Source organism: Cornus florida, unplaced genomic scaffold (genome assembly GCF_030987335.1).
Source record: "Cornus florida cultivar Cherokee Brave unplaced genomic scaffold, ASM3098733v1 CherokeeBrave_3.0.0_Hap2_Chr11, whole genome shotgun sequence".
In the NCBI taxonomy this organism is placed as follows: Eukaryota; Viridiplantae; Streptophyta; class Magnoliopsida; order Cornales; family Cornaceae; genus Cornus; species Cornus florida.
In genome coordinates, this window is record NW_026775581.1 from 10,074,205 (window position 1) to 10,146,293 (window position 72,089).

At 36.7% G+C, this 72,089-nt stretch overlaps 2 protein-coding genes and 1 non-coding gene across 3 annotated transcripts in view; 1 reads left to right on the forward strand and 2 right to left on the reverse strand.

The window, feature by feature from the left end:
* Positions 1 to 1,138, forward strand: part of LOC132284313 (chaperone protein dnaJ 8, chloroplastic) — a 2,129-nt gene extending 991 nt beyond the window's left edge. The window contains exons 2-3 of the mRNA XM_059786404.1: positions 2 to 70; positions 734 to 1,138. Coding sequence (XP_059642387.1) covers positions 2 to 70; positions 734 to 922 — 258 coding nt within the window. The 3' untranslated portion in view covers positions 923 to 1,138. The remainder of the gene's footprint in view (position 1; positions 71 to 733) is intronic.
* Positions 1,139 to 30,335: 29,197 nt separating this feature from the next.
* Positions 30,336 to 30,446, reverse strand: LOC132287505 (small nucleolar RNA R71). The gene has a single exon (XR_009473046.1). It is a non-coding gene; the product is annotated as a small nucleolar RNA R71 (small nucleolar RNA).
* Positions 30,447 to 47,061: 16,615 nt separating this feature from the next.
* On the reverse strand, positions 47,062 to 69,616 carry LOC132281291 (uncharacterized). Its single transcript, XM_059783008.1, has 2 exons — positions 69,405 to 69,616; positions 47,062 to 47,383 (listed from the first exon to the last, which is right to left on the reverse strand). The coding sequence occupies exons 1-2, from the start codon at positions 69,541 to 69,543 to the stop codon at positions 47,292 to 47,294; spliced, it is 231 nt and encodes a 76-aa protein (XP_059638991.1). The 5' UTR covers positions 69,544 to 69,616; the 3' UTR covers positions 47,062 to 47,291.
* Between the last annotated feature and the right edge of the window lie 2,473 nt (positions 69,617 to 72,089).

A 72,089-nucleotide genomic window follows, 5' to 3' on the forward strand; every position in this document is an offset into this window, starting at 1 on the left:
GTACCATCCGGATGTTTGCAGAGGAAGCAATTGTGGGGTCCATTTTCAAAGCATTAATGAAGCTTATGATGTGAGTCACCAACACACTTTCATAATCCTATCTCTTTATTTTTTCTGCACAATGTATTACTAATAATTTGTGTATTTAATGTCCAGATGATACATTAAATACAAATCTTATAGATTAGATGGTAATTTTAATTTTCAAAGTTCTTTTTCATACTTAATAGTCTACCGCCATGATTAAGTCTAGACAATATTGAATGGATGGGATAAGATTAAAATTTTGACAGCCAAGTGGTACTTTTATTTTTGAGTATCACAATTATCCTTTATTTTTTTCTCATTTCTTTTTTTAGTGGGAGTCCCAACATTAAACGAACCCTTAAATAGAAAAATGATTTCACATTTAAGTGGGCTGAGGTTATGATATCATTGTTGTGATATGGTTCTTATACACATAAAATTAGTTAAATTTATTACATAACAAAAAAACCTTATTTCTGATGTAGTTGGAAGTTTCAGTAACATTATAAATCTAACAAATATTTTTAAAAAAAGAGAATACTTTTTCAATATTCTTTGAATTTTAAAGGGGCATTATTAATCATATAAAAAGTCTAACAAAGCCAGACTCCTCTAGATGTATACTTTCCAAGTCTCCTTGCATATTTATGATCAAAATGACTTATTTTTAGTCTTACTAATTTCTTTAATGATGACGATGATGCAGATTGCGATGAGTAATTTGAGAGGTGAATCAACCACACCAGAGATAGAGGCTTACGAACCGTACGATGCAGGTATAGATGAACCCATGAGAGGGATGAACGATCCTGATTGGGACATGTGGGAAGAATGGATGGGATGGGAAGGAGCGGGAATTCGTGACTACTCGTCTCATATTAACCCTTATATATAATAAGTAAGTTATTATGTATATATAATCCATGTATAAGTATTACACCCATATATACATCAATCAAATTGGTTGGTTGATGGTTGTGGTGTTGTATATAGTGAAAGTGGGTGTAAAATGTTTTTGTTCTATGTACATAGTTGAATGTCATCTTATGGCTTCTTCAAAATTAGAAGCCTAATGGATTTTAATATAATAAGAAACTTTATGAGTTTAAAACATTTGCTCTAACCCTTTCTCTAAGCCTTATTATTCATGACCTTCCATTGTATTTTTTGTACCTGAAAAAAGGATAATTTTGAATTATGATCTATTCAAATCAACGAGTGCAATCCTCGTAGGATTGTTGTCACACGTCTACAATTTTTACACAAAAGTGGTGATTATTCAAAAGACCAATGATAGGCGGGACTCTACAACAACTTTATGTCAATGTTAGGTCGGGCCGGGACTAATAATATAAGTGAGAATGGCCCCATTACATGATGTCATGGGTGAAATAATGTTGTGGGGCTCATGTGGCTCAAATAAGTTCAATCTGATTATCGTTCATATTTAAATATTTGATTTATTTATTTATTTATTTTTTTTTTTAAGAAACGTACTCACAATACAATTTTGCAATCTAAATTTTTGTTTCAGCTAAACTTCTTACCATTCCCATTATTTTCATAGATCAGAAGTTGTAAATATATTATAAACAAACTACTATGCTCTTTAGCTACTAATTTTGCAGTTTAGCTTTTTTGTTTAAGCTTAATTTCTCACTATTCCCATTCTTTCATAGATCAAAAGTTGTAATTAAGTTTGTAGACATTAAAATTTTATAGATTTTTGTTTTGACAAATTGACCCATTAAATATGAGTCTCATTTTATTAAATTATTTAATTGGCCCAAACTGGATCCACTTAAATGATTTAATTAGCCCAGCCCAGATTATTAAATAAAAAGATAATTATTCCGAATAAAATATATTTGGAATAATTATTTGGATAATTATCATAATATAACCGGTTCGGCCAGTTATGATTATGTCCTTATTAGGAGAGGACACATGTCATCGTCCTATTAATCCAAGAAACTTATAAATAGAGGCATGGAGGATCCAAAAATCCTATAAATAGAGGCATGGAGGAAGGAGGAAGTGATACAAAAATTGAGAATTTTAGAAACTTCTTTTTGTTTTAGGGGAGTAGAAAGGGATTCAGCCTCAAAATCAGAAGCGTCAAGATCGATGGGCTCTTCAGGATCTTGGATGACCAGAGGAGGATTCCTGGAGATCGCCTCAAGAAGATAAGTGGAAAGAAGGACCTTTACCGAAGGGATATTATACTAAACGTTTGATTGCAGGTACTCAATCCTAATGTTTGCAAATTTAGAAGGAAACAGATTAGTTTCATGACCTAATAAATCATAAATATAACAAAAGTGCTTGACCACACAAACAAAGCAAGGAGACTCACCCGAGTCATCGAACACAGGGATACAGGGGGTATGGAAGCTCGCCTGAACATGGAAATTCTGAGCAGAGGAAAAGCTCCAGGGGCCTCCAACCTCAACAATATTTTCCTTCCACTCCTTGTCAAATGTATTAAGACCAGAAAAAAGGGCCTCACCTCGTTCTAAAGTGAAAATGATACCTACCCTCTTCACTTGTTATTCTATTTACTAAATAGCAGAAGAAAAGATAGGCAAGATTCAAAGACAGCCCTCGGGTTCGATTCAGAGCTAGAAGACAATACAAAATACAAAAGAAATTAGGGTTCACTTGAAGAAGGGCCAAATTCAGAATAGAAAAGACCCAAAGATAAAAAGGGTTTAGGGGTAACCTAAAAGTAGACAAATGACCAGTAAATAATAACATCTCATCATCCCCCAAACCCTCACCATCCCTAAACCATCACCAGTGCTAAGATTCAGATCATATGGATATTCTTCTAGGGTAACATATTCGGGTATCCTTTTTTTTTTTTTTCTCAATTGAAGAACAGAAATAGATTTCCTCTCCACAATGTCAACGGGAAGAACTATAGGACCCTCAACAGAAATTGGGGTACTCGTGTTAACCCCCGACGTTCTCGACTCATAATCAGACATCATAGCACTAGGGGTACGGTCATTACTTTCTTGACTCGTGATAGAAGAATGGAACGAGAATAGGAAAAGAGAAAAAAGCAAAAAGCGGTGCGAAAGAAGCTGAACTTAAATGTTGGGAGGTGGCCGGAACGACTGCTGGTGCAACTTTTGGGGAAAGAAATTTTGCAAGTATAAACCCTCAAGGTAACAAAATTGGCACATTTATATGCACCAGACGTGCAATGAAGCGGCAGCAGCACGATACCCCAAGATGCGAAACTCCATAATGGTAAAGATGAGCATTAACCTCTACACAAACTACTCCACTTCCAAAAACAGCTACAATTCCTTATATGAATATGATACATAAAAGGAATTGGGGGCAAAGTGTGGAGGGAAATTTTCCCACCAATCACAAGGCTCCACGTGCATTCATCCAAGTGAATAAGTTAGCCCAGAAAGTCAGGTCCAAAGGTGGAAGCCCAAACCAAATGATCAACCAAGGGGGTAGTGGGAAATTTCAAACACCAATTTGGCTCACAAAGTAGCGCTAAGCCCACAAGGCTCAATGCAAAGCCTTGACTACCACGATCATAAGTAATGCATACATAATGAATGTCATAGAATCTGGGATTGATTGAGCTCCAAAAATGGAAAATCCATGCTACACTCTAAGATAATCTCTTTTGTACACACACACACACACACACACACACACACACATATGAAGGCAAGACCCAAATAAAAGATCAAGCCATTCTCTGCCTATAAGCCATTGTTCTTCCTCTTAAGTTTCTTTTTCTTAATTTTTTTAAACATATTTCAGCAATAATTTTCTTTCTTCTTGAGTGTTTGAGCATCGAATCTCCCAGATTGAACCACAGTGTTTGGTCCGATATTTTATGCACCTACACACACCTTATCCAAATAGTCGAGCTCCCCCAATGGTAGCTCATAAATGTTAGTTGTAGTTATGTTTTCAGAACTCGACCCATAATGGGGCCACTTATAAGTCGAGAGAGAGAGAAAGCACTTCAGAGTTTATCCGTAAAGAGTAATATTATGAAGGAACATAGAAAGGAACCCATCTAATTGGAGTGGGGTTCCTCTATGAGGAAAAACAGAGGAACACAAAAAGAAACCCATCTAATATAAGTGGGGTTCCTCTGTGAGGATATAGAGAGGCTAGTGAGCTTTCTCACTAGGTGATGATAGAGACTAGCTTGAGAAACAATTTGGGAAGGAGGTAGTGGTGAAAGATTTGAGTTATTGTGATGGGGATAAAGCATCTGGTTCATATGGGTTTACTCTAGCCATTTTCCAGCAAAATTGGGAGGTGGTGAAAGACAGAGGCGACGAGAGCCATTGATGTTTTCTTTCTTGATGGTTATTTTAAGAAGAGTCTGAAAACTTTTATTACTCTAATTCCTAAGAAGGGTAGAGTGGTTGAGGCTGAGAATTTTAGACCCATTAGCTTAGTTGGCATTGTGCACAAGATTATTGTGAAAGTCTTAGCCACTCACTTAAGGAAGGTTTTGGATGGAGTGATCTCATAGTTGCAAAATGCTTTTGTTGGTGGGTGCCAAATTCTGGACTCATTGCTAATTTCTAGTGAGTGCATTGAGGCTAAAACAAGAAGTACAAATCCAACGGATTGTGTGCTAATTGGACATCGAAAAAGCCTACGACCATGTCTGCTAGATTTGTTGATTTATTTGATTGAGAGGATGGAGTTTGGGCACATATTCAAGACATAGATTTTTCATTTTATTTCAATTTCAAGCTTCTCTGTCATAATGAATGGTTCACCAACGGGCTTTATTTGCTAGTTCTAAAGGGTTACGTTGTGGGTACTCTCTCTCATATTTCTTATTTATAATTGTTATTGAGGCGTTTAGTATATTGATAGGAATGGCAGAAAGGCTGGGCTTCATTCAAGGCTTTACAGTGGGAAGAAACCCTAATCAGTTATCCATTTCTCACTTGTTTTTTGTGGATGACACCATTGTATTTTGTGCTGCCAGTGTTGACCAGCTAAGACATTTGAAGTACATTTTGGCTTGCTTTCAAGTTTTTTCCGAGCTAAAGATCAATATTGAGAAAAGCGAGATGGTTACAGTTGGGGAGGTTGAGCATATCCATGAGTTTGCTGATATCTTGGGGTGTGGGGTTGGATCTTTTCCAATTTCCTATTTGGGGCTACCCTTGGGAGCATTGAAAATAGGGGTTTTAGTTTGGCATCCAATTGTTGAGAGGTTTTAGAGGAGGCTTACAGGTTGGAAGAAATAATACTTGTCAAAAGGGGGAAAGGCTTACCTTTATGAGGAATGCTCTTTTGAGTTTTCTTACCTATGTCACTTTTCCCAATGCCTATAGAGGTGGTTCGAAGACTTGGAACATATTTAGAAGAATTTTTTGTGGGGAGGTATGGGAGACGACTTCAAGTACCACTTAGTTAATTGGGAAAGACTTTGCATCCCTATTAAAAAGGAAAGTTTAGGGATCCGTAAGCTGGAGCTATTCAATGAAGGTGTTGTTAGGAAAATGGATTTGGAAATTTGAGAGTGAAAGATCTAACCTTTGTACGCATGTCATTGCATGGGGAGGGGAATGGAGGGTGGCAGAATAAGGATGTGAGATCGCCAGTGGGTATGGGCTCTTGGAAATTTATTCGGAAATGATGGGATGAGTAAATTTCAAATGTATCCAATTCAAAGTTCAGAGTGGGAGGCATGTCAACTTTTGGGAGGACCATTAGTGTGGGGATTTTGCTTTGGCTCGTAGATTTCCTCGACTTTTTAGAATTTTTGTGAATAACTATGCTGTGGTTGCTGATTATTATCGGCTTGATAATAGGAGGGTGACTTGGGATTCGTAGCTTTATAAGAGTTCCAAGATTATGAGCTTATGGAGGTGTTTGAATTCCTTTAGTTGATCTACAGCCAGGTAGTGGAGGCGAGGGTATGGACGAGATGGTGTGGGTGGGCACCTCGAGAGGGGTGTTTGAGGTTAGGTTGTTTTCCCAAAGCTTTATAGAGTCTCTAGGTTCCACCTTCCTCTGGAAAGCTATTTGCAGGACTAAAGCCCCTCTAAAGGTGGCTCCCTTCACTTATTCGGTTGCCCTTGGTAGCATTCTCACTCTCAATAACCTTGGTAAGAGACATCATATCATGGTGAATTGGTGTTATGATAAGCGCTAAAAAGTGCGCATTTAAACCCCTTAAGTTTGAATGTTTTATGACCTTATTTTATCTTATTTTACCGTTTTAGTTTAATTTCATGTTATTTCCCTTTTCTGGCACTTATCCCCAAAATAAGTCAATTCAGCTGAATTAAAGCATTAAAAGAAGCAATTTCAAGCTTAGTGGAAGAAAGGAGTAAAGTGGAAGCAAAGTGGTGAAGAAACCTTCTCCGATCGATCGAACCAAGCTCCAATCGATCACACTACAATCGTTCCAATCATGCCATGATGAATCGAGCCTTTTGTCCTTATCTTCAGGAAAATTTCTTATTCGATCGATCTAACCTTTCCTTTGATCAATCGAACCCTTTTGATCTTATCCTCACCTACCAATTTTGTCCTTTTTCCAAAAATATCTCAGCCTTGTCATTATCCAAAAAGTGCGCCGCCATGGTTCGATCGATCCGAGCAACCTTGCGATTGATCGAACTGCCTCAAGTTGCGTAAAAAATAGAGTTCCAGCCAAAATAAAGGTGTGTACGTGGTGCAATCATTTGGAGGTCCTAGTGCACGAGGTCTAACCATTTTGTGTGACATTTGAGCTACCTATATAAGAATTTTGGCTATTTTTAGTAAAGAGGTTGGTTAGTTAGAGGGACTTGGCAAGAGATTAGAGGAAGAAAATATACAATTTGGTACAGTTCTTCCACTCATCTAGGGTTTCTACCAAGAACACAAGAAGAGGATGATGAATTCTACCATAGAGATAACCCTTAAAGGTTGGATGACAGCATCAATGAGTGGCTAAACCATTCTCTTAGGGCTAGAGGTAGCACTAAGCATGCCTCCTAGACTTTGATGTTTTGTAATTAACGGAGATTTGTGTTGTATTTCTTGTCTTGACATCTTATATATATAAATCTTGCTTCTACAATGATTTGTGTAGTTTAATACTTCCAATTGATCATTTAATTATATCCATATGTCTATGTATGCTAGAATGGATGTTCATGTGTTTATCTCTAGATTTTATGACATTGATGCATGTCTATGTGCGTTGATTTTATAAATCTAGTGATGGTCAAGGCATGGTGCTTAAATGGGTTATTCTTGTAGTTTATTTGATGGTTCATACTTATTTTTTGATGGATTGTGCCAACTTTTTAGTTTAATTAGTTTAATTTTTATGTCACTAGCTAAATTGTAGTGTAATTGTCTTACTTTCTTAGATATGTGGATAATCCATTCTTATTGTTTGATGTTCCATGCTTATGAATGCAAGTGGTATATTTCTCTAATTTGTTGAGTCTGCATTAATTGTGGGCTTATGGAAGGATTAATGGCTTAATTTGATATGTTGTGCTATTCACTAGATTGATTAGACAATGTATGCTTACTTAGCCATCCATGCTAATATTTCAATTAATGGCACACACTTTCATTTACAACACATAATCCCCCTAATCCATCAAATATTGAATGTCTAGGAAGGTAATGCTTAGTGGTGAACTCTATGACTCAAGACTCCTCTCTCATATTCTCTACACCTTATTTGTTTTAGTTGTTTACATTGCATTTATTTGGTTTAAATTATAGTATAATTCAACCAACAAATCATCTTTTGATCATTCGACCTACTAATCCAACAAATTGATTCTAAAACACGCTTCCAATCCCTTGGGACGATACCGACTTACTTTAGCTACATTTATAGTTAGTAGTGGTAGTGGTATTCTATAAATTCAAACTTGGCCACACTACATACTTAATTGGGTGCACACGACCTCTCATACCAAGTTTTGGCGCCGTTGCCGGGGATTAGGCAACACCGTATTTTGGAAGCAATTAGGAATTAGTATCATTTTGATCATGTCTTTATTTTATTCTATTTTGGTTATTTATTGTGTTTGTTCTTGATTAACTAGGTACATTGAGCAAGGGAAGTGAAGCAAAGGGAAATTCTAAAGCAAGGGAACAAGCCAAGTTAAGCTAAGCAAAAGTATAAAAAACTAAAGCTAAAAAAAATTACAAAGCAAAACAAGGCAAGGAAAAATTTTGAAAAATAATTTGAAGTTACTTAAGAACCCTTTGTGAGCTTTTCTAACTCTCTCTCTAGTTAAATCGTCGGCCCGCGTGGTTGCAAGTTTTAAATTCTTAGATAAATCGTGAGCCCGTGTGGAGGCAATTTATTTTTCTTGCATATTGTTGAAAGCATGGGAGTATAGGAACAATGTATGTGGAGGTTTGTTGTTGATTGTTTTGTGTTGCAAAGGGGGAATGTTTGTTTTTGTTGTTTGTGTTGGTTTATTGCTTGAATTTTGTGCGGTCCTAGCCCATCCTTCATCATAACCACATCAATGGAAAATCTAGAGGGTCATCTTGGTTATCTAGACCCGAATTTCATGGAACATCCTCCTTAAGCTCCAGTTCCTCCAATGATCCTTCGTGATCATTACAATTTCCATGAGTACCATGCACCAACTTGTATCATGCTCCCTAACTTTGGGGCCGATCAATATGAGATTAAGCCTGAGACTATTCAAATGTGTTCACTTTTCTATGGCTTAAATGATGAGGAACCATATAAACATCTTGATGAATTTCTTAAGATATGCTCCATCGTGAGATACATGAATGTCCCGGAGGAAGTCCTTAGGTTACTCCTTTTCCCCTTTACTCCTAAAAATAAGGCGAAACATTGGTTCAACAACTTGGGGGCAAATTCAATAACTTCTTGGATACAAATGCAAAATGAATTTTTAAAAAAAATTTACCTCGTAAGTTTGACCAATTCAATGAGAACCGCCATTAGAGAATTTTCTCACGGGAAGGGAGAACTTTTGCATAAGGCTTAGGAAATATTGAATGACTTGCTAAGGAAATGCCCACGTCATGGCATTCCAAAATGGCAAGTAGTTTAATATTTCTACGAAAGCTTATCCGACATTCACAAGGACATAATTGATACATCATGTGGAAGTTCATATTTTGGGAAACATAAAGATGATGTTTGGCACCTTTTTAAAAAAATGAGTGAAAATTCATTGCGTAAATATCACACTTCTCGGGTGAATCATGATTCTAATGAAAAAAAGAAAATTTTGAAAGTGTGTCAAATTGAAAGTCCAATGGAAATTACAGCCGAGGTCAAAACTCTCACTAAAAGACTTGATCAATTTTTATTAAGTCAAAAATCGTTTACCCAATCATCTCTTTTTCATCATCCACATTATTCTTGTGAGCCTTGTATGACATGTTCTAGTATTTTACATTCTACTTCTAATTGTCCCCATGGACATATATTTAATGAACACTTTGAACAAGTCAATGCTACATTTGCTCACCCTCATTCGAATGTTTATGTTCCGGTGTGGAATGAAAATTCAAGTCATTTTCAAGATAAAAATTTTCAAAGTCGATATGTTCCTCCTCATAAAAGAAATGAAGATTCTTAAGAATTTGTTTCATCTTCTTCTTATCATCAAAGAATGAATCACTTTTCTCATCCTCAAGTGTATAATTCTTAAATTTGCTATCATCATCCTCATGCACTTTCTAGTAATTCCACATTTGAGGATAAGGTTTTGGTTGCTTTAGGTAGTTTGGAAATGAACACTAAATTGTTGCATTCTCATTCTCAATCGATATAGAAGCTTGAATCCCAAATTGGGATGATAGCTAATTCATTGAATGCGAGAGAAATTAGTAAAGTACCTAGCTAACCCTAAAGGAACCCAAAAGCCCAATACTTTGTGGAATCAAACCCTACATCGGGGTGCCCTTCCCAAAAACAAGTGCAAGCCGTTACCACTTTGAGAAGTGGTAGGCAAATTGACAATAGGGTTGAAAGACCAAGTGAAGATAGTGAACCGGTGCAACCTAAAATTAGCAGCCATCCCGTTTCCAATCCTATTCCTACTTCCTTGGATAAAAGTGGTCATAATGAGAATTCTCAATCTTCTTCTTCATCTCCTCAAGTTGCTAAATCCCATGAGCCAAAAGCTCCATTTCCATATGCCTTGAGAGAGACTTCGCCCTTTGGGAGGCAAGAAGGAAAAATCTATGACATGATGGAAGTGCTTAAACAAGTTAACATAAATCTCCCACTCTTGGATGCAATTAGGCAAATTCTACCTTATGCAAAAAAATTTAAAAACCTTTGCACACAAAAGAGAAAGAATAAGGGACAAGGCCCTAAAAAAATGTTCCTCACAGAGCAAGTGAGTTCCAATTCAACATAACACTCCACCTAAGTTCAAAGATCCCGGTGTGCCGACCATCTCATGTGTGATTGGAAACCATGAAGTTTGTAAAGCTCTTCTTAACTTAGGAACGAGTGTTACTTTGATTTCTTACTCCGTGTATGTCCAACTAGGCTTGAATGATTTGAAGCTAACCTCGGTGGTGTTTCAATTAGCCAATAGATCCATCAAAACACCTAGGGGCGTGGTTGAGGACATACTCATCAAAGTTGACAAGTTCTATTTCCCGATTTATTTTGTAGTTCTTGATACTGAACCGGTTTCCAATCCTACCAACCACATCCCAATCATCTTAGGAAGGCCATTTCTTGCCACTGCAAATGCAACCATTAATTGTAGATCCGGTGTTATGGACCTTTCTTTTGGTAATATGATGGTTAAGCTTAATGTCTTCAATGCAAGTCGACATCCTATCGATGAAGACGAGTGTTGTCTCATAGATGTCTTGGATGAAGTTGTTGAAGAGTCCATTTCTTCCATGATTATGAAAAAGCCAACCGAGGACAATCTTTCATCTCTCCTTTCCGATGATCCTCTTGCATCTTGTCTCCTTGAAATGTATGGGAATTGTGGGTTCGATAATGAGGGATCAATAAGTGAGGTAAGCAATTTAATGGAATCCGTTGCAAACTTGGATTTTCCACCTTGGAAAGCTCCAAAAGAACCTCTTCCTCCACTCTCTAGCACTCCACCGGTTCCATCTTTAATCTCCCCACCCACTCTTGAGCTTAAAACTCTTCTTTCCAATCTTAAGTATGCCTTTTTAGACCCGAAAAAGACTCTTCTAGTCATCATTTCTTCAAGTCTTTAAGAAGACCAAGAGAATGATCTTTTAAATGTGCTTAAAGAAAATAAGGAAGCTATTGGATGGAGTGTAGCGGACCTAAAGGAAATTGACCCTTCCATTTGTACGCATCACATTCTTATGGAAGAGGATGAGAAACCTTTTAGAGATGCCCAAATGAGATTAAATCCAAACATGAAAGAAGTGGTTAAGAAGAAAGTAGTAAAACTTTTAGATGCCGATATAATTTATCTAATCTCTGATAGCAAATGGGTGAGTTCAACTCAAGTAATTCCCAAGAAGTCAGGAGTTACGGTAGTTGAAAATTCAAAAGGTGAGGTGATTTCTAAGCGTACTGCCAATTCATGACGTGTATGCATTGATTATCGAAAGTTTAATGCCGCCACTAGAAAAGATCACTTTCCTTTGCTATTCATTGATTAAATTCTAGAGAGATTGGCCGGGCAACAATATTATTGCTTTCTTGATGGCTATTCGGGTTATAATCAAGTAGCCCTTGACCCCTTAGACCAAGAGATAACCACTTTTACTTGTCCTTTTGGCACATTTGCCTATAGACAGATGTCATTTGGTTTGTGTAATGCCCCTGCCACATTCCAATGGTGTATGATTTCGTGGCTTACTGTTATCTGCTCCTATAATGCAACCTCCCAATTAGTCATTACCTTTTGAAATTATGTGTGATGCTTCTGATTATGCAATGGGAGCAGTTTTGGGACAAATTGTGGTAAACTTCCATGCGCCATGTACTATGCAAGCAAGACTTTTTTGGGAGCTCAATTGAATTACTCCACTATCGAGAAAGAATTACTTGTCGTAGTGTATGCTCTTGATAAATTCTGGTCCTACCTCTTAGGGTCAAAAGTCATTGTTTATTCTGATCATGCTGTTTTAAGGCACCTTTTGACTAAGAAATAAACTGAACCTCGCCTGATGGATTTTGCTTCTTCAAAAATTTGATTTCGAAATCAATGATAAGAAAGGCATCGAAAATGTGGTTGCTGATCATCTTTTAAGGTTAATGGTAGAATCTTCCCCAAGCCCACCAATTCGTGATTCATTTCCGGATGAATAATTCTTCCAAATTTCTAATGGATAAATGCCTTGGCTCGCCGACATTGTAAACTTTCTTGCAATTGGCAAGCTTCCAACTAATTGGTCAAGGCAAGAAAAGAACCGTTTCTTTACCAACATCCGGAATAACTATTGGGAAGATCCTGTCTTGTTTCGATATTGTCTGGATCAAATAGTGAGAAGATGCATTCTGGAGAGTGTGGTACCAAGTGTCCTCATGTTTTGCCATGCCCTTGCATGTGGTGGTCATTTCAGTGCAAAGAAGACCACCTTGAAGGTTCTTCAAAGTGGGCTATTTTGGCCTACTATCCATAGAGATGCCTACAATTTTTGCAAGGAGTGTGAGCATTGTCAAAAGATCGGATTAATGTCAAGGACAGATATGATGCCCTTGACAAACATTCTAGTTGTCGAAATCTTTGATATATGGGTCATTGATTTCATTGGTCCTTTTTCCTATGTCCTATGGTTTTCAATACATTTTACTTGTCGTTGATTATGTTTTCAAGTGGGTGGAGGCTTGTGCTACCAAAACAAATGACCACTCTGTGGTTGTTCAATTCATTAAATCGAATATTTTTACTCGTTTTGGTATGCCAAGAGCAATGATTAGTGATAGGGGAAAATATTTTTGCAATCAATTCTTGTGGCAATTATTTCCCAAGTACTTCGTCTCATGTAAAGTCATCACCCCTTATCATCCTCAAACAAGTGGGCAAGTAAAAGTTTCAAACCGAGAAATTAAACACATTCTTGAGAAAACAGTGAACACAACCCGGAAAGATTGGTCACGGAAATTAAATAATGCTTTTATCGGGAAGTTGCGTACCAAATGGGAAGGCCCAAATAAATTCCTTTTTGTTGTGCCCCATGGGGTAGTTGAGATAAAAAGCTTAAAAGATGGCACCACATTTAAAGTAAATGGGCAAAGGTTAAAGCCCTACATTGAAGGGCAAGTTTTTTAAAGACATATGGAAGCCACCCTCTTGGTGGATCCCATCTATGAAGAAATCTAGAGTCTCACTCATCGTTCTTGTTTTTCATCATTGTAGACTTACTTAATTTAGTTGTGCTCTCATCTCAATTAAGGGGTTTGTTGGTTGTTCGATAGATCACAAAGCTATTACGATCAATCGAACCTCTCTACAGAAGAAAAATCATCTCTCTATCCCATCGTTCGAACTTTTTCTTGATAAGTGCTTTAATGTTGCACATTTCAGCACCTAAATGACGAGTTAAAGCCGTTCCTTCACGCCAAATTGATGTAGTGAACGTGCAGTTCAAGAAAAGCCTTTTGAGTCAAGTTTAAATTTATAAAAACCACTACCAACACTACTACTAACGTAGCAAGAGTGAGTAGGGATCGTCCTAAGGGATTAGAGTCGTACTTGATTGTGGAATCGCAATTAGGGTTAGTAGGTCAAGTGATCAAACAAATGGTTGGTTGGTTAATTAAACTGGAGAGCAACTAAATTAAATTAAGTAATTGAATGTAATAAAGAGTAAGTAAGAGAGAGAGAAATCTTGGGGTTTAGAGGTCACTACCAAGCAATGCTTTTCTTCACTTCTAACTAGTGACTAATGAGGGTAATATGTGTTGCAATATTGGTGTGTGTGTGTGTATTTGGTTGATTCAATTATCAAGGGTGACCAATTAAGCATACATTGTCTAATCAATCATGTGAACAACACAATATATCTAGCAATTAAGTATATATTGTCTAAATAGCATGTGAAAAGCACAACATGTCTAGCAAGTTATTAATCCTTTCATTAAGCTCACAAGCCAAATACACCACAAGGTTAGAGACATATGCTACTTGCATTCAAAAGTATGGAACATCAAACAACTAGCATGGATTGTCCTCTCATCTAACAACTATGCTATCAATACACTACAATTAAGCTAATGACATGAAATTAAACTAATTAAGCTAAGGAAGAGGTACAATCCATTAAGAAATGAGCATGGACCATCTAGAAAATCACAAGAGTATTCTTCTAAGCACAATGTTTTGACAATCTCTAAATCTATAGTATTAATACACATAGACATGCATCAATAACATAAGAAATAGAGGCAAACACATGAACATCTATTCTAGCATACATAGACATATGGATAGGATGAAATGATCAATTGGAAACATCAAACCACATAAATCATTGAATAAACAAGATCTATATATATTAAAGTGTCAAAACATTAATTACAACACTAATCCCTCAATAATACACAAGATTAAGATATAGAAAGCATGCTTGGGGCTAACTCTAGCCCCAAGAGGATGTCTAGCCACTCATGGTGATGATGCTCCAGCCCTTAAGGGCTAACTCCATGGTTGAAATTTGCTCCTTGTTGATGAAGAACTCCAATGGTGTCTCTAGCCTCCTCCTCTATGCTTCCTTTCCAAGAGATGATATAAAAATGATATACAGCTCCCTTTATAAAAAGCAATCATTATCCTTATATAGGTAGGTCAAAATGACACCCAAAATGAGCTGGGGTCGTGCACACAATATTCTTTAATGATTGGATAAAGGATAACTTTCAATGAGATGGAAATTTAACTTTTTTGCACTGAAGGAAGTTCGATCGATCGAACCTTGGACTTGGATCGATCGAACTGGCTGAGATCTATCGAACTTAGGCTGGATCGATCCAACTAGTTGAGCTTTTTGGGAAAAGACAAATCCGAGATATTTTGAGAGATATTTTTGGGAAAAGGACAAAAGTGGTTAGTGGGTGGTACAGCTGTGGATAGGATCAATCATTTGAATAAGGACAAAAGTGTTCGATCGATCGAAGGGTGGTACAGCTGTGGATAGGATCAATCATTTGAATAAGGACAAAAGTGTTCGATCGATCGAAGGGTGGTGTTGGATCGATCGAACTTTTGGACTTTATGCTTTTGGGCCAAGGTTTGGATCTATCTTAAAGTGCTGAGATCGATTATTTTTCGATCGATCGAACCATGAACTTGGATCGATCGAACTTTGCTGCTTGTCACCTTTGGCTTCATTTGCTTCCTTCTTTCTCCACTTTGCTCTTTTCTTTGTTTAATCCCAGAATTGCTTCAATTAAGCTCTTATTTGGCTGAGTTAGCTTATTTTTGGGACAAGTGCCTGAAAATGAAAATAATACAAAATCAATCTAAAACGGTAAAGTAAGATAGATAAAGGTACTAGAATGCCTAAGCTTAAGGGGTTTAAATACATACTTTTCAGCACTATCACACCCCCAAACTCAAATATTGCTAATCCCTAGCAATGAACTAGAAAGTAAAGGAATGAAATAAACAACTATACAACTATGAACTAGAAAACAATAAATGGATGACGCCACTTTCGTAGGTAACACGATTGCACTTAGCATATGCAACAAGCCTTTTAAACCCCTAGGTTACCCCTAGTGGACGAGTGAAGTCTTGTGAGGGTTTCCAGAAATGGTACCCACAAACATTAAGCTCATTTTTTCAAAAGAGGTACCAATATTGCAAACAAGCATTGGGAGAAAACTACCTCAAGTATGCAATTTTTCAACCCTTTCTAAGCAATCTCCCAAAACCTCAACATCAAGCAAGCAAGTATGGTCTTCCACACATCAAGAAAATGATCATGCAAATCAAAACAACTCTAGAATCCTTTTAAGTGGACCGGCATCAAATATGTTGATATCTAAGCCAACTAAAGAATTAATCACATCCTTACCCTCAAACTAACACACAAATCTAGTACTGATCATCAAGACAAAAAGTGGACTTTTTATTAAAGTTTATTGTTCTAGGTGCACTTATTCTTTTCACTCGATTTTTTTTTTTTTTTTTTTTTTTTTTTTTTTTTTTTTTTTTAGGATCAAAGATGGAAACATGGTGCAATGTAGTAATCTATTAAGCTTTCTAGCAATTCATGAGGTCGAGCGTTAGGTCAATGACTCCCAAACCAGACGGCTTTAGGACATTAGGCGTTCAAACACCCCTACGGACTTACAAGCTCAAATCAACTAGGCTACAAATCAAGACAACAACTATCTAATTATTTCTCACTTCTCACCTTTTGGGAGAAGTCCTCACTTTTTATTGCCTTTGCAACTTCTTCTTCGTTTTTTTATTTATTTACATATTCAATTATTAACCTAGAGTTTGGGCCCTCCACCTTTCGGCGCGAGTAGTTCAGTGCTTGATGAGACTAGAATCCCTGCTACTTAGTGAAAAGGGGTTGTTATCCACCTTTATCAAGAATGAAAGTTTTCAATGCACTACTAGCTCAATTGGGATATAACCAATTCAATAATCAACAAAGCATGTACCCCACAAATGAATGCTAGTGTGCATCTGTGCTAGTGTAGAATCCTAGAATAAATCTCAAAGCAATCACAAAATCAAGATGATGTGGACCACAAGTGTAAGAAAGATATCAATCTTTCAAAAAATTTACTCCTAAATGGTATTCATAAGGCATACAAGGAGTATTGGACTCTCAAGTCAAGCAATTTTTAAATTTTAAGTAATATAGTCCTCAAAAGATCAAAATCTTAGCTAAATATGGACCAATCATAGAAATATCCCTCAAATACATAAGTCATGCTCAAAATTTTGAATTTAAAACTAACACTGCAAAGCACCATCCCCCAAACTTAAATGGCACAATGTCCTCAATGTGCAAGAGAACAAGTGAAAAAGTATACCAGTGCAACTAAGGTATAGAATGATCGGGACTAAAGTATCTGAAGTGGGTGGCATAGCCCCCCCAAACTTGGGATTAACTGTGGTCCTGAAAATTGGCACTTGGATAAACTCATCAGATAACAAAATGGGATAATCAGTGTACAGTGGATATGCAAGTGTAAATGGGGTAAACAGATAAAGAAATGAGAGAGGTATAAGGGTGGTCCTGAAAATGGGGTAGCACTCTCTCACTGAAGTCACTGTGATGCACCTGATGGAGTTAAAAGGACAGACGTATCAATAAAAGCATACGACATCCATCATAAATAAAAACAACAATAAAGTGTAATACATCCAGTGTCAAAGCCGACAGATCCGGCTGCAAAAATAATAGTATCACAAGTGTAATAGACACATAACATTGATAGAGAGCATAAAAAGATAAAGAGACTGGGAGTCTCAGGCAGATGGAACTCAGCGGATTTCCCTGGCTAAGTCATCAATGGCAGTCAAGATCTTCGTATGGAGGCGAGAAATGTCAGCTCGAATGGCAGCCATCATATTCAGATAAAGGGTAGCAATGTCAGCTCTTAGGGTAACCAGCATATCCTCCAAACTCTAAAGGTGTTCTTCGAAGCAACATATCTGATCATGAGCCTCAGGTATGGCTGAAGTAGAAGAACTGTCATTCTTAGTCATGGTCTGCAAAAAGGAAATCTTGTAATAGGAGTTATTGCCAGAATAAGAAATTTTAAGCACAATATAGAAACATGTATGTCAAGTAAAATAGGCAAAACATATATGACATGAATCTATGCAAGTGATAGGATGTGAAGCATGCTATGCAATATAAGGATGAAATGCATCCAATGTGGAATAGCACAGACATTGAGCATATATATAAGATAGTATGAACATAAGATATGAAGAATGAAATGTGTGTGAGATCTGTGAAATTCGATCGATCAGAAAAAGAAGTGAGATCGATCATAAAAGTTGGATCGATCGAAAATAAGTGAGATCGATCACACAACTTCGATCGATCTGAGACACAAGTTCGATCGATCGAACTGTGTTCTGTGAAAAACGAGAAGTCACAGATCTGTGACTGTGGGAGCACGGGCCCCACACAAACATGTTCGCGGGCCCATCAACACAACAATCATCAATTCCAATCACCTTGAATGGCTCACACTCCCAAAAATCAAAGTAACTCATTACAATGGATATGGCTTAAAGACGAATATGGACATATAAACATGAAAAGCTTAAAACTTCATCCATGGCCAACAATCATCATGAATATGGGAACGGATCAAACACTTAAAGCATACTCTTAACAAATCGAGGTATGAAATCAATAATGGGGTCTCGGATTTTACCTTGAATCAAAGATAGGAGAGATGAAAGGTGAAGAGGAAGGAGATCTGAGAAGAGGGAGAGATCGACACCTGGTTCACTCTGGAGAGCTCGCCGGAGATGGAGGAAATGGGTGAGGTTACGGCGGCATTGGAACTAGGGTTTGGAAATGAGGAGGAATGAGATCTTATCCTCTATTTAAAAACTGTCACTCATAAGTTTGATCGATCGAACTAGAATCTCAGATCGATCGAACTTTGAATGATCTCTTCACAAAGTATTTTTGGAATTTTTTTTTTTTTTTTTTTTGAATAAACAAAATAAAATAAAATAAAATGAGAGTAAAATAAAAATATTTTTGGATTTTTTTTTTTCAAAAGAAAAAGTCAAAACAAAGTCAAACAATGGAATGGAGAATTGAGATCGATCGGAACAAGAGTTCGATCGATCAGATAGAGAGCAAAAATATGCAGGTTTTTGGTTCAGAAAATTGGCTAAGTGTTGGAACTTGAAGATCTATCAAACTTGGAAGTTGGATCGATCGAAGAACTTCAGATCGATCTTGGAATGTTTCGATCGATCAGACAGAGAGCAAAAATATGCAAGGTGATGCAGGCTCAAAATTTTTCTAAGTGTTGAATCATGAGATCGTTTGAACTTTGAAGTTGAATCGATCAAAGGTCTTTTGATCAATCTAGAAGTTAGTTCGAACGATGGGACAGAAAGGTGATTTGGATGCAGGTTTGAGATCAATCGAACTATACAGAATGCTCAATAATGATATGAAAGCTCATACAATCCTCACCAAAGTTTCTTTTAATGCATATGAGAACCATAAACAAGTATCTAGACTTCGCAAGAAATGAAATAAAAGATAGAAATGAGGGAGGAATAGGGTTTTGACACCCTACGAAATGTCTTTGCTAGTCTTTAATGTCTCTAGCAAGACGTTGGGCTCTTTTAGCCAGGATCAAAGATCTTGTTATGCATCCCCTCCTTATTGGGGTGATGAATGGTTCTTTGAACTTTTCCCAATAATTGGTTCTTTGAAGCTTGTTGGTGTAAGCTCAAAAGGAGCTTTTGGTTCCTTGTCAATGTAATCTTCTATGTGCTCATACACTGGGTCAACTAGATGTGCTGCTTCCAAATGTCTTTGAAAGACTTGACCCTCTATATAAGGTTTCAACCTTTGACCATTAACTTTGAAAATGTTCCCCTTCTTCAAGTTTTTGATTTCAACCGCCCCATGAGGTGCAACAGAGATGATTTCATAAGGACCCTCCCATTTGGTTCTCAATTTCCTAGGAAAGAGTTTCAGTCTAGAGTTGAAAAGCCAAGCTTTTTAACCGAGTTCCAAAGACTTTTTCACAATATGTTTATCATGAAAGGCTTTGGTTCGTTCTTTGTAGATTTTGGCATTATCATAAGCATTGTGTCTCAACTCTTCTAACCTACTCAATTGAAGTAACATATTCTCTCTGGCTTTATCAAGGTCAAAATTTAGCTTTTTAACTGTCCATAAGGCTTTATGCTCCAGCTCAACCGGAAGATGGCAAGGCTTTCCATATACAAGTCTATAAGGAGACTTGCCGATGGGAGTCTTGTATGCCGTCCAATAAGCCCACAAAGTATCATTTAGCTTTCTTAACCAATCCTTACGGGTAGTGTTAACCATTTTCTCAAGAATATGCTTAATTTCCCGATTAGACACTTCAACTTGCCATCTTATTTGAGGATGGTAGGGAGTGGCTACCTTATGAGTGATGGAGTACTTAAGAAATAAGTGCCTCAAGAATTGATTACAAAAATGTTTTCCTCCATCACTTATTATAGCCCTTGGCATACCAAAATGAGCAAAGATATTGGATTTGATGAATTGAATGACCACGGAGTGGTCATTTGTTTTGGTAGCACATGCTTCCACCCACTTGGAAACATAATCAACGGCAAGAAGAATGTATTGAAAACCATAGGACATAGGAAATGGACCCATAAAATCAATGCCCTATATATCAAAGATCTCGACAACAAGTATATTGGTTAAGGGCATCATATCTCTTCTAGACATCACATGATTTGCAAAAATTGTAGGCATCTCTATGAATAGTGGGCCAAAAGAGCCCACTTTGAAGAACCTTCATGGCGGTCTTCTTTGCACTAAAATGCCCACCACATGCAAGAGTGTGACAAAACACTAGGACACTTGGAATTTCACTCTCCAGAATGCATCTCCTCACAATTTGATCCGGACAATATCGGTATAAGACAGGGTCTTCCCAATAATAATTCGGGATGTTGGCAAAGAAACGATTTTTTTCATTCTTCGACCAAGAAGTTGGTAGCTTGCCTACTGCCAAATAATTCACAATGTCGGCAAACGAAGGCATTCTTCCATTAGAAATTTAAAAGAGTTGTTCATCCGGAAAAGAGTCACAAATTGGTAGACTAGGGAAAGGCTCTATCGATAACCTAGAAAGATGATCGGTAACCACATTCTCAGTGCCTTTCTTGTCCTTGATTTCAAAATCGAATTCCTGAAGAAATAAAATCCATCTAATTAGCCTAGGTTTTGTTTCCCTTTTTGTCAATAGATGCCTCAAGGCGGCATGATCAGAATAAACAATAACCTTGGACCCTAAGAGATAGGAACGAAATTTATCAAGAGCATATACTACGGCAAGTAATTCTTTCTCGATAGTGGAGTAATTCAATTGAGCTCCCGAGAAAGTTTTACTTGCATAGTATATAGCACAAGGAAGCTTACCCACTCTTTGTCCTAAAACTGCCCCCATGGCATAATCAGAAGCATCACACATGATTTCAAATGGCAATGACCAATTGGGAGGTTGCATGATAGGAGCAGATGATAATAATTCACGCAATTTATGAAAAGCGTCTAGGCATGCTTGGTCAAAGGCGAAAGGAGTTTCCTTGGCAAGAAGATTGCACAAGGGTCGAGCAATTTTGCTAAAGTCTTTGATAAAACGGCGGTAAAAACCAGCATGACCTAGAAAGGAGCGAACCTCTCTCACCGTTGAAGGTGGAGGTAATTTAGAAATAAGCTCGACCTTCGCTTTATCAACCTCTATTCCTCTCCTTGAGATAACGTGACCCAAAACAATACCCTTTTGACCCATGAAATGGCTCTTTTCCCAGCTAAGTAAAAAGTTGGTTTCACGACATCTCTTAAGCACTAGATCTAAGTTTTTGAGGCATGCATCAAATGAGGACCCAAAAATAGAAAAATTGTCCATGAAGACCTCTAGATACTCTTCCACCATATCCGAGAAAATTGACATCATACACCTTTGGAATGTGGCGGGTGCATTGCACAAACCAAAAGGCATCCGTCTATAAGCAAATGTGCCGAATGGACATGTAAAGGTGGTTTTCTCTTAGTCTAGTGGGTCGAGGGCTACTTGATTGTACCCCGAATAACCATCAAGGAGGCAATAATATTGTTGCCCAGTCAATCTCTCTAGATTTTGATCAATGAATGACAAAGGGAATTGATCCTTTCTAGTAGCGGCATTCAATTTGCGATAATCAATGCATGCACGCCATGAATTGGCGGTACGCTTAGAGATTTCCTCACCCTTTGCATTATCAACCATTGTAATCCCCAATTTTTTGGGAACTACTTGAGTTGGACTCACCCATTTGCTATCGAAGATTTGGTAAATGATTCTGGCATCTAAGAGTTTGACCACTTCCTTCTTAACTACCTCCTTCATGTTTGGATTAAGTCTCCTTTGGGCATCCCTAAAGGGTTTTACATCATCTTCCATAAGTATGCGATGCATACAAATAAAAGGGTCAATTCCCTTAAGATCCGCTACACTCCATCATATGGCTTCCTTATTTTCTTTAAGCACACTTAAGAGAGCATCTTCTTGGTCTTTTTCAAGACTTGAAGAAATGATAACCGGAAGAGTCTCTTTTGGTCCTAAGAATGCATACTTGAGATTGGAAGGTAGAGTTTTAAGCTCAAGAATTGGTGGAGAGACTAAAGATGAGACCGGTGGAGTGCTAGAAAGTGGAGGAAGAGGTTCTATTGGAGTTTTCCAAGATGGAAAATCTAAGCTTGCAACAAATTCTATGAGATTGCTTACTTCATTCATTGAATTTTCATCATCAAATCCACAACTTCCATACATTTCAAGAAGCCAAGAGGCTGGAGGATCATCGGCTAAAAGAGATGAAAGACTATCCTCAATTAGTTGTTTCATTAGCATCGTTGGAATTGATTCCTCAACAACCTCATCTAACAAATTTACAAGGCAACACTCATCTTCATTTATAGGATGTCGACTTGCATGGAAAACATTAAGTTTGATCATCATATTGCCAAAAGAGAGGTCCATAATCCCGGATCTACAATTAATTGCTGCATTTGCGGTGGTAAGGAATGGTCTTCCCAAGATGATTGGGATGTGGTTGGAGGGATTAGCAACCGGTTCGGTATCAAGAACTACGAAATCAACCGGAAAGTAGAATTTATCCACCTTGACAAGAATGTCCTCAACCATGCCCTTAGGTGTTTTGACGGATCTATCGGCCATTTGAAGCACCACCGAGGTTGGCTTCAATTCGTTCAACCCTAATTGGACATATACGGAGTAAGGAATCAAGTTGACACTTGCACCTAAGTCAAGAAGAGCTCTACGAATTTCATGAGTTCCAATTACACAAGAAATAGTCGGAGCACTGGGATCTTTGAACTTAAGTGGAGTGTTTTGTTGAAGAATGGAGCTCACTTGCTATGTGAGGAACACTTTTTTAGGGCTTGGTCCCTTGCTCTTCCTCTTTTGTGTGCAAAGATCTTTCAAGAATTTTGCATAAGGTGGAATTTGCTTAATGGCATCCAAAAGAGGCAGATCGATATTGACTTGCTTAAAAATTTCCATCATGTCATATGTTTTCCTTTCTTGCCTCCCATGAGGCGAAGTTTCTTTTAACGCATAAGGGAATGGAGCTTTTGGCTCACAAGACTTTGTAATTTGAGAGGATGATGGAGAAGATTGAGAATTCCGGCTAGGAACATTTTCATTCAAAGGAGTAAGAGTGGAATTAAGAATTGGATGGGTGACAACTTTAGGTTGCACTGATTCACTATCTTCCTTTGGTAGTTCAACCCTATTGTCCACTTGCTTACCACTTCTCAAGGTAGTGATGGCTTGCACTTGAGCTTGGGAGGAATACCCCAATATAGGGTTTGCTTCTACACAAAATTGGGCCTTTGGATTCCTCTCAGGTTGACTAGGTAATTTCCCAATCTCTCTTGCATTCAATACATTAGCTATGGTCCCAATTTGGGATTCAAGCTTTGATATAGATTGAGAGTGGGAACGCAACAAGTTGGTATCCTTTTCTAAGCTACCCAAGGCCATCAAAACCTTGTCTTCAAATGTGGAATTACTAAAAAGTGCTTGAGCATAATGAAGGCCAACTTGGGAATCATACATTGAGGATGTGAGAAGTCATTCATTCTTTGATGATGGAAAGAAGAAGAGACGAACCCTTGAGAACCTCCATTTCTTTTATGAGGTGGAATGTATTTTCTTTGAAGATTTTTAGCTTGATAAGGGCTTTCATTCCATAATGGAACATATGCTTTTGAATAAGGGTGAGCAAATGTGGCATTAACTTGTTCAAAGTGTTCATTAACAACATGTCCATGGGGACAATTGAAAGTAGTATGCAAAACACTTGAACATGTCATGCAAGGCTCACAAAGATGAGTTGTATAATGAAAAGGAGATGCATTGATAGCCGGTTTTTGATTCAACTAGAATTGATCAAGTTTTTGAGAAAGAGTTTTAACCTCGGCTACAATTTCCCTTGAATTTTCAATTTGACACACTGTTATACTTTTCTCCTTTTTAGTAAAACCATGATCAAGCCGAGAAGTGTAATATTTATGCAAAGAATTTTCACTCATTTTTTCAAAGAGGTGCCAAATGTCATCTTTATGTTTTCCAAAATATGAACCTCCACATGAGGTATCAACTATGTCATTTTGCATATCGGATAGGCTTTCATAGAAGTATTGGACAACTTGCTATTTTAGAATACCATGGTGTGGACACTTTCTTAGCAAGTCATTCAATCTCTCCCAAGCCTCATGCGACAACTCTCCTTCCCTTTGAGAAAATTCTCTAATTGAAGCACACATTACATTGGTCAAACTTACGGGGTAAATTTTTTTGAAAAACTCATTTTGCATTTGTGCCCAAGATGTTATTGAATTCACCCCTAAAGTATTGAAACAATGTTTTGCTTTATTTTTAAGTGTGAAAGGGAAGAGGAGTAATTTAAGTACTTCCTCCGGGACATCCATGTACCTCACGGTGGAACATAGTTCAAGAAATTCATTAAGATACCTATATGGTTCCTCTTCATCCAAGCCATAAAAGAGTGGACACATTTGAATGGCCTCGGGCTTGATTTCATATTGATTAACCTCAAAATTAGGCAACACAATGCAAGTAGGTGCATGGTGTGCATGAAGATTATAATGATCATGAAGGACCATTGGAGGAATTGGAGCTTGAACTCCGGGGTCATGTTGATTAAGAGGTAAGTTTTGCATGAAGTGTGGGCCTAAGTAGGCAAGATTACCCTCTAGATTTTCCATGTGAATGCCTAGAATGTATGACAGGACAAGGTCTATACAAGACTACAAATGACACACAAATCACCACAAAACAAGTAAGCAGTCCTCCTTCGCAACAAATCAACAATCAACAAACTTCCTCCACACACAATGTTCCCATACTCCCATGCTTTGATAACAATGCAAAGAAAGGTAAATTGCCTTCACACGGGCTCACGATTTATCTAAGAAATTAAAAACAAGCCTCCACGCGGGCTGACAATTTAACTAAAGGATTGAGTAAGAAAGTCTCATAAAGGTCCTTTAGTACTTCAACTCCAAATTTAAAGCTTAGCTTAGCAAATTTTTTATTTATTTTATTTTTATTTTTATTTTTAGCACTTTTCCTTGCTTGCTTAGCTCCTTTACTTAATGGCTCCTTTGCTTGCCTCCTAGCTCAATGCTCCTTGTCAAAGATGAACAAACACAATAAGTAATCTAAAGAAAAATAAAAAACAAAATAAAGACACGGTCAAAAGAGTACTAATTCCTAATTGATTCCACAAATACGACGTTGCCTAATCCCCAACAACGGCGCCAAAATTTGACGAGTTAAAGCCGTTCCTTCACGCCAAATTGATGTAGTGAATGTACGGTTCAAGAAAAGCCTTTTGGGTCAAGTTTAAATTTATAAAAACCATTACTAACACTACTACTAACGTAGCAAGAGTGAGTAGGGATCGTCCCAAGGGATTGGAGTCGTACTTGATTGTGGAATCACAATTAGGGTTAGTAGGTCGAGTGATCAAACAAATGGTTGGTTGGTTGGTTAATTAAACTGGAGAACAACTAAATTAAATTAAGTAATTGAATGTAATAAAGAGTAAGTAAGAGAGAGAGAAATCTTGGGGTTTAGAGGTCACCACCAAGCAATGCTTTTCTACACTTCTAACTAGTGACAAATGAGGGTAATATGTGTTGCAATATTGGGGTGTGTGTGTGTTTGGTTGATTCAATTAGCAAGGGTAACCAATTAAGCATACATTGTCTAATCAATCATGTGAAAAACACACTATATCTAGCAATTAAGTATATATTGTCTAAATAGCACGTGAAAAGCACAACATATCTAGTAAGTCATTAATCCTTTCATTAGCTCACAAGCCAAATATACCACAAGGTTAGAAACATACGCTACTTGCATTCAAAAGTATGGAATATCAAACAACTAGCATGGATTGTCCTCTCATCTAACAACTATGCTATCACTACACTACAATTAAACTAATGACATGAAATTAAACTAATTAAGCTAAGGGAGAGGTATAATCCATCAAGAAATGTGCATGGACCATCTAGAAAATCACAAAAGCATTCTTTTAAGCACAATGTTTTGACAATCTCTAAATCTATAGCATTAATACACATAGACATGCATCAATAACATAAGAAATAGAGGCAAACACATGAACATCTATTCTAGCATACATAGACATATGGATAGAATGAAATGATCAATTGGAAACATCAAACCACATAAATCATTGAATAAACAAGATCTATATATATCAAAGTGTCAAAACATTAATTACAACACTAATCCCTCAATAATACACAAGATGAAGATATAGAAAGCATGCTTGAGGCTAACTCTAGCCCCAAGAAGATGTCTAGCCACTCATGGTGATGATGCACCAGCCCTCAAGGGTTAACTCCATGGTTAAAATCTGCTCCTTGTTGGTGAAGAACTCCAATGGTGTCTCTAGCCTCCTCCTCTATGTTTCCTATCCAAAAGATGATATGAAAATGATATATGGCTCCCTTTGTAAAAAGCAATCATTATCCTTATATAGGTAGGTTAAAATGACACCCAAAATGAGCTGGGGTCGTGCACACAATATTCCCTAATGATTGGATAAAGGACAACTTTCAATGAGATGGAAATTTAACTTTTTCGCACTGGAGGAAGTTCGATTGATCGAACCTTGGACTTGGATCGATCGAACTGGCTGAGATCTATCGAACTTAGGCTGGATCGATCCAACTGGTTGAGCTTTTTGGGAAAAGACAAATCCGAGATATTTTGAGAGATATTTTTGGGAAAAGGACAAAAGTGGTTAGTGGGTGGTATAGCTGTGGATAGGATCAATCATTTGAATAAGGACAAAAGTGTTCGATCGATCGAAGGGTGGTGTTGGATCGATCGAACTTTTGGACTTTATGCTTTTGGGCCAAGGCTTGGATCTATCTTAAAGTGCTGAAATCGATCATTGTTCGATCGATCGAACCTTGAACTTGGATTGATCGAACTTTGCTGCTTGTCACATTTGGCTTCATTTGCTTCCTTCTTTCTCCACTTTGCTCTTTTCTTTGTTTAATCCCAGAATTGCTTCAATTAAGCTCTTATTTAGCTGAGTTAGCTTATTTTCAGGACAAATGCGTGAAAATGGAAATAATACGAAATTAATCTAAAACGGTAAAGTAAAATAGATAAAGGTATTAGAATGCCTAAGCTTAAGGGGTTTAAATACGCACTTTTCAGCGCTCATCACTAAACTAGGGTATTTTAGTCCTTAATAAGTGTTTTAGTTTTAATCTATGTTTTTGTCAATTTCAGGTCAATAAGGTTCAAACGGACTAATTTTGGTTCACTAAAGTCTTTTTGGAGTCAAGTAAAGATATTCAGAAAAAGTTCATAAAATGGCAAAAAGAGGACGCAGCCCATTGCTCGTATAGTGTGCTTATTCCTCAAAAGGCGGTCAATTCTACCTTTCTCGGGCCTTTGATGATGTTCCCAAAAGTGAAGAAGCAAACCAATTATCCCGAGGCCAAAATGAAGCTAAATAAAGTGTAAAAGGAAATTCCAACTCCGGGGGATCGATCCCCCATTATTCACAGAACTAAAAATGCCCTTGGGGGATCGATCCCCAGCACTTGGCAGCATTGCGGGATTGATGTTTATTTGGCTACAGAATTTTCTTGTTTTGGGCCTATTTTGTAACTTATTGGTCTCCAATAAGGTTGATTTAAAAGAGCCAATACCGAGGAGAAAAAGGGTGAATATTATTATTTTGATTATTAAGTTTTATTTTTGGGTATCGTGATATATTATGCTCTCTCTGGAAAACATGAAAAGGAGAAAAGCTAGGGTTCTTGAGAAAAGTTCAGAGAAGAAGAAGAGGAGCCAGATGAATCAAAGGATGGAGCTTGTTGACATCTTGCATCCATCAACCATGAGTGGCTGATTCTTCAACTTAGGGTTGGATAAACCCTAAGCATGTAACCTAATTCTTAACTCTTGACTTTTGGGGATTAATTTATGTAATTTTTGTTATACCCTTGAGATATATATTAATTCTTTCATTTGATTGTCTATATCAATTTCATATTGTTTATATATTTTTGATTGATAATTAATTTTTACACCTAATTTCTTTGTGAATTGAATCATGTAATGGCTATGCATTGTATTAATTTGATGTAATTGTGTTCTAATTTGATGGAATTTGCTTCTACTAGATGGATTGCACTATATAGTTAGTTTAATTAGGTTAAGTTTTTGTTGAATTTAGTTACTTTCAGGCTTAATTAGTTTAAGTAGACAATCCATGCTTGTGTTTGATTTCCATGCTTGTTGCCACAATTTACATTATCCTCTAGATTAATGTGAGCTGAAATTGCTAATTAAATTGATGGACCATGCTTTGAATTGGTGAATTAATTTACACTTAGTTAATTGTCATTAAATTGATGTTTCATACTTTTCATTGTAATTGTTAGCCTCATTTAAATTATACATTTTATTTCCCCAATTAGTTGAAAGTTAGTGAGTTAGGGAATGTACTTGGTGGTGAATCCTACACCCTAAGTCTCCTTCCAATCTTTTAAACTCCATTATTTTATTGCAATCATTTAGCTTAAAATTAGTCTAATCACAAAACCAAACCTTTTTAGCAATCACATAAGCACTAAAGTAGAATTCAATTCTAGAAAATCTATAATTGTTTAGATCTCTTGGGACGATCTCTGCTCACTTCATACTCCATAATATAAGTGTTAGTGGTTTTGACAAATTTTAAAATATGGTGCCCACTTGACATTATTTCTAAACCTAAAGTGTTGTGCATTATTTTGCGCACACGCTCGGTCGCATCATAGTTTTGGCGCCGTTGCCGAGGATCTAACGGTTTTAAAGAATTGAATTAGACATTAGTTCTTTGTTGATTGTTTACTTTAAAGTCATTTTAATTTTTATTTTCTCAATTAATTTGTCAATTAGGTATTTGAAACAAAGTGAAGCAAACGATGGACTTAGAAGCAATTAAAAAAATTTTGAAGTTGCTTAAGGACCATTTGTAAGTTTCTCTTTAATTTTTGTGCTTAATTGTTAACTGTCTTGCATGCTTTGGACAGCCCAATTGGAGGCTTAATTTGAATTGTTTTATTTTTAAATCCAAGCATACCTTCTTGTAGAAGGTATCGGCCCGTGTAGAGGCATTTATTTGTTTTAAGTGCATTGATATTATTGACGAGTTTGGGAACATCGTATGTGGAGGTTAAAAAATTGAAGTGTTGGTCTGTTGACTTATCCTAGTGCATGCATGGTCGTAAATCACTTAATCATCCTATTGCTCCTATAAATCAAAATCTCGAAGTTTTTCTTCGGCGTTTAAGAGGTAGTACTAGGGATAGTCATCCTAATCTTCCAAATTTTGATTTTCCATCACCTTTAATGGAAGACTCAATAGATCCAATTGAATATCCCATTGTAGATCTTGGTCATGTGGATAATAATGGTGTGCACCACCCACCACAAGTTCATATTGTGGATCCTCAAGGTGTGCATCCACCCTTGGGAATACTACGACCAATCAATCCTGTTGTGCAACAACCTAATCTAGGGATGCCAAGGCTAAATGTTGTTCCCCTAATTGGTGAACAACAACAACAATATGTTCAAATGGCATACCCTCAACAAGGTCAAATGGCATATCATCAGCAAGGTCAAATGCCATATCCTCCTCTCAATCCTCTTAATCCTCCAATGGTCCTTAGGGATCGTTACACTCCAAATCAATATAATGCACCCACTTGCATTCAATTGCCAAATTTTCATGCTCATCATTATGAGATTAAGGCTTCCACCATTAACATGTGCCCCTTTTCTATGGGTTGAGCAATGAAAAGCCTTATAAACATTTAGATGAGTTCTTGGAAGTTTGTTCCACCGTGAAAATCACGGATGTTCCGAAAGAAGTCCTAAAAATGAAGCTTTTCCCTTTCACTCTTCGGGATAAAGCTAAATATTGGTTTAACAACTTATGGTCAAATACAATCACCTCTTGGGCACAATTGCAACAAGAGTTCCTAAAAAAGTATTATCCCGCAAGTCGAACCGATTCAATAAAAACTTCCATTCGTGAATTTAAACAAGAAGAAAGAGAACCCCTTCATGAAGCATGGGAACGTTTGAATAACTTGCTACGGAAGTGTCCACATCATGACATTTCTAAGTGGCAATTAGTTCAATGTTTCCTTTCAAGTTTATCCGATGTTAATAAGGGCATTGTTGATACTTCTTGTAGTGGAAGCTACATAGAAAGAAATGAAGATGAAATTTGGCATCTTTTCAAAAAAATGAGTGAAAACTCAATGTATAGATCTTCATCTTCTAGGGGTGGTCACCTAACAAATATGGGAGGAAAGAAAGCTCTAAATCAAATAGACTCTTCCATGGAAATTACCGCTGAGGTCAAAAATCTTACTCAAAGGTTTGATACATTCCTTTTGAATCAAGGACCGACAATTCAATCTTATCATCATCATTCCAATGAAATGTGCATGACTTGTTCTAGTTACACTCACCATACTTCAAATTGTCCTCTTGGACGAATCATCCCAAGTGAACCTCAAGAACAAGCAAATACCGCTTTCATTCATCAAAGGAACAACCCTTATTCTAATACTTACAATTCGGGGTGGAAAAATCATCCAAACTTTGCATGGAGAAATCAAGGAAACGGTGCAAACCCTCCTCAAACTCAAGGTTACCAAGCAAAGTATTTTCCCCCACATCTCCAAAATCAAAATCAGAATTTTCAAGGTTACCGTCCTTCATTCTATCCTCACAATGTGAATCAATACTCGCATCCTCAAGCATCAATTCTCAATACTCTCATCCTCAAGCATAAAATTCTCAATACTCTCATCCTCAAGCATCAAATTCCCAATTTTACTCTAATCCAAATCAACTGCCTCCTAAGAGTCCCGCTTTTGAGGACAAGGTCTTGCAAGCCTTAAGTGATCTTCAAAAAGATAATCAATTGTTTCATTCTTACTCTCAATCAATTACAAAGCTTGAAGCTCAAATCGGGCAATTAGCTAATTCTTTAAATGTGAGAAAGAAAGGTAAGTTGCCTAGTCAAACTGAGATGAATCCTAAGAGATAATTTATGGCGCAAGCAAGTCCTTTATTGGAATTTTCTGAAAATGAGCAAGTTCAAACAATTACTACCTTGAGGAGTGGTAGAAAAGTGGATAATAAGGTAGAGGTACCTAAGGAGGATAGTGAATTGACACAACCTAGTGGTTGCCTCCATCCCATTCAAAATCCTATTCTTACTCCCTTGGATGTTAGTGGTTCCAAAAAAGGACATTCCATCATCTTCATCATCAACTCCCCAATTAGAGAAGTCTTATGAGCCAAAAGCTCCATTTCCTCATGCTTTGAGAGAGACTTCATCATTTGGGAGACAAAAAGGAAAAATTCATGATAGATGGAAGTGTATAAACAAGTGAAAATCAATCTCCCTCTTCTAGATTCAAGTAGGCAAATTCTACCATATGCAAAGTTCTTGAAGGACTTGTGCACACAAAAGAGAAAGAGCAAAGGAAGAGACCTTAAGAAAGTGTTTTTAACGGAACAAGTGAGTTCCATCATTCTGTCTAACACTCCTCCTAAGTTCAAGGATCCGGGTGCTCCGACCATTTCTTGTGTTATTGGAAACCAAGAGATTCGTAGAGCTCTCATTGATTTAGGTGCAAGTATCAATCTCATTCCATACTCTGTTTACTTGTAATTAGGATTAAGGGACTTGAAGCCAACATCGGTAGTAATCCAACTAGCCGACAGATCAATTAAGAAACCGAGGGGAATTGTTAAGGACATCTTGATTAAGGTTGATAAATTTTATTTTCCGGTTGATTTTGTGGTACTTGATACTAAGCCAGACCCTAATTACCAATCACATTCCAGTTACTAGGAAGACCATTTCTTGCCACTGCCAATGCCACCATTAATTGTAGATCCGGCATTATGGACATCTCTTTTGGCAATATGATAGTTAGCTTAATGTTTTCAATGCTAGTTAACATCCCACAGATGAAGACGAGTGTTTCCTAGTGGATATTTTAGATAAAACCATAGAGGAGACTCTTCCCTCTATTCTATCTAAGGACCCTCTTGAGGCGTGCCTTTGTGAAATGTTTGAAAGTTGTGGCTTTGACACAGAAGGATCCATAAGTGAAGTGAATACTTTAATGGACTCTGTGGCCACTTTGGATTACCCACCTTGGAAAGGCAAAAAAGAACCTCTTCCTTCACTTTCTAGTACTCCACTAGTTCCTTCTCTCATCTCTCTTCCTATTCTTGAGCTTAAGCCTCTTCTATCCAATCTCAAATATGCCTTCTTAGGCCCAAAAGAGACTCTTCCGGTCATCATTGCTTCAAATCTTGAAAATGACCAAGAGAATGATCTTTTGGAAATGCTTAAAGCTAACAAAGAAGCCATTGGATGGAGTGTGGCTGACCTAAAAGGCATTGACCCTTCTATTTGTATGCATCACATACACATAGAAGAGGATGAAAGGCCATTTAGGGATGCTCAAAGGAGATTGAACCCAAATATGAAGGAAGTTGTGATGAAGGAGGTTATGAAACTTTTAGATGCAAGAATCATATATCCTATCTCTGATTCCAAGTGGGTTAGTCCAACTCAAGTGGTTCCCAAAAAGTCAGGAATCACAGTTGTTGAAAATGCTAAGGGTAATCTTATTTCGAAACACACCACCACTTCATGGCGTATTTGCATATATTACCAAAAGCTGAATTCTGCCACTAGGAAGGACCATTTTCCATTGTCTTTCATTGACCAAATCTTAAAAAGATTGGCCGGGCAACAATACTATTGCTTCCTAGATGGTTACTCGGGGTACAATCAAGTGGCCCTAGATCCATTGCATCAAGAAAAGACTACCTTCACATGTCCTTTCGGTACATTTGCTTATCGACGGATGCCTTTTGGATTGTGCAATGCTCCTGCCACTTTCCAAAGGTGTATGATGTCAATTTTTTTAGACATGGTGGAGAAGTATTTAGAAGTCTTCATGGATGACTTCTCAGTTTTTGGGTCCTCATTTGATTCGTGTCTCCAAAATCTCAAAAAAGTGCTTCAAAGATGTCGTGAGACTAATCTTGTGTTAAGTTAGGAAAAAAGCCATTTCATGGTTCAAGAAGGAATCGTGCTTGGACATGTCATCTCTAAAAGAGGAATAGAAGTAGATAGAGCGAAAGTTGAGCTAATTTCCGAATTGTCTCCACCTACTACGGTGAGAGAAATCCACTCCTTTCTAGGACATGTCGGTTTTTATCGCCGATTTATCAAAGACTTTAGCAAAATTGCTAGACCCTTATGCAACCTTCTTGACAAGGAGACTCCATTTGTCTTTGAAGAAGCATGTCTAAATGTTTTTCATCAACTTTGCACTCTTCTATCATCCGCTCCTATCATGCAACCTCCAAATTGGTCCTTACCATTTGAGATTATGTGTGACGCTTCCGACTTCGCAATGGGTGCTGTTTTGGGACAAAGGGTAGGTAAACTACCATGTGCTATATATTATGCGAGCAAGACTTTCTAGGGTGCCCAATTGAACTATTCTACCACCGAGAAAGAATTAATTGCCGTAGTATATGCCCTTGATAAATATTTCAAATCTCTTAGGATCCAAGGTAATTGTGTTTTCCGATCATGCCGCTCTTAGGCATCTTTTAATGAAAAAAGAAACCAAACCTTGTTTGATAAGATGGATCTTACTTCTTCAAGAATTTGACTTTGAAATCAAGGATAAAAAAGGCTCCGACAATATCGTTGCTAATCATCTGTCTAGATTAATGGTTGAATCTATTCCAAATCTTGAAATTCATGAATCATTTCCGGATGAACAACTCTTTCAAATCTCAAATGGAAATTTGCCTTGGTTCGCTGACATTGTTAATTATCTTGCAACTGGCAAACTTCCCATTAATTGGTCAAAACAAGAAAAGGACCGATTCTTTGCTAACATCCGAAAATATTATTGGGAAGATCCCATTCTCTTTCGTTATTGCCCGGATCAAATCATAAGGAGGTGTGTGCCGGAAAGTGAAGTTCCGAGCGTTCTTGTGTTTTGTCACACACTTGCTTGTGGTGGGCATTTTAGTAGAAAAAAGACTGCTTTGAAGGTTCTTTAAAGTGGGCTCTTCTAGCCCACTATCCACCAAGATGCCTATAACTTTTGCAAGGTGTGTATTCGGTGCCAAAAGTTGGGATCAATGTCAACGAGGGACATGATGCCTTTAACTTCAGTCTTCGTGGTTGAAATCTTCGATGTATGGGGCATAGATTTTATGGGGCCATTTCCAATGTCTTATGGCTTTCAATACATTCTTGTTGCCGTTGATTTTGTGTCAAAGTGGGTATAGGCTTCTGCTACCAAAATGAATGACCACTCCGTGGTAATTATATTCGGCGAATCAAATATTTTTGTTCGTTTTGGTATGCCAAGGGCCATGATAAGTGATGGAGGAAAACATTTCTGCAATCAATTCTTGAAGAAACTCTTTTTGAAATACTCTGTCACACATAAAGTGGCCACTCCCTACCATCCACAAATAAGTGGACAAGTCGAGGTATCTAATAGGGAAATCAAGCATATTCTTGAGAAAACTGTCAATCAGACCCGAAAAGATTGGTCAAGGAAATTGAATGATGCTTTGTGGGCTTACCGAATAGCTTACAAGACTCCAACAGGCATGTCTCCATATAGACTTGTTTATGGGAAACCTTGTCATCTTCCAGTTGAACTAGAACACAAAGCACTTTGGGCAATAAAAAGGCTCAACTTTGATCTTGATAAGGTTGGAAAGAACCGTTTGCTCCAACTCAATGAGTTAGAGGAATTGAGAAATGATGCCTATGATAGTTCAAAAATCTATAAGGTAAGGACAAAAGCATTTCATGATAAACATATTGTGAAAAAATCCTTTGAGGCCGGTCAAAAGGCTTGGTATTCAACTCTAGGCTCAAATTCTTTCCTGGAAAACTTCAAACCAAATGGGAAGGCCCTTATCTAATCATTTCCGTCTCACCTCATGAGGCAGGTGAACTTAAAACTCTAAAAGATGAAGGGACTTTCAAAGTTAATGGTCAAAGGCTTAAACCATAGATTGATGGACAAGCTTTTCAAAGAAATGTGAAATCCGCTCTCTTGGTAGATCTCATTTACTTTAAAGATTGAAAGCATCTCACGTCTTTCTAGCGACGTTAAACACTAGTTGTATTGAGTTTCCCCTTCGTTGCATTTTAATTTCCATTGTTATTATTATTTTATTTCATTTTCTTTTTCTTTTTCCTTTTGTACATTTATGCATTTTTAAATTCAAAAAGAAAAAAAAAAATTGTAATGGATAGTGTAGGTTGGTGTTTTATTTTATTTCCATTTTATTATTATTATTATTATTATTATTATTATTTATATATATATATATATATTTCATTTTAGTTTTGCTTTATTCAAAAATATAAAAAATTAAAAAAAAAAATAGTCCTAGTCCGTATAAGTTGCTTTGTGATTTTATTTCAATTTTATTTATTATTATTATTATTATTATTATTATTATTATTATTTTATTTATTTATTTATTTTTATTTTATTTATATATTATTTTAGTGTATATATTCTTTTTAGTTTTGTTTTAAAAAAAAAAAATTACAAATTAAAAAAAATATATTCCCACAATGGCATATCAACCCATGTTTCTGGCATAGAGCAACAAAAAATGTGCCCAAGTGGATTGATCCCCTGGCCATGTGATCGATCCCTTTCTAACTTGTCCAATTTCTCATTACACAGTAAAGGGGAGCAATTTTTTGTCTACAATTATCGATCCCTCACTAAAAGAGATCGAACGCCCTTAGCCTTGCCCATTCACTGCTTACCTTCAATCCCCAAATACATTCCTCTCTTCTTCCTTCGGATTCCTTAACCCAAATCTCCACTTCCAAATTCCTTCATCCGTTCTTCACTATTTCTTCTCCACCCCGCGAATCTCTTAACCAAACCTCCATGCCCAATTTCTTCGCCCATTCCTCACTGTTCTCTTCTTCTCTTCCGCGGCATTGAAGGCGTTAAATTCCGGCGCCATGGCTCTGAGTTTTTCTGCGCCGACGGTTTCTGATTTGTAAATCGCCGTTTTCGCCGTTTCCGATTTTGATTTGTATATCGCCGTTTTCTCCGGCGATTTTGATTTGGTCGACGGTTTTCGCCGATTTCTGGGTTGCGGTTTTTGGGTTATGGTTTCTGTGTTGGTTAGTCGGCCGTGATTCGCTGTGCCGACGGTGAGTGGGTTTTTCTTCAGCGATTCCGGCTGGGTCGCTGTTCTTCGGCGATTTCGGCGTCGCTGTTTTCTTCTCCGATTTTGGCTAGGTTCTTCTCCGGCCACGATTTGAGACTCGGCCTTCGCTTCGCTTAAACCGTTAAACGCTGAAATTTCCGACGAGTTGGGTTCTTCGCTTAGCTTCTCCAGCGATTCCGGCGAGGCTGTTTCTCTTCCGGCATCGCATCTGGGTCGTCTTTGCGACGTCGCGGCTGGGTCGCTGTTTTCCAGCAATTTCGGCTGGTTCTTACTGGGTTCCTTCCGGCGAGCTCGTGATTAGCCGTTCTCTTGCGCTTTTGGCTGGGTTCTCCTCCGGCGAGCTTGTGGATCGCTTTTCTCCGACGATTTTGGCTTCGCCGTTCTCTTTTGCTTGTCTATATTAAAAAAATAATAATAATAATAAATAAATTAAATAATAAAAAAATTAAATAATAAAAGAAAAAAATACATAACAAAAAAAAAATTAAATAATAAAAGAAAAAAAATACATAACCAAAAAAAAAAAAGTAAATAATAAAATATAGACATAAAAATAAATTAAATAATAAAAAAAAAATACATAAAAAAAAAACGCAAAACAAATTAAATAATTATAAAAAAAATTAAATTAAATAAAAAAATTCAGTAGCATTTTGTCTTACTAGAGACATTAAACTTAGCCTATTTATTTTTTATTTTTTATTTTGTAGGTTGTATATACATTTTTTTTTTTTTTTGTTCATTTTAAAAAAATAATAAATTAAAAAAATAATTAAAAAAAAACAAAAATAAAATAAAATAAAATATAAAAAAAAAATTCAAATATATATGTTACCGATATGCCCTTATGACTGATTATGAATGTTTTTAGATTTTATCAAGGGTTTCATCTCATATCTCTTTGTATTATGTTATATATTATTTTGAAGTGTATGCATTGCTTATCCCATGTGATATTTGATGTGAGTTTGCTAGTATAGTTATACAACTAGGTTTTTGCATCCAAGTTTGGGGGAGACATCTTTCCTACTGGATCATTGCCGGACTTCATAATCTTTGCCATCACGGTATACTCTTTCCATTATTTTTCATCGTTTTCATTGCACATTGAGGACAATGTACAGTTTAAGTTTGAGGGTAAGGTCATCATGATTCATTCTATTTTAAGTTGAGCTTTAAATGAATGATGAGATTTGAGATGTGTTTGACAATTATTTTGAACTTTTGAAGCATAGTGCCTTTGAAAAGCAAATTGTTAGAGTTTAATACTTCTTGTATGCTCTAGGATGCCATTTAGGGGTAAATTTTTAATTTTTGATATCATGTTTGCTCTTGTGGTACACATCATCTTGTTGGTTGAAAATGCTTTGAGAGTTGATTTTAGAATTCTACACTTGCACTTGCGCACACTATCATTCAATTTGTGGGGTACATGTTTAGTTGATTCTTGTCTTGGTTATCTTAATTGAGCTAGTATGCTTTGAAAGCTTTCATTCTTGATAAAATGACCTTGCAAAGAAAAGAAATAAAAGCACTCACCAAAGGTGAGGAAAAAAAAAACTGCATTCTTTCAACATATCAACTGATTAAAAAGGAAGACAAGGAAAGAATGTAAGATGTATGATTAGTTTGAGTTCGTAGCCTAACCATTCCGAGTCATTACGCCCTTAGGAGTGTCTTTACACTTAACGCCCTAAGACCATTTGGTTTGGGAGTCGTTGGCTCAACACTTGTTATATGGGATGATTAGAGAGCTTAAGGAACTTGAACATTACACATGGTCATACATAAAAAATAAAAAAAATAAAAAAATAAAAAAAATGAAATCAATAAAAAAAGAATGTTTGATTGAATAACAACATTCATTCAATGTCTTGATGTCTAGTACTATATTTGTATGCTAGTTTGAGGGTAAGGTTATGTCATTACTTTGATTTGCTAGGTAGCAACACATTTTGATGCCGGTTCACTAAAAAAGAATGATAGAATTGATTCAATTTGCATGATTAATTACTTGATGTGTGGAGGACCATTCTTACTTATATGATGTTGAAATGTTAAGAATAGCTTAGAATTGGCAGAAATTTACATACTTGAAGTAGTCTACATTCAATACTTGTTTGATATGTGTCGTTGCTTCTCAAGTAAGAAAGAATTGTTGATGTTTGTGGGTACCATTTCTGAAAACCCTCACAAGACTTCACCCGTCCACTAGGAGTAACCTAGGGGTTTAAAAAGCTTGTTGCATATGCTAAATGTAACTGTGATCCCTACAAAAGTGGTGTTATCTTTATTTGTTTTATTAGTTCATAGTTGTATATATATTTGTTTCATTTTCTTACTGTAATTCATTACTGGGGACTAGCAATATCTAAGTTTGGGGGCGTGATAAGTGCTTAAATGTTGCACATTTTAGCACCTAAACTAGGGTATTTTAATCCTTGCATCTATCTTATTTTCATGTTTTAATTCTAATTTATGTTTTTGTCAATTTCAGGTCAATAAGGTTCAAATGGACTAATTTTGGTTCACTAAAGTCTTTTTGGAATCAAGTAAAGATATTAAGAAAAAGTTCATAAAATAGCAAAAAGAGGTCGCAACCTATTACTCGTATAGTGTGCTGATTCTTCAAAATGCGGTCAATTCACCTTTCTCGGGCCTTTGATGATGCTCCCAAAGGTGAAGAAGCAAACCAATTATCCCAGGGCCAAAATGGAGCTAAATAAAGTGTAAAAGGAAATTCCAACTTTGGGGGATCGACCCCCCATTATTCACAGAACTAAAAATGCCCTTGGGGAATCAATCCCCAAGGCTGGGGGATCAATCCCCAGCACTTGGCAGCAATGCGGGATTGATGTTTATTTGGCTACAGGATTTTCTTGTTTTGGGCCTATTTTATAACTTATTGGTCTCTAATAAGGTTGATTTAAGGGAGCCAATACCGAGGAGAAAAAGGGTGAATATTATTATTTTGATTATTAAGTTTTATTTTTGGGTATCGTGATATATTATGCTCTCTTTGGAAAACACGAAAAGGAGAAAAGTTAGGGTTCTTGAGAAAAGTTCAGAGAAGAAGAAGATGAGCCAGATGAATCAAATGATGGAGCTTGTTGACATCTTGCATCCATCAACCATGAGTGGCCGATTCTTCAACTTAGGGTTGAAAAAACCCTAAGCATGTAACCTAATTCTTAACTCTTAACTTTTGAGGATTAATTTATGTAATTTTTGTTATAGCCTTGAGATATATATTAATTCTTTCATTTGATTGTCTATATCAATTTCATATTGTCTTATATGTTTTTGATTGATAATTAATTTTTATACTTGATTTCTTTGTGAATTGAATCATGTAATGGCTATGCATTATATTAATTTGATATAATTGTGTTCTAGTTTGATGGAATTTGCTTCTACTAGATGGGTTGCACTACACAGTTAGTTTAATTAGGTTAAGTTTTTGTTGAATTTAGTTAATTTCAGGCTTAATTAGTTTAATTGCACTTTCGTTCTTAGGTAAGTAGATAATCCATGCTTGTGTTTGATTTTCATGCTTGTTGCCACAATTTACATTATCCTCTAGATTAATGTGAGTTGAAATTGCTAATTGAATTGATGGACCATGCTTTGAATTGGTGAATTGATTTACACTTAGTTAATTGTCATTAAGTAAACGATTCAAGCTTTAAATTGATGTTTCAGACTTTTCATTGCAATTGTTAGCCACATTTAGATTATACATTTTATTTCCCCAATTAGTTGAATGTGCTTAGTAGTGAATCCTACACCCTAAGTCTCTTTCCAATCTTTTAAACTCCATTATTTTGTTTTAATAATTTAGCTTAAAATTAGTCTAATCACAAAACCAAACCTTTTTAGCAATCACATAAGCACTAAAGTAGAATTTAATTCTGAAAAACCTATAATTGTTTAGATTTCTTGGGACGATCCCTGCTCACTTCATACTCCATAGTATAAGTGTTAGTGGTTTTATAAATTTTAAAATATAGTGCCCACTTGACATTATTTCTAAACCTAAAGTGTTGTGCATTATTTTGTGCACACGCTCGGTCGCACCATTTCTGAAAAAATCATCTCTTTGTCCCATCGTTCGAGATTCTCTGTATATTTTTAGGTTTCTGTCCACCGTTCAAACTTTATGTCCAATCGATCCAAGTAATCTTCGATTGATCTGGTTGACCCCTGATCGATCTTACTTACATACTTAGAAAATTTTTAAAGTTCTGCATATTTCATCTCTCTGTCCAATCGTTCAAAGTTGTCTATATGTTATCAGGTCTTGGATTGATCGAAGTTCGATCGATCTTCTTATGATTGATCCAATCCCAAAAAAAAAAACCTTCAAAGTGGCATTCCGTCTTGCTAGAGACGTTAAATTTAACATACACATGACACATTGTGTCTTTTATCTCATGTATAATCCATGTTCATTTTCATTTTTATTTCTTTCCTTTTATTGTATTTTGTTTCATTATATATACTTTCATATATATAAATAAATAAATAAAAACTTTTTAACATTGTGCCCTTATATGTATCATGCATACTTTCATGCTTTAGATAAAGCTTGATCTCATATCTCTCTTTCATCTTGTGTTATATTCCCTTATAATGCATGATTTGATTATTCTTATCCCAATTAATATTTGATATGAGTTTGCTAGTGATATTGTTCAAATAGGTTATTGATTCCAAGTTTGGGGGAGACCCTTTTCATATTGGATCATTGCTGAGCTTCATGCTTTCGCCACCACGGTATACTCTTTCCATTTTTTTCCATTGTTTTCATTGCACATTGAGGGCAATGTGCGGTTTAAGTTTAGGGGTAAGGTATCTTTGTTTCATTCTACTTAAAATTGAGTTGTAAATGCATGATTAAGATTGGAGATCTATGTTAGCTATGATTTTAATCTTTTGAAGACTATATTGCTTATAATTTAAAAATTGATTGACTTGAGAGTCCAATACTCCTTGTATGCCTTGTGGATACCATTTAAGAGTAAAACTTTTCGAAAGATTGATATCTTGCTTGCATTTGTGGTCCACATCATCTTGATTTTGTGATTGATTCTCAGATTCACTCTAGGATTCTACACTAGCAGAAGCGCACACTAGCATTCATTTATGGGGTACATGCTTTGTTGATTATTGATTTGGTTTTATCCCAATTGAGCTAGTAGTATATTGAAAGTTTTCATTCTTGACAAAGGTGGATAGCAAACCCTTTTCACTAAGTAGCCGGGATTCTAGCCTCATCAAGCACTGAATTTCTCGCGCCAAAAAGTGAAAGGCCCAAACTCTAGGATTTTTTTTAAAAAAAAAAATAAATAAATAGGGTGTTACAAAAGCAAATAAAAAGTGAAGACTTCTCCCAAAAGGTAAGAAGTGGGAAATGATTAGATAGAGGTAGTGTTAATTTGTAGCCTAGTCGATTTGAGCTTCTAAGTCCTTAGGGGTGTTTAAACACCTAATGCCCTAAAGCCGTCCGGCTTGGGAGTCATTGACCTAACGCTCAACCTCATGAATCGCTAGAAAGCTTAATAGATCAACACATTGCACTATACTTCCATCTTTGATCCTTAGGGTTAGTTAAAAAAATAAATAAATAAATAAAAAATAAAAATCGCACCTAGTGGATAAAGCTTTAATAAAAGGTCAATTCTTTGTCTTGATAATCGGTACTAGATTTGTGTGCTAGTTTGAGGCCGAATGTGATCATTTCTTTAGTTGGCTTAGATAGCAACATATTTGATGCCAGTTCACTTAAAAAGGATTCTAAAGTTGTTTTGATTTGCATGATCATTGTCTTAATATATGGAGGACCATATTTGTTTACTTGATGTTGAAATTTTGAGAAATTGCTTGAAAATTGTTAAAAAAATTACATACTTGAGGTAGTTTCCTCTCAATGCTTATTTGGAATATTGGTGCCTCTTTAGTGAGAAAGAGCTTAATGTTTGTAGGTATCATTTCTGGAAACCCTCACGAGACTTCACTCGTCCACTAGGGGTAACCTAGGGGTTTAAAAAGCTTGTTGCATGTGCTAAATGCAATCATGTTCCCTACGAAAGTGGCGTTATCCATTTATTGTTTTCTAGTTCAAAGTTATATAGTTGTTCATTTCTTTATTTTATTCGTAGTTCATTGCTAGGGACTAGCAATATTTAAGTTTGAGGGTGTGATAAGTGCTGAAAAGTGCGCATTTAAACCCCTTAAGCTTGAATATTCTAGAATCTTATTCTATCTTATTTTTTCATTTTAGTCTAATTTCATGTTATCCCTTTTCAAGCACTTATCCCCGAAGTAAGTCAATTCAGCTGAATTAGAGCATTAAAAGAAGCAATCTCAAGCTTAGTGGAAGAAAGGAGCACAGTAGAAGCAAAGTGGTGAAGAAGCCTTCTCCGATCGATCAAACCAAGCTCCGATCGATCACACTATGATCGTTCCAACCATGCTATGATGGATCGAGCCTTTTGTCCTTACCTTCAGGAAAATTTCCTATTCGATCGATTCAACCTTTCCTTCGATTGATCGAACCCTTTTGATCTTATCCTCACCTACCACTTTTGTCCTTTTTTTCCAAAAATATCTCAGCCTTATCATTATCCAAAAAGTGCGCCGCCATGGTTCGATCGATCCGAGCAACCTTGTGATCGATCGAACTGCCTCAAATTGCATGAAAAACAGAGTTCCAGCCAAATTAAAGGTGTGCTCGTGGTGCAATCATTTGGAGGTCCTAGTGCACGAGGTCTGACCATTGGGTGTGACATTTGAGCTACCTATATAAGGATTTTGACTATTTTTAGTAAAGAGGTTGGTTAATTAGAGGGACTTGGCTAGAGATTAGAGGGAGAAAATATACAATTTGGGAAAGTTCTTCCACTCATCTAGGGATTCTACCAACACAAGAAGAGGAGTATGAATTCTACCATGGAAATAGCCCTTGAGGGATGGATGACAACATTAATGAGTGGCTAAACCATTCTCTTGGGGCTAGAGATAGCCCTAAGCATGCCTCCTAGACTTTGATATTTTGTAATTAATGGGGATTTGTGTTGTATTTCTTGTCTTGACATCTTATATATATAAATCTTGCTTCTACAATGATTTGTGTAGTTTAATACTTTCAATTAATCATTTAATTCTATGCATATGTCTATGTATGCTAGAATGGATATTCATGTGTTTATCTCTAGATTTTGTGACATTGATGCATGTCTATGTATGTTGATTTTATGAATCTAGTAATGGTTAAGGCATGGTGCTTAAATGGGTTACTCTTGTAGTTTATTTGATGGTTCATACTTATTTCTTGATGGATTGTGCCACCTCCTTAGTTTAATTTTCATGTCATTAGCTTAGTTGTAGTATAATTGCCTTACTTTCTTAGATAGGTGGACAATCCATTCTTGTTATTTGATATTCCATACTTATGAATACAAGTGGTTTCTCTAATTTGTTGAGTCTACATTGATTGTGGGCTCATGGAAGGATTAATGGTTTAATTTAATATGTTGTGTTATTCACTAGATTAACTAGACAATATATGTTTAGTTGGCCATCCATGCTAATATTTCAATTAATGGCACACACTTTCATTTACAACACATAATCCCCCTAATCCATCAAATATTGAATGTCTAGGAAGGTAATGCTTAATGGTGAACTCTATGACCCAAGACTCCTCTATCATATTCTTTACACCTTATTTGTTTTAGTTGTTTTACATTGCATTATTTGGCTTAAATTGTAGTATAATTCAACCAACAAACCATCTTTTGATCATTCGACCTACTAATCCAACAAATTGATTCCAAAACACACTTCCAATCCCTTAGGACCATCCCTACTTACTATAACTACATTAATAGTTAGTAGTGGTAATGGCATTCTATAAATTCAAATTTGGTCACACTACATACTTAATTAGGTACACACGACCTCTCACACCATGTTACATGTGTAAGAAGTCCGGTGAATCTGTTAACCATCTTTTGTTGCATTGCCATGTGGGGAGGAATGTTTGGTCAATGTTCTTGGTTGCTTTTGGTGTGAATTGGATTGTTTCAGAATCCATGGTTGATATACTAGAGGCTTGGAAATGGTGTACAATTGAGAGCCGAGTCAGAGTTGCTTGAAGGGCCGCTCCCCTTTGTTTATGATTAGGTTTATGAAGTTAGAGGAATAGGAGATCCTTTGAGGGCGATGGTCCCCTGTTTAGTCTCTCATATTTTATATATTTTCTTCTTTCTTTATTATCATTGGGAAAATGGGTGGAATTGTATATTTATGGATCTTCTTTTAGATTTTGTGGATAGTTTGAAAAAAAAAAATGGTATGTTATTTGGGTATACTTTCTTGCTTGACTTGGTTAAGAGAGCGGGATTGAGTTAAAGATGAGTACAAATTGGGTTCTAGATTCATTCACATTTTTGAGCATTTAGGTTTTTGATAAAGAGAAGGAAAGACATTTCTAGAGGGTTGTTCGTTGCTAATTCGATAGAGAGAGATCAGCCCAGGCCCCATGACAAGGGCAATTTTGTTCTTTTATCTCTGTTGTAAGTAGAAACAAGATTTCATATTATTGCTAGAGGACCATATATAGTCTTTATTTCTCGTTTGAAGGGCAAAATTAGTATTGGAAAATATTCGATTACTACATCAACATTTTCAGACATTGACTAATGGTCAAATCTTAACAGGGGAAGAAGTGTTACTAAAACAAAATTGTAGGGAAACATTGACCTGAAATCGTTGGGCTTTGAAATTTTTTAAAAAAATAAAAAAATTAATTGACCCATATAGTTTGATGTTTTCACACTTCCTAGACTGCCTTTTTTTTTAAAATGCTTCGTGATTTGGGTTTTTATACTCCCACCAAACTTTCGAAGAATTTGAACAAACAACTAGCTTGGAACTTTACTTACCAAAAAAAAAAAAAAACCACACGCTAGTTTGGAACTCGAAACATAGTTTTGATCCTCTAGTTATCAACATCCAACAAGAAATATGAAACCCTTTATAAGACCAATTTCATTAGGGAGGAATAATGAAGAAAAGAAATTTCAAGGGGGAGAAAAAACGGAAAGCGATGGGATGAGCGATCACTCGTTACGTTAGATAGAAAGATGGAACGGAAAAAATTGGAGGGAGTGTCCTTCCGTCGTAGCACACAATATCTCCTTCCGAAAGTGAGAGCAGAGAGGAAAGGAATAAGGACCTCATTTTTATTTATTTACCCCACATTTTTACTCTTTCATACATCGTCTTACGTAATGGTATAATAGTCAAATCATGTTTCCTTTCCGATCGGCCAAACAGCACAATATCTTTCCCCAAAATATCTGCTCCATCCCTCCCCCCTCCCATTCCTTCCAAGTTTCATGTTTTCCATCCCCCCTACCTCTTCTTTCTTTCGGTATCCACCTTTCCTACCAAACAAAACATCAGCCATGGTCCATACATAGCCATCCTTCAGGGCTGCAGTTGTTTAAAACAAACCAGTACAGTAAATAGAGCTTCAAGGGCAAAAGTTTACTTTGACCAAAATCCAACTAAAAACTTCTAGTTTGTAGCTTTGACTATTGTATTTTTCGATTCCCTAAAACAGAATAGGGCAGACCCAATAGAATGGAGTTTTGCCGGCAATGGCATAAGAAGATCAATTCTAAATTGGCTATGGATGCTGCTAAAAAAGAAGTGTTCGACAGGTTGACTGTAACTAGTAAGAAAACTATTCTTTCTTGCAGATGATCAGAGGGGAAGAAAATAAAGAATGAGGCCGAGAAAACTTGAGAACAAATCAACAATCTTACAGATGACAAGGGGTGTCGGCGACCAATGAAGATAAAGCTGGTATTGAATCTAAATACTGCATTTCCTCTGAAAAATTAGGGTGATTGATATATATACTACTTGAGATTCTATCTTCAGCCTGACAACCCTGAATGGTTGAGTACTTTAAACCTAATTATTCAAGTTCTTGAAGAAGAACAATTCAGAAAAGACAACTGAACCATACTATACAAAGGCTGGTTGACAACTTCCATTTCTAAATTAAATAGATTTCCTGAAACTTCAGCATTTTTGGTTAGGAAACATTAGAAAAAGAAAAAACGAAAAGAAGAAACATGAATATAAAACACGGGTTCAAGTCCCCAAGAGTCATAATTTATAGCTTATGACCTGGAGATAAGAATAACAGGAGTTGATACAGAATTTTGCCAAATAATGCCTCAAAAGCAATTCTGCATGCATTACATTCCGTTAGACATTAAGAAGCAATGACTTTAGATGACAAATAACTAGGATTATCTGATCAAAATGGTCCCTGGTTATGTTTATCCTTGAATTGCTGGCCATTTATCAAAACAAAATCTCGTGTAGCTGAGTTTTCCACAACAGAAGTTAAAATGAGAAGAAAGATATCAACTCCCAAGTCCAGACACTTTTTGAGTTTTTATCCAAGAAACATTTGGTACCTTAATAATAAGGCGAAAAACAAAAGTTCACCATAATGGAGCTTCAGTAACTATCCTTTATGGACGAGTACATTTTGTTCTAAAATTATATCGGAAACAAAAACAAATATGCAGCATGCCAACAGCAGATAGTATCACCTTTATATAGATATTGGAAGATAGAAAGCTTTCATCAATTATTTAGTCAAAGATGAACCCGAAGAAAGTCTTTCACTCCGTGCTTTATCAGCCTTTTCCAAGTAATCTTGATGGGATCGATGCTTTGCTCCTTCAGAGAAACAGAAATTTGTTAGATTTAGCTAAAATGTTTATTGAAATTACAGGACAGGAAACCACGTCTATTTATTTATTGATTCTTACTACTTTGATGGAAAAACAGTTCTATAAAACATAGAAGGAATGCAAGAACCAAAGCTTGTGCAGGTATAGATAGAAATTTTAAAGTAAATGAATTGGCAAATTTATAAAAATAAATTAAAAAAAATAAAGCACCCAGTCCCCTTGGGAAAACACATAAGAACAATTCTATACATTAAAACCAGAAGCTCCATATCGATTTTTTTTTTTGATAAGCAGAAGCTCCATATCAATTTTATTCCCTTTAAAGTAAATTGGAAGCTCTTTTTCTTCAACCAGGAGTCAATATTTCAATCCTCTAACATTATAAACCAAGTAAAAGTTCAATTAACTTGCTAACCTCCCACAATATAGAAAAATGTATAACGTATTAGGTAATGATCATCCAATCAGATCCACTTTAATATTTTGTCTCATGGATAATCCATGCAGAATGCTAGTTCATGCACTTAGCGAAGGAAAGAGGATAATTTGCTGCTTCAACGCTTCGTCTTCTACCAACTAAAACAAAAACACCCGTGTGGAGGAAAGGGGCTGTACGGGTCCATTTATAGACTCATCACACAAAATAAATAAATAAAAAGGCAAAGGTTCATTTGTAGTATTCAAGCACATTTTGTGCACAACTACTTGGTAGAGCATTGACCAAAAAAAATCCTGAAGCTCCCCAGCAGTTAGTTGCCCTTGAATGAATTCCCAATGCTCACCAAAAGAAGAGGCCTGGTTAGGTACAGGCCCATTGTTCTTCCTCCATAGATTCCAATTCTACATGATCTCCCATCGAATACCATACAATTGTTCGACAAAATTTGAAGAGAGATCCAGAGAAGGTGGACTGAATAGAATTCAAGCACATTTTGCATATAACTACTTGGTTGAGCATTGACAAAAAGAATCCGGAAGGTCTACCCAGAAGTTAGATGCAATTGAAGGACTTCCCAGTGCTTACCATCAACGTCAACATAAAAATCATTGTAGAAAAAATATCCACTTGCTCCAGAATTTGTACAACACAAAGTGCTGCTAGTTGGGCATAAAATCTGGAGATTAATAATCTCATTGACTGGCAACTGGAGATAATGGTGCTCACAGCAATAAGAGTCTGTCATTTTGTATATGTGACGATGCTGTTAACATATTGTACAGGAGATATAACAAACGCTACATGTCCTATTAATAAGATATTGATTTGCCTAGCATGGGTCAGCATTAACTCAAAGTTAAGAACATCCCTTAAATGGAATTTGGGGGGACTGAGGGAAGGAGATTAAATAGCTCTTTTAATCCCTATTAAGAAAGATTAAAACAAAATTGTACGGGACTGTTCTGTTACACTATTTTATGTTGACTTTTAGAGTTTTCTCTCTGACCACAACAATTGATATCTCTCTAGTGACCTAAAAATTAAATTCTTCTAAGTTCTTTATTCTATGAAGAAAAGGTTCAGTGATACCTGTGTTACATGGACTCTCCTATCACCCCCTTAACATAGTATTGAACGACATGACAGGTATGGGTATGGGATATGTGTCAAACACATGTATCCAAATCATACAGCCATTACCCTTCACATGTGATGATAAAAGAAGTAAAAACTCAAATTTGATCGCAAAGAACAGTTTCCTATCTCTAACAATAAACTCCTTTTATTCCATATGCCATTTAATTTAAATCATAACTTTCCTCAAGTAAAACAGCATCAGACATAATACCATTTATATAATATATATAATATTTAAATGTGTAGTATATATCTACAACTTTTGGACACGTCACCCGTGACTTAAGATTTGGGATTCAAGGAGGTTCGACACTTGGACACACTCGCACCCAATACTCGTAACATATCTTGAGTCTTGACACCACTTTGAAAGGATATGATTGCCCTAACAAAATGTGACACAGGACAGCCTATAGTTCTTGTATTCAAAGGCTGAACATTGATAAATGAATTGCTAGACCCAATGGATCAAAGTATGAGATATAGGATAGGGTTCATTATCAACATATTTAATCCTTTGGTTCATGTTTTGCTAACTCAAAGAGATCGAGCAGTACAGTAGCAGAACAAATATTCCACAAAATAGATAGGAAATAGAGATAGAAATACCATCCTCCACAACGATTTGATTGAGATCACCAGTTTTCAACAGAAGAGTTCCACAATCATATCTTGACCAAGAAAACTCTTCATCCAACTAATGTTTTCTACAGCAAAAGCCTTTTTTCTTTTTTTTCTTTTTTTTTCCTGATAAGTAATAATAAATTAAAAAAGGCGTTTAATAGGGGAACGCGTCCCATAGACATTAGAGAAACCGGGGTCTAAGGCCCCAAAGAATCCAAAAAAGAAATTAAATCATCAGAAAAGGAACAAGAACTTCTGTTCACATAACTAAAGAGAGAACGAATAATAAAAAGTTTCAGTGTCGCTGTAGACGACTCCTTCCCTTCAAACATTCTATTATTTCTCTCCTTCCAAATGCACCACCAAATACAATGTGGTACAGATCTCCAATAATCACGAACACTCCTACTCACACGACAACCTCTCCAAGCATGAATCAACTCCTTAGTAGAACATGGCATTACCCAGCACATGCCAAATAGCCCAAGAATAAGATTCCAGCAATCGTGCGCTACAGAGCAATGCATTAGGAGATGATCGACTAACTCCCCATTCTGCTTACAGCAAAAGCCTTGTTATCAACACTAAAAGCCCTAAGGACTCACGTAAATATTCTAAAACTTGTCCCACTCAATATTCTAACTAAATGGGACTCAAATTACATCAAAGTATAAAGTTCCAAAGCTACTAATGGAAATTAGATTGTGTAGATAGTGGGTTCTTCATACAGTAAAACAGGTAATAAATGATAGGAATATTACAATACAATTTGAGGGATCCAAAAAGTGATTCTGGTAGAAGGAGAAGAACTAGACCAACTAAAGGAATTTATGGTGAAGGTAGGAATGTTTTGTGCAAGATAGTGAATAGGCTAAGGTGGTTGTGATACTCAATTGCTTGAGTTCTACCTTCAATGCTCCACCATGTCCGTATTTGTAGCCTCAGGTTTTTCAGTTATTAGCCAATGGTTCGTGGCCCAGTTAGTTATTAACCAATACCTAAAATTCTTAGGCTTTTATGGACCTGTTGTACTTTTGCCACCTAAAGTGTCAAGTCCCTTCTACTTATCAAAAAAAAAAAAGTGTCAAGTCCCTTCTACTGCTCCACCTCAGTGAGCCAGCGACGCATTAAATGGACACAACAAGTAATTAATGTAATTTGGCTATTGGACAGCAATGTAGATGAGCATTAATGATCCAGTTATATCATTAATTGTAATGTTAAGGGTCTCTATCAAGTACATGTTTCACCGTTCCCTTGGTTGGGCCCACTATTCGAGGCATGCTCTAACTTCTCGTCCTACATTACAAAATCCTTCTATCCCAATGGAGATTAAGTTGGTTACCGAGGTAGGGCTCCTACCCGCTCTCTTCAGACAACAACAACTTGTGTGTGGTTTTCTGGTAGTTCGTCTCTTTCGAGGTTAGCTACCCTTGATGTGCTTCTGGGACTTCCAAGACTCGAGGCTTGGCCTTCACGATTGACCTTGCTCTATCGCAAATCATAGAACAGAATCCAAGAACAAGTACGGGTACTAACCTTGCTCTATTGCAGACCGTAGTACAGAATCCAAGAACCTATACTTGTTCTTGGATTTTGGTAGTCAAACCCATCACTCCCATAGTTGGGGCAAATGCTCGAACTATAATTGGGGCACGTTGAGAATGTAAGATTGTTGCGTAGTGCTAGGGTTTTACGATCCATGGCAATGTTTAGGGATCTAGTGGTGCCTCGCGATTCGGTGGGCCTGCACATTCTGTTGTTGAGTTGAGTTCCTCCACTCAAACCTTTGTGACTACTTAGGGTGAGTTTACACCTACTTTGGAAGATGTGTCTCATCTGTTGAGGTTGGGAGGGAGCAGTCCCAGGCCCTTTGTTTTGGACGATGTTAATAAGGCGTTGGTGCAATCGTTAATGGAGGATTTGGATAAGACAAAAATATTTGGGTTGTTGTTTGGACCCAAGGCCGTTAGATATGAAGCTAGAGGGTAAGGGGCGAAGAAAAGTACTATAGGGGCATGGGTAAGTTAACTTTTTTAAGGATATTTAACTTCCACAAAAGGATTTGAATGATGAGGACAGGGCGAAGGTTGTAGGTCATATGGTTAGGCCTGCTTCAGACTTGGCAGCCTATCTTTTGTGTTAGCTATCATGCCATGTTTTAGAGGGCACTCCTGAAGACAACGAACCTTGAGTCTAACACTTTGGGTAAAAATAAACCTCGAAGGTCGAACCTCGAGTCTCAAAACAAAGAGCCAAATAAACCAAGAAGGCCAAGCCTCGAGTCTTGGAAGCCCCAAAAGCACGTGAAGGAAAGCCAACCTCGAAAGAGATAAAATTCCCAAAAAACCACATAGAAGGTGGTGTTGTCTAAAGAGTGCAGGTAGGAGCCCTCCCTTAGAAACCAACATAAGCTCCATTGGGATACTTTGAAGGATTTTGAATTGGAGGATGATAAGCTAGAGCATGCCTCAGATAGTGGGCCCAACCAAGGGAATGGTGAAACACGTGCTAGACAAAGAACCTTAACATCATAAAGTTGGACCACTAATGCTCTATCCAATAGCCGAATTATATTAATCAGTTGTTGTGTCCATTTAATGCATTGACGCATCGTTGGTGCACTGAGGTGGAACAGTATAACGGACTTGACACTTTAGGTGGCAAAAGTACAATAGCTCCTTAGAAGACTAAGAATATTAGGTATTGGTTAAAACCTAACTGGATCTTGAACCACTAAGTAATGACCTGAGGCTATAAATACATACATGGTGGAGCATTGAAGGCATAACTCAAGCAATTGATAATCACAACCACCACCTTAGCCTATTACACAAAACATTCCTACCTTCACCATAAATTTCTTTGATTGATCTACTTCTTATTCTTCTACTAGAATCACTCTCTAGATCCCTCAAATCGTATTGTGATATTCCCATCCTTTATTACCTATTTTATCGTACGAAGAACCCACTACCTACAATTCCAACTTAAGAAATGACTACTAACGCAACTCAAAGTAGGATTCCTGATTTTAGGAACTTCAAAAAAACATAAACTCCAAAATACAGAACTTTTGAAAATACACAATTTGTCATGTATAGAAGTTCCTAAGCCTAACCATTAGTAAACCTAATTAGAAAATTACTGAAGAACCCCATACTGAAACAATTCATGCATCAAACTGCTTGGGATTTGTTTTCCTCTTTTTGCTACTTATACTCTGTTCCCACGGGGTTGGATAATGTTCACCCTTGAACATAAGCTAAAGGTAAGAAATAAGCTAATTCCTCTAGACTTGTACCAATATCGTATTGGCTTAGGCTTTGTTTGGAGCTATTTTATTTGTGTTTGCTAGTTTGTATTTTGAGTGGCAAACTGGTGTTGATTCTATGCTAAAAGCAATTCAAATCTGCCTTCGGAAAGAATGAACTCTAATGGCCTTTTGATAAATTTGTGACCTGTTTAAATGGTGGATCTCAATGCTTTTTGAACAATGAGATATTTAAAATATGCTGAATCTCAATGCTTCTTGAACAAAGTAATTGAGTGTCATACCAATATACCATCGAATGTTCTATCTTTCAAGAAGTAACTTGTTAAGAAACTGAAATTTTATTGATGCCAAAAAAATTCATAATTTATTAATTCAAATTTGGTTGTGAAATAATCTTCTTACTTTTCTTATTTAAAATATGGTTTTGATTATGTCTTGACAATTGGATCACACAAATCTGCTGGAGCTTCTACAATTACCTCTTATAATTCCTTTGTTCATCATCGCATTGTTTCCCCCTGCCACTTGAGAAACTTTCATTATTTTTATAAGTACAATTTCATTAAAATCACTCGAAGGGGAGCACACCCGAGGAACAGTGGCATAGGAAAAACACTACACCCTCACACTATCTTTACAAAGTTGGACTTGGAATTTAATGTATTTATCATTTGTCATATCTAAAAGAACCCTCTACACAAATAACCACTTTCTCAACTTGTCTCCAAAAGAACCAAAGCCATCATTGAAACCATTCACTGATTTATCAAATTTAGAGAGATTTTTTTAACCTATGAAACTCTTCCTTAATTTCAAGAAGTTCTGTAAAAACATCATCTTCGGAAATCCCCAGAGTTTCAAGAAAAATTAGTTCAAAACACAACAAAAACAGCCACTCATCATCATCATCCTTGCCTTAATCCCATTTGAATGGGGTCGGCCACATGAATTCTCTCACTCCAATCTTTTCTATTACATGGCATTTCACCTACTATATTTAACTTTTAAAGTCATTTTTAATAACCTCATCCCATGTTATTTTCTAGTCACCCTCTCCATCTCTTACCTTCTATTACAACACAAACAGCCACTAAGGAATTTAACTGAACACGAGGTGTGCACAAAAAGAATGAGATCCATTTTCTCCTACAGCTGACACATGAAAGGCTATAATTCTTATATTCTAGGGTTGAACTACAGAGAAATTGTTAGGTTAACAAATTAAAATTTATATATATATATATATATATAGGCTTGGGGTTTATAAATCAAAGCCTTTGGTTCAGGTTTGGGAAATGTAAAGAGCAGACAAAAAGACATCAACTTTTGTAAAACCCTATCAATTGTTGTTCACTATATTCTTATTTTGGTTGGCATTGTTCGCTATACTCTCTTTTACACAGTTTGCTATAAAACCATAGGAATTTACAATGTTCGGCATACCAATTTAAAAACTCCGTACATTGTTTCATTATACTACTTAATATATACCTAATATATTAAACTACTTGTGTATATGGCATTGCTCACCAAACAATGACCCTCAAAAAAATATACCTAATATATTAAACTACTTGTGTATATGGTTGCTGGGCATAGTTTTCCTCTTCTTGTTGCTCCTGCGTCAGTGTCACAAAACCCTTTAAGAAAATGAACTAGCAAGTCAAATTGATTATGGAGCTATAGTAACTCGTAGAAAGTAATAAATTGATTATGATATGCCACAAGCACATCAACCTATTTTGTTTCTTTGCCATTGCATTCCAAAACAACAATATCAACATAAAACTCAACTACCTACAAATTGATTAAGACCTCTCTGAATCACTGTTATGAATTAATCCCTTTCGTATCAACACTAATACCACTCGTTAGGAATTAATCCGCCCAAGATCACACACACAAGTATGCAATGACAAGAAGGAAAAATAAGATGGAAATAACCTATGTTATATAACTTATATGGACTCTTCAAATGTAGCAAAGTACCCGTGTCGGATACGTATTGCTCGAACATGGGTATGGGATATGTGTCCAACACTTCTGGTTAGACATGTACTTAAAATGCATATCCAATCATTCAATTATATTATATTATTACTTTCAAATGAGTTAAATGGCTATATAGAACATTGTATTACATAAAAACATTACTTTACTCTAGAAAATAAATAAAATAGTTAAATAAAATGAATATTTAGCCGTGTTCATGTGTCCTTCTGTTTGGAGATTTGACACGTCCGACGCATGGATGCATAACCGTATCCGACACACGTGCCCGAGTCCATGTACCATAGGAAATAACACACTCAACTAATAACAAGGTTTACACACGGATGAAGAACCACTCACTTTTATTACAAAACAGAAAAGATTACAACACTCAACGGATTACCAAGAGGTATTCCACTCACTCACTACAAGAAGACACTCTCTTCTTACAAAATATACTCGCTCTTGGACCTCAATCTTTTCTCTCACTCTATCTCACACTCAACTTATGTTCTTCACACCTTTTACAAAAGCAGAACCGGGATCTAAGGACCCAAAGAATCCAAAAAATTAAATAAGTCATTGGAAGAGGAGCAAAAACTCCTCTTCACGTAACTACCATGCACCTCTATTTATAGGCAACTCTTTGCCGACTTGAGACACCAACCTTGTAGATGGCATAGGCTATTCTATTAGTTCTCTATTACTTTCCTTAAGCTTTAAGTTTGCTCACTGCCTTATACAATTCACCTTATCCACTACTTTCCCTTGTACCATTCAAAACATGACATAACCTCACCGCCATTGACTCACCATCGACTAATCAAACAAATCACTCAACCAATAACATCAGCACACGCATGACACGACACACACCAATCAGATTCACACATGTCATCTTGCCACATCATTCAACCAATTAAATTTGAGCCACTTCTAACAAATCTCCACCTTGACTCAAGCAAGGTTCGTAGTCCAGTGTAACGGAATCGAGCCTATATTACGGTTACATAATGGAATCAGTTATCACAGTCGTGAATTTTTTTTGATCTCGCACATTAGCTCCAAAATGCACCCATACACATCTTTTAACAACATAATCTGATAAAAATAAAATTTTAGTAATTTTTATTGAATTTTTAAAGACCATTCAACATAAGTAACAACCTATTTATAATTTAAAGTTGTGATCCAATTATATATATATATATATATATATATATATATTTTTTTTTTTTTTTGATAAGTAATGATCCAATTATATTTTTAACATGTTAATGAACAATAATAAATTTAATTATTAAAATGAAGATTCATACTGGGTGTTGATTGTCCCAATTTAAAAATTAATTTTTACTGCATTTAATGTTTTTATTGAATTTTTAAGAACATGGAACACATGCAATTATTTATTTATGAACTTTAAGGCACTTCGAGTTTTGTTTTGGCAGGAAATCTTCGGTTCTTCAAGGCTTAGATTAAAAGGTGGAATGGAGGTGTTTGGGAATTTAGAGTGGAGGAAGAATATGGCCCTTGTTGAGATCGCAGAAATCGATAGGTTGGAATGTTTAGGCGGTATTATCGAGGCTTAGAGGTGTCGTAGGGTGGCGTGTCAAGCGGAGTTTGCTGAGATTGCTTCTTTGGAGGAGATTTCGTGGCATCAAAAGTCACGGGCGCTATGGCTCAAAGAAGGTGACCGCAATACAAAATTCTTTCATAGGTTGGCTAATGCTCACAGGAGGGGTAAATGGATAATTATATTGGGCGGATTCGTGTTGATGGTGTGGATCTATATAGGGAGGAGGAAGTGTGCAGAGGGATTGTTTTGTACTATTAGAGACGTTACACTGAGACATACAGTTAGAGACCGAGACTTGGTGGCCTGCATTTGGACTCAATTTCAAAGTTGGACAGTGAGGTATGGAGGTTCCTTTCTCCGAGGAGGAAGTGTTGAAGGCGCTAAAGAGTTGTAATGCAGACAAAGCCCCGGGTCTGAATGGTTTCACTATGAGGTTCGTGTTGGAGAGTTGGGATGTGGTCAGGGGTGAGGTGATGGGGACATTCCAGGAGTTTTATTCTTTTGGGCGGTTCGAGAAATCCTTAAATACTGCTTTTATTGCTCTTATTCCTAAGAAAAGTGGAGCCACTTATGTGAAGGATTTTAGAGCTATTAGCTTGGTGGGTTGTTTGTATAAGCTGATAGCTAAAGTCCTTGCATCGAGGTTGAGGGATGTGTTGATGGAGTTATTTCATAATCTCAAAATGCTTTCATTGGTGGTCGGCGGATACTGGATTCAGCCCTTGTGGCCAGTGAGTGCTTTCATTGGTGGTCGGCGGATACTGGATTCAGCCCTTATGGCCAGTGAGCAAGGTTGAGTAGCGGTATTCCAGGTGTTCTTTGTAAGCTTGATATTGAGAAAGCTTATGATCATGTGAGTAGAGATTTTTGCTTTATATGTTGGAGTGGCTGGGATTTGTGGAGAGGTGGAAAAGGTGGATCAAGTTCTGCATTTCATCAGTGAGATTCGCGGTGCTTGTGAACGAGCCTCCGTCCGAATTTTTTTGGCAGTTCGCGAGGGTTGAGACAGGGGAATCCTCTTTCTCCTTTTTGGTTCATTAGTGTTATGGAGGGTCTTAGCAGATTGATTAGGAGGGCTGTGGATTTGGGATTTATTAGGGGCTTCAGGGTGGACAGAGACTCGTATCATCAGATTAAGGTTTTCCATTTGTTATTTACAGATGATACTTTGGTCTTCTGTGATGCAGATGTGTCCGAGAAGAGATACTTGAGATGTGTTCCAGTTTGCTTTCTGGCTGTATCTGGACTAAAAGTGAATGTGGGGAAGAGCTCCTTAGTTCCTGTAGGGGAGGTGCATAACATTGCCAAGCTTGCAACGGTGCTTGGGTGTAAGATCTCCTCTTTCCCTATTTCTTATTTGGGCTTGCCTTTGCGTTATCCGTCGAGAAGGGTGGGGGGCTGGGACCCTGTGGTTGCGAGGTTTGAGAAAAGACTTGCTGGGTAGAAAAAGCAATATCTTTCGAAAGAAAGGAAGGTCACCCTTATGAAGAGCACATTGGCGAGTTTTCCCACATACTTTCTCTCTCTTTTTCAGATTCCGACCACCTTAGAGTAAAGGATTGAAACATTTCAACGGAACTTCCTTTGGGGTAGGGTGGGGGATGAGTTTCAGTACCATATTCTTCGTTGGGAGCAGGTGTGCAGACCTATTCAGTTAGGTGGTTTGGGTATTAGAAGGGTGATCCCTTTTAATAAGGCTCTCCTAGGGAAGTGGCTTTGGAAGTTTGGAGGGGAGCGACATTGGTTATGGAGGAGGGTCATCTCTTGCCGATTTGGGGAGGAAAGAGGTAGGTGGTGCTCTTGTGCAGTCAGATCTCCTGCTGGTGTTGGGGTTTGGAAGTTTATTCGGAAAGGCTGGGATGAATTTTTGAAACACATCAAATTCAAAGTTCGAGATGGCAGGGACACTCAGTTTTGGGTGGACATTTGGTGTGGTGAGCGTCTGTTAGCTTGTTCCTTTCTTAGGCTCTTCAGCATTTCCGTGGACAAACATGCTTTGGTAGCTGACTGTTATCGGCTAGATAGCGGAAGGATTACTTCGGGATATGCATTTTCGGCGACATTTTCAAGATTGGGAATTGGACGATGTTTCTTAGACACACTGGATGGTGGAGGCCCGGATTGCCTTTATTGGGTGCCTTCTACTCAGGGTAGATTTGAGGTTCGGTCCTTGTTCTGTTGCCTCTCAGGGGTTAATTTTCCTTGGAAGACAATGTGGCGTTTGAAGGCTCTCCTTAAAGCGGCATTTTTTGTTTGGACTGCAGCTTGGGGCAAGATTATAACACTTGACAACCTTAGAAGGAGAAGGAAGATTACAGTTAATTGGTGTTGCAGGTACAAAAAGAATGGTTTGCATTGCCCTGTGGCTCACAATTGCTGTTGTATGATCTTTGGCTTGTTTGGCATGCAGTGGGTTATGCCCCGGACGGCGAGGACTCTTGGAGAGGGGGTGGGGTGAGTTCACACGCTCGCCTTTTTTGGAGGGTAGCTCCCTATGTGTTTGGTGGTGCATTTGGAATGAAAGAAATAGTAGATCTTTTGATGGAGAGGAGTCTCCCATAGGTGTTTTGAAATTTCTTATTATTATTTTTATTTTTTGTTGGGGTAGGAGATTGTTGACTTTCTAGCCTCTTTGGGTCCTTAGGATCCCTCTTTTGGCTTTGGCTTCGGCCTCTGTGTATTATTGGGACGCGTTCCCCTTTTAAACGCTTTCTATACTACTTTACTTATAAAAAAAAAATTAAAAAAAAAAATTAGAATTCATATCATATATATAATATGTGATAATTCAAAAATAAAAATTTTAAAATGGTATTTTTTTACATATAAACTAAATATGCTTATTCTTTATATTTAAATTTTCTCTTATATTCAATTCTTGTTATTTGTTCTTACAGGTATGTTATGTTACTTAAATATTAAATAGTAAAGTAACTAGTATAATTACAAAGGTGTTTAGTGATCAGGTGATGTTTGGCTTGGTGATAAATGGTAGGCATTGTCAAAAATGTGCTAACTATTACCTAATTAAATATTTTAGTACTGAATGTAAAGCAACAAAAGCGGCTAGCTTTGGTGGTAGCAGTGGGTAACTCATATTATCGGAGCTTGGTTCAAGCCACTTAGACTACAATTATTTTGTTAAAAACACAAAAATGTTGGTTGGGAGTGGGTCGGTTCGGGTTCGGCCCATTACTTATAAAGTGGGCGGTTCGACCAAAAACTGGCCGGTTCGGATGTGAATCCATACACCATCCGGTAAATCGGAGTGTAACCAAATTGGACCCATCGAAAACCGATCTAAACAGGCCGGTAATGCCGAACTGGCCAGTTCGGCGAACCATGGACTCAAGATCTCTACCATCACACTCAGTCACCTAGTAAATCCCGAGTTCAAATAACTTGCAACCTTTGGAAGAATCCTCGTATAACCAAACCAAACCTAACATTTCGTCTCTTCTGGAATGAAGGTTTGTGTTGTTGTCATTGTCAAGACTTCATCCTTCACTTGTCGCCCGTGATCCTCCACCACTCTAGTAGATCTTGAAACGGACTTACACACTCTCTCTCTAACAGCTCCACCCAACAAAGTATTCCCCAACACGACATACAAATTACCAACCTTCTTTCCAATAAGTATGATACGTGGATCTGTTCTAACCTTCACCAGTCCGTGCTTTGCTTTAAACCAACAACCTCTCGACCACCAAGGCGCCCAAAGAAATCACGTTCCTTACCAATCCATTTGCGGTCTTGATGTTGATTGTCCCTATTTCCAAAACTTCACAAGAAGAATTATCCCCCATAAAGACTTTACCAACTACTGGCTCGTAGGAGGTAAACCACTCTCTATAAGGACACACATGTTGGGAACAAGCAAAATCAAGTATCCACTCTTCGGCTTCTTTCTCTCTGTCAACAATTAAAAGGCCTTCAAGAACATCATCATCTTAATTAATTGCCTTAGACACAGCAGCAGTACTGGACTCTCTTTCCCTCCTTTTAGGGCAATCCCGTATCAAGTGTCCCTTTTCTCCACAAAAGTAACATGCCCGCTCTATAATCGGCTTCCTGTTTCTTGCAGCTCCACCTTTCTAGTTATTCTGCCTTCCTTGCTTTCTTTCAAACTTCTTCCTTACTCCAGCAACAAGAGCTTGTAACCAGGGATGCACAAAAGAACTGGAACCGTGGAACCATGAGAATCGGAACTGTTTTTTCCTGTTCTCACGGTTCTGGTCTCGGTTCTAAAAATTTGGAACCGTGACTTACGATTCCGGTTCCGATTCCAGACCCGTGTAACCGAGTCAGAACTGGAACCATAGTTGTCAAAGGCACCAGAGGCGCGCGCTTGAGGCTCAAGGCGCCTCCAGGCGCCATCTCAGCGCCTCTAGTACCTTAAGGCGCATGGGTTGCATAAGGCGAGCGCCTTTTCTCTATAGGCGAAAGGCTAAAGGCGATCTAAAGGCGCGCCTGATGGAAGTTGTAATATTTTAACTGTTTTCTTTTGTAACTTTTGTTTGTTTATTGACTTTATTGATTTGTTATATTATTTTATTGTTCCTATTATATTACTTTTGTTAAGTTACATTGTTACCACGTTAAAAAAACAAAAAAAAAGGAGAACAAACACCAAAACAAAGAAGAGTCGAAGACAGAGGTCACAGAGGCGACGACTTGGACAACAGTTACACTCGGTCTCGGTCCTCACTCCTCTCGGATCTGCGTCGGATCTGCCAGATCTGCGCCGTTGGCGACTCTGCAGATAAGTTCTCCAACTTCTCCTTCTCTCTCTTCTTCTTCTCTCCTCCTTCTCTTCTCGGATCTGTGACCTGTCTCAGTTTTTTTTTTTTTTTTTCTTTTCTTCTTCTTTTCTTCTCTCGGCCGACTGTTGAGTCGAGTTTGGCAGTTTTTTTTTTTATTCTTCTTCTTTTTTTTCTCTATTTTTTTATTTTATTTTTTTTCTTGAGTCTGGACTTTGTTTAAAGAAACTTTTTGCTTTTTGATGCTCTCCTCGTTTTTATAGATTAATTCATATATTAAGTTTTCTTTTATTTGGGAATTGATGACCAAATAAGATCACATGTTTTTTTTTTTTTTTTTTTTTTTTTTTTTTTTTTTTTTTTTTTTTTTTTATGAAAAGAAATTGTTATATATGAATGGAATTGATGAAGGGGCCGGGGAGAGGAGAGTGGAGACTCTGGACTGTGACAGATTTATTATGTTGCTATTTTAATCTTAAAATAACAGTTGCTAAACTTGCTATTTTATTTTTTATTTTTTTTTTTGATTGTTGTAGCCTGTATGTAACAGATAGAATGTAATTCTTTTTCTTGGTCACCCAAAAAAAAAAAAAAAAATATTGAAATCATAGGTATTTAATTGATTTTCTTGTAAAATTTGCAGAGGAATACAAAGCTTCTAATATATACAGAATTTACATAACACCAAAATACCAAATACAGAGAGATAGACCGATAGAGAGAAGAAGTTGTCCAGTTAACAACTTAACACCAAATTGAAGTCAAATTTATTAACATCAAACTTAAGTTACTTAACACTGAAATACTGAATCCATAAAAATTAGCTCCAAACCGATCTATCAGCTATCTCCACGTAGAGAGTGACTGTGAGTCTGTGACGGATCTATTTCCCAATTTAAGCCAACACATTCTGCAGTTACTTTGCTTAATCACAATTACAGCCAAATTGTATGCCTGTATTTGTTCCATTGAATCATTCTAACATATTAAAATGAAATAATTAGTGAAGTGTACTCTAAAGTCTAAATTATAAAAGACAATCGCAAATTGTAAATAGCAACTGTTTACTGTTATATTATTTTCATATAAAATAATTAGGTTGTATTATTGAAAGTATGTTTAGTTGTTATAGTTATAGAATGAATCATGGTGCTTATAGTTATAGAAAATTAGATTGATTTGCAGCTTACATAATTTCTATTGAATTTGATTGTAGTTTGAACTTTAAAAGATGCCTAGTGAAGGTTCAAGAAAGGATCCGACATGGAATTACTCACATTTGGAGAATCCGAAAGATACAAATGCCGTCACTTGTAACTTCTGTGCAAAAGTTACAAAAGGAGGTATTTATCGGGCTAAGCAACACTTAGCTGGAGGATATAGAAATGTGAGTGCATGCACAAGATGCCCATCTAGTGTTAGAGAAGAAATCAAAGAGTACATGAGTAAGAAAAAGGAAGAAAAAGAACAAATGAATTTGTTACCTAGTGATGAGATTAATTTCACAGATGGAGAGGATGAGGATGATGTCATGGAAGTTAGCAATCGGGGAAAAAGGGTAGCTAGTGCAGGTAGTGCTAGTGTCAATTCCTCAAAGATGCAAAAGCAAAAGGGACCGATTGATTTATATTTCACTCCCAGACCGGAAATTGGGGTACAAAAAAGAGAGGGGGGAAAACAGACAACCATTAATGATGCATGCAAGAAAGAGTTGAGAGGAAGAGCGTGTGCTGCTTTTGCAAGGTGGATGTACGATGCAGGAATTGCATTCAATGCTGTTAAGTATGATAGCTTTGCCGAGGTTGTTGAAGCAATTGGACATATGGTCCTGGCATGAAACCACCTACTTATCATGAGGTGAGAGTTCCTTTGCTTAGGAAGGAATTGGATAATACCAATGCTTTAATGAATGACCATAGAGAGGAGTGGTCAAAATTTGGATGCTCATTAATGGCAGATGGGTGGACAGACAAGAGAGGGAGAACATTGCTTAATTTCCTAGTAAATAGTCCAAAGGGAACCATGTTTATTGAATCGATAGATACTTCTTCTTTTTTAAAGGATGGTGCAAAGATGTTTGACTTACTTAATAAATTTGTGAACCGCATTGGAGTAACAAATATCGTCCAAGTCGTCACAGATAGTGAATCAAACAATAAGTCTACCGATAAGAATGTTCAATGTTTATAACTTTTAGAGTATGTAAATTCTTTACAAATATATAATTTAAATCTTTTTTGATTTACTCATTCTTTTTATATCATTTTTTTTTTTTTTCCGTTTGGTTTCAAATAGGGAGGATGTTAGAGAAAGAACACCCACATTCGTATTGGACACCATGTGCTGCTCATTGCTTAGACTTGATGTTGGAAGACATTGGGAAAATACCGTCCATCTCTAGAACAATGCAGAAGGCAGTGGAGTTGAATAGTTATATCTATATGCGTCCAAAGTTGTTAAACATTATGAGGAACTTTACTCATAAAAAGGAGTTGCTTAGGCTCGCTAAGACTCGATTTGCTACATGTTTCACCACATTATCAAGTATTCACAAGCAAAAGAATAACTTGAGAATGATGTTTACTTCAGAAGAATGGAATCGTAGTAAATGGGCGAAAGAGGAAGCCGGTAAAAGAGTTGCTTCTTATGTTTTGATGCCTTCCTTTTGGAACAACATTGTCTTTAGCCTTAAGGTTTCCGGTCCTCTTATTCTGGTTTTGAGATTAGTTGATGGCGAGAAAAAGCCTCCCATGGGATACATTTATGCGACTATGGATAGGGCTAAAGAAGCCATTGCAAAATCATTTGGGGAAGTAGAAGAAAATACAAGGATATTTTTGAAATAATTAATAAGAGGTGGAATGTTCAACTTCATCGCCCTTTGCATGCAGCAGGTTATTATTTGAACCCAGAATACTTTGATTCAAATCCGAAAATTGAAGAAGATGAAGAGATTGCAAAGGGTTTGTATGCATGCATTGCAAGGTTAATCCCGGATATCAAAGACCAAGACAAAATTACTGAGGAGCTGTCCTTATATTCTAAAGCTGAGGGCCTCTTTGGTAATCCCTTTGCTATTAGACAGAGAAATACACGAGGACCAGGTAAAGTGGTAAAGTATATTAAGTTAGTATAGCTAAGTGTTAAAATTGTTTTGACACTAGAGTCGATAGAAAGATGAAGCTAAAGTTGCTAACATCATTATTAATTTTTTTTAATAGCTAATTGGTGGGAAGCTTATGGCAAGTCAACAAAACTTCTCCAAAAGTTTGCTATAAAGGTTTTAAGCCTTACTTGCAGTTCTTCTGGTTGTGAACGAAATTGGAGCATGTTTGAGCATGTAAGTATATACTATCTACTAACTAGGTTTGTAATTTAATTGTTAAAAGTTAAAATTTTAATTTTTTATACTTACTAGTTAAAGTTGAATTTATTGCAGCTTCATAACAAGAAAAGAAATAGGCTCACTCAAACAACTTTGAATGATTTAGTGTTCATCAAATATAATAGAGCATTGAGGCGTCGATATAATATTCGTGACACTCTTGATCCCATTTTACTCGATGACATTGATGAGAGCAACGAGTGGTTGACGGGGAGGATGGATGATTCTGATGCAGAACATGATCTAGTCTATGAAGATGATTCCTTGACATGGGGTGATGTTGCTAATTTTGCTGGTATTGGAGAGCCTAGCAGGCCACAACGGTCTACTAGATCAAAATCTAGTTCTAGTTCACGGTTACCAACAAAGAGAGCAGGAAGTTCTTCAGTTCGACTTGTGGATGAGGATGAGGATGAGGCAGATTCAGATGAGATGGAAGAAGATCCTGAGAATTATGAATCATTAAGTGACGATCAAAATGATGTTATGCTTATTGATGACGAGGATGATATTTAGATTCGTTGGTGTTGTCTTCTTAGGAAGAAATGATATCTATGTTTGTTTTAGTTTTATTTCATAATTCTCTCCTAGTTGACTTTTGGATCTTTATGTTAGTATGTTTGATTATTCACTGTTGAACTTAAGTACTTGATTTAGTTGGCTTTGACATCTTTATGTTGAATATTGAACTTAAGTAATTCATTTAGTTCATTTTTGCATCTTTATATATACTATTGCATCTTTATGTTAATATGTTTGATTATTTATATATACTTTATTAGGTGGGTTTTGTTTTTTTTTTTTTTTCAACGTGCGCCTTGCTTCAATCGAGCGCGCGCCTCGCCTTGTGCCTTGCGCCTTAGGCTCCAAGAGGCATTTACGCTTTTGTGCGCCTTGAGCCTTTAACAACTATGACCGGAACCGTATATATATATATATATTATATTTAATTATATTATATTACTAAGTAAGTTTGTCTGCCATATATATTTAATTGTATAGTCGCAACAATGAGTCAATTTTAATCATTACATTCCTCACCCAAGTGACTTGGTCCTTGGAAACCACAAAAAAGTTTTAAACCTACCTAACCTCTCATCTCCTCTTTGTGAAGCTGAAGCCGCCTCCTCCCATCTTTTTTCTCTCTCTTTTGTTTTTTTTTTTTTTTTTTTTTTTTCCAGATGAAAAACCTCTCATCTCTTCACCAAATGGTGAAGCCGCCGCCTCCTCCCATCTTTTTCTTTTTTTTGTTTTCCGATAAAAAACCTCTCATATTGCCTTTGGTGAAGCCGCCGCCTCCCATCTTCTGTATTAGTATCCTCTATTCAACTTTGATTAGTTGTTCATTGGTGATTCCAGCCTCTTATTTTCTCAGAAACACACACCATCGTGACGCCATCTTCATCATCTTCCTCAGTCAACGGTTCCGTAGAGCCGAACTGGAACCGAACCAGTTCTACGGTTCGGTTCCAATCTATACGGTTCCGGTTTTAAGAAACCATTGTGAATGGTTCCAGTTCCGGTTCGGAACCATAAGGAACCGAACCGTGTGCACCCTTGCTTGTGACTGCCCGGGTAATTCTGTCATTTTCCCCATTCATCTTCTCACTCGAGAATAAAGCACTCTTCACCTGCTCCATTGTCACGGTATCTCTCCTATAAAGCAAAGTACTGAACAAATGCTTATGAGTGGAGCGTACTGATGTCAATAAAATGACAGTTTTATCCTCGTCACTTATTTTAACACCAACGTTAGTTAAGTCACAAATAATCTTGTTGAACTCACTGAGGTGGTCATGCAAATCCACACCGTCTTTTTTGCGAAAAGAGTACAACTCTTGCTTCAAGATTAGCCGATTGGTGAGATTCTTTCCTATATAGAGATCTTCCAATTTCTTCCGCATACCCGCTGCAGAAGTTACTCCAATAACATCGTACACAACATCATCAGAGTCAACTGAATCGTACTCACCGCCTTCGAGTTGATCTTGTCCCACTTCTTATTGTCCATTCCCGTTGGTTTCTCATCCAACGCCTCATCTAAACCTTGTTGAATTAACAAGTTTCGCATCCGCACTTGCCAGAGACTGAAGTTCTTCCTTCCATCAAATTTCTCAACCACATAATTTAAGTCTGCTATAGCCATAGCTCTGATACCACTTGTTATGAATTAATCCCTTTCGTATCAACACTGATACCACTCGTTAGGAATTAATCCGCCCAATATCACACACACAAGTATGCAATGACAACAAGGAAAAATAAGTTGGAAATAACACAATCAACTAATAACAAGGTTTACACATAGAAGAAGAACCACTCACTTCTATTATAGAACAGAAAAGAATCAAAGATTACAACACTCAACAGATTACCAAGAGGTATTCCACACTCACTCACTAAAAGAAGACACTCTCTTCTTACAAAATACACTTGCTCTTGGCCCTCAATCTTTTCTCTTACTCTGTCTCACACTCAACTTCTATTCTTCACACCTTTTTTACTAACATGCATATCTATTTATAGGCAACTTTTTGCCGACTTGAGACACCAACCTTGTAGCTGGCATAAGCTATTCTATTACTTTCCGTAAGCTTTAAGTTTTCTCACTGCCTTGTACAATTCACTGCCAGCGCATTCCTTATCCACTACTTTCCCTTGTACCATTCAAAACATGACATAACCTCACCGCCATTGACTCACCATTGACTAATCAAACATATCACTCAACCAATAACATCAGCACACAAATGACACAACACACACCAATCAGAATCAGACATGTCACCTTGCCACATCATTCAACCAATTAAATTTGAGCCACTATCACATCCGCTATTTTGGTATCCACGTCATTTTGGGCATTGCTTTGATATTTAACTGGAGACCATCAGGTTCTCAGTATCTTCTTCTCCTTCATAGAGGAAAATTTAGAGTTCGAGTCACCAACGGGACAAAGGGTGCATATTTGACTTACCCAAAAATAATAATAATAATTGTAATACAGTTCTGTTAGTCCTTTAACGATTTGAAGGTGGAACTAAGTAGAAAATAATTAATGAATCATGTGTGTTTCTTTACTAGTTATGAGAAGTAGAGAAGAAGAAAAAAATTTGTTGTTAGCAAACCAACCTTAAACACTAATAACATCAAGCTGCCTAAGTGTAAAAGGGCATTGAATTTCTTGACTATTGGTGACAAACAAGTTACTAAGAATTCCTCCCAATTCCCACCATCTATGTGATCTAATCATAGAATCCCAACAGGACCACCTAACCTTGAGAAATAAGAAACTATGACAAACATGCTGTTTGACTATATCAATCGACTCGATATGGAAGAATGCGGGCAAGCCAGAGTCTACCGTAGACTCAAATGGGGGATTTCCTTGAAGCCCTAAGTGCTCTTTATATAGCCTTCAAGTCTAGGTAGTTATTTAGGTAACTACCCATGTTCATAGCCATGTCCTACTAAAAATCAGCCATGTTTGTCCACTCTTGCTTGTGCGTTCAGCCATCCATTCCATGGCCGCCATATGTCTTCCACGTAAGCCCGCTAATTACATCTACTTGAGCCCACTTTCATCATTATGCAAGTTATTTTTGTGCTTGTAATCTTCGTTTGACATGTGTCCAGACCAATACTTGTAGCCCATTCTTGTAGCAAAAAACCAGACCATGGTCCATGATTTTTAGCAACCAACTAGACCATCTTGCAGCCCATATTCCTTAAAAAATTGTTGCCAAGTGTCAAGCTGTTCTAGTGCTTCAGCCAGCTATGATTCACTCTTGTAACTGCCCATGTGTCGCTTCCCATTCCTCCCCGTCATAGCCCATGTGGCAGGTCATTATTAGCTTATTCTTAGGTCCATGCATAGCCTATTAATTTGCCTACATCACTGCTTATGTGGCTGCCCATGTGGCTGTCACATTTATGTGCAAACAATGCTTTACAAAAACCAATCAAGCGATTGTCATATGTTTGACTACATCAATCTACTAGATAAGGAAGAATGCAGGCGTGCCAGAGTCTACCGTAGACTCAACGAAAGATGTCAAACACTGCATCCCTATACTTCGGCAAGTGGCCAAAAGATCGGACAATTGTTAAAGGAAAGGATTACGCCTCTCTTGGGGTTCTAATGCCTTAGAGCAGGACTTTTGAGATTGCAAATTGATAATGATGACCAATTGAGAGCTACTCTAAACTAAGGAAATGAAGTGCGGAATTAAAGTGCAAGTAAAGTAAGGAATTGAAATGACACAAATGGAAATGAATTGTATAGAAAAGCCAAATGGAAAGGACCTGGATTGAATTAGATGGCAATAATACAATAAAATTGTTACTTTTTGTAACAATTATGTTTCACTTTGTGCCTAACTTGAGATTTCCCATTATGCTTCATTTGGATAACTCAAGTCTGAAATCACACCACATCCTAACGCTATCAGAAATTTCGACATTTGCTCACAGTCTTATTACAAAGAAAGCAAGCAAGGACAAGTAAAACGAAATTTCCCATTTCAAGCACTCCTAATCTCAGCCAATTACTTGTCTCAAGACACAATTAAGCAGGATCATCGTTTCTAGGATCCAAGTAACAGAAAAAATGGAAACAATCCATAATTTCAAAGTCTTTTCTTTGTTTAACTTCCCAAGTCAACCCAATATAGCCTCAAAGGAAATAGGAAATCCTATTAAGAGTTGTTTTATAAGACAGATAGATATATATATACACACACAAAGATAGATACATACATACATACAAACATACATATATATACATACACATAGAGAGAGAGTGAGAGACGAACCACGGTTCATGAGATACCATGGAATAGCGAAGACGACGCTGATGATGGCGATCCCAGCAAAAACGTGCTTCTTCTCGCCACTGTAGAGGTAGCGATCGATTCGTCCTCTGAACCCACTAGTCTTGCTCTCGTTTCCCATTTCTTCCCTTTCTGCGACACCAAAAACCCCCTCTCTCTTACTTCGACCTAAAACCCCTTATTTTCTTATTAACTATTGTAGGGGTGGAGCACGATTGAATTAGTTCTGGGTGAGTCAAAAAAAAAAAAAAAGTTTTTTAATATTTTACGGGACCCTTTCACGTTTTATAATTTTATTTACTATTTTTGAGGTTCTAATAAATTATTCTTTGTTCCTAAATTTTGTCATTCTTGAAGGCTTAATTTGGAGTGATGGAATAGGGTGGAATGGTCATTCTATTTCACTTTCTCATTCTTTTCTCTCACTTGGTGTACCACTTTGAAAGTGGAATGACCATTCCTCTTTTGGAATGATGAAATGACCATTCTATTCTCACTAAATTAAAGTAATAAAATGCAAAGACCAAAAAAACCTATATGCATTCTTCGCACTTTCTCTCTCTACTCTCTGTACACCCCCTCTTGCTCTCTCTCCTCTTTCTTTCTTCACATCTGTACACCCTCTCCTCCCTCTCTTCATATATGCATATCTGTACACCCTCTCTCTCTCTCTCCTCTTTCTCTCTTCACACTTCACTGTATACCATGGATTATATATATATATATATATATATCGCTCTTTATTTGCCTTTTTCGCTCTACAATTTGTTCTCACCAAAACCGTCTTGCCATGGGATGAAAAAAAAAAAAAAAAAAGAGGAGGGTTCGAAGAATGGAATAGATGAAAAACTAAAAATAGAAAAGAATAAAAGAGGTTCACCGGCGTTTGGTTACTGGATTATGCCGTCTGCACTGTTGCTAGTTGCTCTCTTTCTTTATGGTTTTTTTTTTGCTCCGCTCTATCCACTGATTCACTTATATATATATATATATATATATATATATATATATATGTATGTGTGTGTATATTTAAATTGATATACGAAGTATATGTTTAAATATACACACACATACATACATATATATATATATATTTAAACACTCCTATAACATCACACACCAACTGTCCCATACCATTTTTAGTCAATGGCCCAAGCATCTATTGGTATAATTTAGTTTTATTATATGATAAGAATATGTTTTAATATAGTAACTGATATATTATAAGAATATATTTTAATATAATTGGTATATTACAAGCAAAGAAAAATTGAAGAAATTAATTTACAAATCATTTCATTCTAACTTTTTATTTGATCTAACCAAACAATAGTTATTCCATTCTTACATCATTCCCATTTGCATTCCATTCCTGCCTCTTTCCATTCCTGCGCACCAAACTAGGCCGAAATGACCACCACAAATATTTTAGGGATAAAAAGATTAAAAAAAGTCGTTAACATGAGAATTGAATGAGATTACGAAACATAGAGGAGTGTATGTGACAAATCTCATATGAGGTAAATAAAATTTATCCTAAATTAATTTATTCAAAATACTCCTAATGTAATACTATATTGAAGTAACAAAATCAACTTTCATCATCTTTCTAAGAAGAAAAAAAGTAATTTAAATCTTGATTTCTAAACAGTTTTTTTTTTTTATCAAAAAGGAAAAAATAATCATTACATCTTACATTCATTACAAAATAATAATAATAATCATTGTATCTTACATTTTGATAAATGTTAGCATGTAAATTCTAAATCTTTAGTTTGAAAAAAAACAAAAACAAATAAACAAAAACAAAAAATAAAATAAAATAAAATTCTCGAGGGTGAGGATCCTCTCAATTAATTTTTTTCCCCTATACTTTGCGATGCATCCAATAATTCATAACACGACATGTTAGCTATTCAATTTTTATTTTGGATTTTTGAAAATAAAACTATAGGTAGTGGGTTCTTCTATATCAAATAATAGTATAAAATATATATGGCGAGACATCATAATAGTAGGATCCAAGGTAAACTAAGAGAGGTGGAAGCCAAGGCAAACTTGAGAGAGAGAAAAGGAAGATGGCAGTGTGCTAGTACACTATTGACTTATTTGGTGAAGGTTTAGGGGGTGTGGAAAGAGCATAAGAGCTCTCAATGTTTTCGAGGTTCTTTCCTTTTTCCTTGTTCTATGTTGTTAAGCCTTGTCCTCCTTCTTTCTTGATCTTGGATTATCTTATTTTATAGGCCAAGTGAGAGAGTGGGTGATGTCATCCATGACAATGCATGTGGATTAATTAACATAATAATTAAAAGAGATAAATTTCTCAAATAATAATAAAGCAATATTAATTAAGATGGGGATCATTTGTATCGTAGTAAAAAATAATCTCTCTACAAGTTAGGTCAAGGATTGGCTCAATTGGCCCTAGACTTCAGCCACCAAACCAAGTACCTCCTCAGATCCCAGTTATTCCTAAGTCCTGCTCCCAACTCAAGTCTTCAAATCTTTAATTTGATGACATCGTATATTTCACATAACTTACCTATTAACCGTTTGACCAAACTATATGGCCAATATTGATGATGTGGAATTGTCATGTGGACTATAATATATCCAATACCCACATTTAGTCCCCCTCGACAGTTAAGCTTTATAGAATTCGTAGAA

Excerpts from the sequence above, each read along its gene's own strand:
- LOC132281291 (XM_059783008.1), bottom strand. The coding sequence starts at position 69,543 with ATGGGAAACGAGAGCAAGACTAGTGGGTTCAGAGGACGAATCGATCGC. Across the intron at positions 47,384-69,404 it reads ATGGTATCTCATGAACCGTG|GAGCAAAGCATCGATCCCAT; the intron begins GTTCGTCTCTCA and ends GTTTCTCTGAAG.